The following is a 62,652-nucleotide window of genomic DNA, read 5'->3' on the forward strand; positions in this document are numbered from 1 at the left end:
GTAAGGTTTCTTTTGATTAATGAGTATATAATTCTGCATTGCATATCTGAAATCTGTCAAAGAGTGTTAACGCTGAAATATTGTTAGGAACAGAGAAGAAAAGGTATCACAACACTGACATTTTTCCTTTCCCAGATGAATAATTCAGGTCTATTTTACACGTTAGATAGTAATGCTTTCTGTTTGGTTTTCCTCTCCTTTCCCTGACATTGTGCAGCTGAAATGGTTCAGGGGGGTGCGTCTTTATGAAATCGAAACCTGGGGGCAGTCACAAAACGGACACCCACACTGTATCCTTAAAAGAAGACGATCGTGAAATGCAAAAGGAATTCACAGTTAAGATTTCCAAATCGTACTGAACTTTTCAGAAAGGACCAGAAAATAATCTTTACTAAATCTGGTGGTGGTGTGAGATCCCAGACATATTAAAAATTGATTGCACTTGTGCAATTCATGAGCTTTCTCCCAATTAAAGCTGCCATTGTATTCACTATTGTGTCCCTGTTACTATAGCAATGAAATCGGTATAAAAACCTGGATAGATACTGACTGATTGCTACACCTGATATATAATTTTTCACAATCTACATTCCATTCATTATTTCTTAAATTGCTATGAAGCAGCATAATTTACCATAATGGATAGGTAAGAACACACATACCAATTACAACATCATCAGGAAACACACAAAAATAAGTTGGAGATTATTTTAAAAGGAACTAAGAAATGAAATTGGTTTGTACTAGTTTTAAGTAACCATTCCCTACCTTAAAGTTACTGCTACACTGTGGGGGGTGAAACTGAAGGGCAATTTGAATCTCACTTTAAGCTGACTATTCAGCTTTATTGTAGATTAAACTACTTTACATTTAATGAATATTCTTCTTTTCTAATAGCAAACATACATCACATGAATACATTTCGCTTGTCTTTAAGTATTAATTTTTCTCAAGTTCAAATATCCATTAACATCAAATATTTGCCTACTCCCATTAAGCCATTTCTGTATCATTTGCAAATTGCTCGGCTTCTTAAATACCTCTGTACATTTTCCTTCTAAACACCTTGATTTTTTTAAAGACTATTTCTGTATGTTTTCTTTACAAGTGGGTAATGGTGTTTGGTTCGTCTTCTTCATTTAGCAAGGCTGAAATTTTGTCGCAGCAGCATTTACATTTCTACTTTTTAAAATATCTTTTACTTTGAGGTTTATTTCCCTCCAGATGCTCTCATCAACTTGAATTTGCTGAGGTTGGAGATCTTTCTCTTTTCCTACTGATGGAGGAGAGGGGGCTTAAAGAGCCTTGCTGGGAGTTCAGTGGGCAAAATGAGGATTTAATTTCGGACAGGGGAGCAAAAGTCAATGCCAAAGGTGCCTCACCCTTCCCTGTCCAGCAGGGAATCTCTACTTTCTCCCCATACATTTAAAAGGAGGTGGGACATGTCTGGATTCCTGTTTATACTCAGGGGAGATTTCATCAGCGTGGTCAACAGAGCCTAGATAACTGCTTCTCTCACTGTTAAATAAACATGCATTTTGTTCAGCTATTGCAATTAGGCATTTCCGCAGTCTCCAGGGATTTGCTGCCCTTTGCAGGCTCTGCAGGGAGCTGTGACCCTTCCCAGCATGGATGATGTGAGGCACCTCCTTTCCCAAGCAGTCACGGGGTAAAACTCATTGACTGCTACAGCTGATTTGGTTATCTCTTCATCATGGGTCATCAAAGGGCTTGGATAACTCTGTACGCCACCGCCACCGAGGGATGTATTTTGAATGCAACCTGGAGGAGAAAGTGCCCTTTGAAAACACCCTGGGATATTCATAATTACTGAGAGCTAAGCTTATCTCTGATTCAGCCTGGGCCAAAGCTGACAAGTAACTTGCCCATCTCAAGGTTAGTACCATGACCTGGGAAAGTCAGAGATAGACATGAGATGCCATTCCTGCTTTCCCATTCCACCCATAGATGACTATCGCAGCACAGGCAAAGCTAGCAGGTTGCAACAAGGCTTCACTTTGTCAGGTTCTACTGTCTATGCTGATCCGCCAGACCACATTGCTCCTTGTGTCTGCTACATCAGGGTTTTTCCTCCTCCATCCAGGCTCTCTTCCCCTACTCCTCAGAGCTATTTAACCACCTTGCAGGAACAGCTACAGCTGCACATCATCTGTGCCAATCAACCCACTGTCTTTGTTCACCCTTAGATGACAGAAATTCCTTCTTGCCTCTAGAAACTGCAGGCTATCTTTCCCCCAAAGCAGAGGAGAAAAGCAAATAGGGACGAAGGCAAGACTAGCCACTGCGTCAAGTCTGCTTTTTGTCTATAACTTTGGGTGAAATGCGAGTAAATTAGCACTGGAGATGGATATGAAAGTTATCTATGTAGGTGATGTTAGAGACACTTTATAGTGGCATTCTTAAAAGTGATTAGAAGCTTACATCATATTGATCGCAATGTCATTCAGGCACTGAAAATCCTATTGGACATCCATATATTTCTTTGGGAGGCGTAGATATATTTTTAAATCTATATTTATTATTTGTCTGTTCCCTCCACATGAATGCAAGGTGCAGATGTTTATACAAAGGAGGCGAACTTTACCCATCTTCACGGGTAGGTAAGCAAAGCTTCAGACAGCTCAAACTTCATAAAATTAATGGGTTTAAAGCTATGTAAGACAGATAGCTTGCAGGGAACAAGAGATAATATGAACTGAGCTTGTGTCATGAAGTCTGAGATTCGTGTGACTGATCCGACCATGCTACTTACTGTAGGTGATGTATTTAAAAGTGTTTAAAGTGTGATAGTGGTGACCATTGTGAAGTCAGATGGATTAATAAATCTCTTCTCTGTTTTAACCTGCCATGAGGCTTCCTAATTTCATTTGTGAATAGTCCTTCTGATCATTACAGATGTGCTTTTTCCCATGACATGAAACCTTCTGAGCAGTGCCCTGTCCAAAGCATCCAAGACATAATTTAATTTCCTACATCAACACTGTCATTAAATTCAGAGCCCAGTGAACTAAAGCTTTTGCCAAAAGATGACAATGTTCCACCAGTGCATTAAAGCTAGAGACCTGGTGTACCATCATGACTCCTTTCCCCAATTTCTTACAGTCCTACATACTTTGAAAGAAGGTAACTTTAAAGATAGAGGGAGATTGGCAATCAATCAACCCAAATTCCACAGAAAATAAAACATCATTTGTCTCAGTATATTGCAAGACTATTTTCTTGAAGGTGTCTCTTCTACCTCATCCAAAACTGCTAAGAACGAAATACAGATGGGGTAACCAATTGTTATATTGATCCTGACTGTATTTAGCATAGGGAAGGATCCAGCACCCAGATCTTCTGCGTCTAGACAGTGTTCGTATCTTTAACGCATTCTCATGCTGCAGAGGTACCATCTCATATTCCATCCAGGGGTCACTTGGCTTTCCTTCCTTTGATTCATCCCATTTTACCTAGGTGAAATATTAGATGTCCTGAAAGCAAAGTGTTATTTGAAATGAATGTGTCAGCCTTAGCTTCTCTCTCCAGTGTCTGGTGATTAAATTTTCCTGTTGTGCAGCCAATGCTTAATGCAAAGAAGATGTCTTCCTTCTGCCTTGAAATTTCCGCCGGCTGGGTAATTCAGAAATACTGCACTCAGGAGCCTTTGGATCAGACTGTAAGCGAGGTCATGCTCTGTCCCTAAACAAAACCACACGGAGAAACGGGTACAGTCAGTAAGAGAAATCTTGGTTCTCCTGCAGGAGTGGCAGGAACCTCCAAAGTTGCACAGGTCCCTCCTCGGAGGGGAGGACTTTTGTTTTACTTCCCTGTTATTGAAGAATAAGAAAATTTAGTTTTACGGACAGAAGTTTACTGTGCCTTTTAGCTTCAGGGCCAGAGGATGAGCCCTGTCCCTCTTTTCTAGCAGAGCAGGCATAGCTGCAAAGATAAAGTCTCTCTCCTGTCCTACCCAACAGCGGCTTCAGCCGTGGAGCAGTTGCAGGTTCCAGCAGTGAGTGAACTCTTCCAGGTTCCTCACCTGCTCCTTGCATATATCATCATCTGTATATCATTAATCTGAATCATAAAGATGTGCTGGCATTTAATTTATATATATGTGCGTATATACATACACACATATATGTACAAGTATACGCACACAGATCCAGAGAGGTAACAGTCATCAGTTTTCCTGCCTTCTACCCAGCTTCAGTCATAGTCTTTCAGTTTAGTTTATAGATTCAGCATCGCACATTTTCTGACTTTACTAAAGCAGAGCACTGAAGTGGAAATATTCAAATAAAATATAAAGGCCTTTTATAAAAATACTGTCACTGTACAGACAGCTCTCACTGTGAGGCTGACAGACACATTTCCCCCACCTTTCCCATCTACTTTGCTCTGCTTCACTCCCGATTTTCTGTGAGACACTCAGAAATCCAGAGATGGAACAATACCTTAAAGAAATACTCAGCTCGGAGCCTCCCCAGCTTTGCTTACTGAGGTTACAGCCTTTCCCGTGAGACCTTGTATAATCACATCAGTTAGTCTGATGGCTAAATAGACGCCTCCCTCCGCACCCCCCATGTACAAATAACACAGTTCCTGAAGGAAGAGTATTGCCAGAGTGGCGAGGGATTGCTGAAAGGGGACATAGGGATGGTAAAGGCAGCGAGGAGCTTTTTCCAACTATTACTTGGGGGATAACTGGGCTGAGATATGTTTGTCTTGCATAGAAAGAAGTGACTCCTTGAACCTTCCTTTGAGCAGGATGGAAAATAATGTAAGTCCTGTGGTTTGCTGCACTTTCTCTTCTTAGAAAAAAGATGGTTTGTGGTAGGGTCTCCTGCAGGATTCAGTGACCTTTTATTTGCCTGAAAGACTTTAAAGGACCTGAGCAGAAACTTTTTTTCTGGGTGAGTGGTGTGTAAAAGAAAATGAAAGTGGGGAGGAGTGAGTATTTATTCTCTCCTGTGCAATATGCTTGCACAGGGGTTTCCCCTATGTTTCTGACTTGTTATTTTGCTGAGATGAGTTAACTAGGGTCAAAAATAACACATAGAAGAGTGAGTAGGTATATAAGGAAGGTTTTCTTCTATGCATAAAAGTGGCAGAGATATATTTTATATACAAATCTCAGATTCTTTAGTTATAATACTTATTTCAAAGTAAAGAGAAAAATTTCAGTAACATTAGGTTTTGTAACATTAGTCTCTCTTACATAGGTTTATGCTTAGTAACATTGTTCTGATACTAACATTTATTTTTTGAGACTTAAGAAGAATGGATCTTATTTTAAATGAATGTGGTTTTTGTTTAAAAAGGCTTAATTGAATTTTTTTTAATTCTGGAATATGCTGGGCTGTGTTTGCTGAATGCTTTTATCGAGATAAACTGGAGCAGATAAACTAATACATGAATTTTGATGGGGAAGCAAATTAACAAATTATGCAATCAGAAGAACATACAATTTGCTGTTAGGTGGTGAATTCGCAATAGAAAAGAAGGCAGTCTTTTAAAACTCACAGAAATGGTCTGTTTGCTTTGATGAAGCAGAAGATATTAAACATTTCAGGTTTGCATTTGAAGCAGCTGCAAAAGCTTTTATCTGCTCGGAGTGGTTTATGTGTGTTCAGTTCACCACAGAGACAACAGGTAAGCCTCTTGAGAAATGATTTTAAGTGGAATAGAGCTGTACGATATAGGAAAGTGCTTTATTAGGTTGATAGGGATGATAAACTTGTGGACGTAACCAGTACAGAGACCTCAGAGAACCAGGTGCTCTGGAGGTTCATCCCATGGTACCAGTACTGTTCCTTTGTCATCTTTCATAAGTTTTGATTTTTTGTTGTACTACATCTTGATTTTCTTTCTAATTATTTGACTTAACCTGAGGCTATTTTCCATACCAATGGAGAAAAGTTCTTTGAAATTTGGATTTCTTTCTGTAGGATGAGAAGGGCAAATCATAAAGTTAATCATGAAAAGTGAGGAGCCTAATAATGACACGAGGTGTGCAAGTGGGTTGTTCAGAACTGGCTTCTGTTTAGATACATTTTAATTTATTTAGAAAAATGTTTCTGTGTAGAAAAATGTGGCAAACAAAAGACCATGTAATTTGAAAATTTTGTACAACTTGTGGAATCCCTGAACTTCTGGCAATCAAAATTTAAATTGTATATTCAAGAGGGGTTTGTTTTGCAAACTGATGTGAAAAGTTTTCTCACTCTTATTAACAGGAGGGGTGTTTTTTTCCAGATTTTATTTCATGGACCACTTCTGTTATGATCTTGGGGAGAAACATTTCTTTTATATTGTATCTGAAGTTTTGTCCTCTAAAGCATATATTCAGCTGCTAAAAGACCTTTCTGTATCAAAATGTACATGATGAAACCAATCTTCAGAACTACAAAACAGCAAATCTGTGATACTTTTAGTGCATTTAGTATTTTCTGTTAATGGTATCAGTCCAAAATCCGATCTCTGTATTTCACTGACTTTCTATAGCTTTTGCTAGTTGCAATCAAGTCATATTAATATGAGCTAAAAGTTTATAGAGCCATTAATCACATTAACCACATTTGAAACACTGCTTGCATGTGACAAGAAAAAAATCTGACATATCAGCAGTATGGCCTTTAGAGCCCTAAATATGAATTGCAAAAAAACCAAGTTACCATTTATTAATGTCACACGAATACAGTTGCAGCAACTCTTACATAGGTGCCCTTAGCCTCTGGCTGGCTGCAGACAGTGAGAGCTTCGTTCTCATTCCTTCAGGCTGAAGACAGTTCAGATCCCCACTGTTTGCTGCAAAGCTTGAATATCCATAAACTCCGCAGGCGGTTCAGTACAGCATTATAGAAAATATGTGGTTAAAAATCACAACTTGCCCCTCTCCTGGCTGCTCAATGTAACCTGCAGCACATGCTCCTTCCTTCCATGGCTGTCCCTTTGGCAGGCCCCAGCCTGCCAAGCTCGGTGAAATGAATGAATTTCCTTTCCTCCTCCTTTTCCTCCTCCTCTTCCTTTCTTCATGGGGTTGAAGAATGAGAAACTCACGCTGTCCAGCCCTGCTTCTTAAATCTGTCCCCAGACCAGCTGATATTTCATGGTATGGCACTTCAAAATTGAGATATGTTCCATTTCACTTGGGCTTTCTAAGCACACGTAATATTCAGGTTAGGAGAGGGCTGAGTCTCTTCTCTGCTTTGTAAAACTGCACACCTGAGCTTTAATGCCCTGTCATCTGTGCCCAGAAACCGGCCAATCTTCTCGGTAACAGCATGGGAAGGACATTATTATCTTAGTCTCTATGCAGTTGTCACCATATAAGACCACAGTGTGGAGGATCAATGGACCTGGCTCTCAGCACACTTCAGTCACAGGCACGTGCTGTTTGGTGAGCACATTGCTTCCCTGTACTGCAGCTCCAGCCATGCCGTGCATGGTCCTGGGCTGTGGGGTTTCCTGGGGTCTTCTCCACACCCTGGGTTCCTCAGAGGTTGGAGAGATGGTCTGGCATCCTGGTGTTGAGTCATGGTGTTTCCCACCAGTCTTTCATTGTCTTCTGCCCCCACTGTCCTTCGTTATGGGCATGGGTAGGGGATGCCTCGCTGATGTACTCACATCAAACTGTGCTGTCATTGTCCCGTTTACTGTTGGCCTTCACAACCTTATTCTGGCCACTTCTGAACACTTTTGCACTTCTTGACGACCAGCAGTTTGCTTTCCATGGTTTGGCTTCTTCCCTGGGCACATCAAAGCTACCAGTTAAAGTTCATGGGCTTATGCTAATAACTATGCTGATTATACCTAACTCACCCTAACTCCTACAGCCATGCACTAGCCTATGGTCATTAAAAGCTTTTCAGCTCTTTTCTCTCAGATTCATGTGGTGCCACAGAGTATCTTAACTTCCTCAGTGCTTGCAACTGGCCATATGACAACTTGTCAATTGACTTGCTCAAGCACTTACCGAAAGTGATCTCTGCACAGATTTAAATTATTTATGATAGCAAAGTAGCTGAAAATTAGTCCACCCTTACCATGGAAAAGAAAATGTGACTTAACACTTCACTAATTGCTAAGAAGTCTTGTCCTGTAAGTACCCATCAAGAAAGGAATGTAATATAAGGCAAGCCTAGAATTTTTATGTGTTCACGGTCTGTTGGTTACTAATGATGTTTGCCCGGTCCTACCACTGACTATGGAATAACTAATCTCTGGAAGTTCAGCACCTGTCCATCAGTTGGGGCAGCAAAAAGAGAAAGTCAAATGGGTGCACAGTTCACTTTATCTCATCTCATTTGAGATATCTCAGGTCATCAACTGAAGTCAGCTGGCACCCTGAGATGTGATTCGTTTCATTCTGAAAGAGTGTCTCAGCAGGCAGTTGGAGTGCTGGTGGAGATGGAGCTGTCTAACTCAGATGTCCGCAGTGTGGTGAGATGAATCCCACCAAAAGGGGCTTCTGGATGAATGCTAACAAGCTTTATCATGTCTTTTTAAATCATTTTGTGGATATCCACACTGTTTGCTACCTTCATTCCCCAGTGCTGGGAACTGTAAACTGTAAAGCCAGATGAAAAGAGTGGAATTCATCTCATGCTAAGTTTTATAGGCAATGGAAAAAATCAGTTGCATTTTGCAGAACTCTTCATGCATCTTAATCTATATGTTTCCTTAGCATTAGCTGGTCTGTGCCCTCTGTGGTGTTGATTGAAAAGGAGGTATAGGGTAGCTAGATCAGTTGTTGCCATCTTTCATTCGGACATCATGCTGGGAGACTCAGGGACTGGAGCTCTTGGCCAGGTTGTCTGGAGAAGGTAAAAAAATTCTGGGGTTGCACCTGGAATATTCAAAGGATGGTGCCACATCTCAGTTCAGGTAAGGTGTAATGTTCTAAAGGTGGGAAACTAATGGGCAAACATGCCGATCATTGTCTCTTTTGGCAACCTGAATGGAGCTACGCTGGATGGTGGTGCTCAAACCTGTGAGATGTTTCTTGTAGGCTGCTCTAAACAGGTAAACTAAATGGGCTGAAGTAGGAATAATATTTGTTTTCCTTATATAGAGGCATAGGGCAAGTGTGTGTGTGTGTGTCTTTTGCTTTTCAAATTAATGCAATATTTTTATTTCTTTTCTGTTATAGTGGTGCTTGGTGGGAAGATAAGAGGCAAGGGGCATAAACTGAAAGAACAAGGCGTCCAAATGGATTGAGACAGTCAAGTATTGGAACATATTGCTCAGAGAAGTTGTGCAGTCTCTGTCCTTGGAGATTTGCCTGGATAAAGCCCCGATCTTATGACTGACCCGACCCATTTTGAGGAGCAGGTTAAACTAGAGACGTCCCGAGTTCCCTTCCAACCTGAATTATTCTATGATTAAAAAATTGCATTGTTAATATAAAAAAGATATTATCATACATGTTTTAAAGACCATTAAGACAATGTCACTTTGGTTTGATTAAATCATCTGCCTCAAAATATAGAAAAGTTTTTAAGGAAAGAATAGACCAGTTCTACAGAAGCTTTGAACTGCTGTTAACTCAGTCATTCCTTATTCAGTGCTAGAAAAATTCGTCTTACCTGCTGGCAATTTAGTTATAGAAAGATGCAACACACCCACAGTAACTTTGGGTGGTGCAGTTGGCATGGCTTTCCAAGATCCATATTGCTGTTCTTGGCTCCTGAAAGAGTTACTGGAGATACAAACAGCTGGATCAGTCCTGAGTCCCTAATTTTGCTTCTCCAGGCACTGGATGTTATCACTGTGTAAGATGCAAAAGTGTACAAAATCAACTGCACTGAAGACAACTAAAAAAATTTAGTTGTTCAAATAGGACAAAGCTTTTCAAATACCATCTTCAAGTAACTGTTCTTCCAGTTACTTAAAAGAGAATTTCTGTGCATATTATTAAAGCATTTTTGAACCAAAGGGACAGACAAGAATTGCAATCGTCCAAGCTAAAGAAAAAAAAAAAAGTAATAAGGTAATTCTGGCCAGTCTGATTACTAATTACCTTGGTGGTGCTGATCACAGTAATTGTCAACTATTACTTTAGTTGACTTTTCAAATAAAAACTAAACAGTTGAATTGTCAACTATTACTTTAGTTTTCACCTCTTTCCGTAATAGATCATGAACCCAGGAAATCAAATAATGGAGAACAACTTTTATTCATTGAGTGAGGATTGAATTGGGATGATTAGAATAGCAAGAAAAGGAGAGAAGACATCTTTGACAATAAGCTTGTTTCCTAGTTTGTCAAAATGAATATTCCTAAGGAGGAAAACACGTTTGGAAGAAATCAGCCTCACTTCAGAAAGCTATCTAGCTAGACATTTTGGGTTTTGAGAAATAATTCATAGGAAATACCTTTGACAGCTAAAAGAACAAATCATAACTTTTTTTTTGTTTTATTATTATTATTTTTCAGTCATGTTGATTTCATTAAGCATTCTCTGCTCTTCAGTCAAAGGAAAACTTTTCATTTTAAAGAGACATTAAATGTCACACTATTTTGTAGGTATTTCAAGTCTTAAGAAAAGGCTAGAATGGTACTTTGCTGCATCTGTGACATCAAGGGCAAAAAGGACTTTGCATTAACACTTTTTACTTCTTTTAGTCAAATTGCTAAGTCTATCCTCGGTCATATAAAAACCTAAATACATCTCAGCTGTACTTTGTATGTTATCTTCCCTGAGACTATAAGTAACAGAAATTATTTTAGGAATATTTTTAAGATGCTTGAATAAATCAGGAATATTTTTTCTGCATTACTCCATTTTTAATAATAATTAGATCTTATTCAGGACTAGGCTGAGTAGCTCAGAAATGCCAGTGAATGGAAACTGTAGTTTAGCCCTGTGCTCCATGGCTTGCAGCTGCTGTCAATGGAAATTTTGCTACTGACTTGTGAGACAGCAAGCACAAGACTTCATTTCCTTAATGTTTTTCTTAATGTATTTCTTAATGTTTGTTCACCTGTGGAGAAATTTATAAAACCACCAGGAAAGATTCTCCTGCCTGGTCTCCAGCTCTGCCGGCAACACGCAGATTCTCCGTGCCCTCATGCTGCCTTCCATTTCCCCATCCTTTGCTTTAGCTGGCAACATCTTATCTTCCTAGGTGTTGATCAGCCTTCTAATAGTCTTCAGGAAGAATAGTGTAACCAAAGTTTCTTTTCTGGGATTTGAAAGATGATTTAATGTAAGATAAGAAAAAACCACAAAGAAATTTGCAACAAACCCAGAATTTTAATGGTGAAATTTTGAGACCAGGTAGACTTTTATGGAAGTGCTGTGTGGAGGGATGGGTATGTCTGGATGATTTGGCACAAAGTAGAATAAAGTAATTATTGTATTCCCTCCGTGCATTGCACAGAAATTGTGTCATTTCATGCATCATTCACAGCTCTCATTACTGATACCACAACATCTAAATTACCCTGAGCATCAACAAAACAAACGCCACTCTGGCTAGCTGAAGACCTGAAAACTTGCGAGTAATGTTATAGTTTTCATGTTTGCTACGATACTATGTACAGCTTCCAGACTCTTAGCTTGATCTTGAAAAGCATAAAATAATGAGTATTCTTGACTGAATGTCCTATTTCTCTTCCAGAAATGTTGCTATTTCGTGCTGGAAGCAAAGGTTAATTTTCAGATTTATAATTTTGTGTGCTTATTTAATGGGAGAGGGGCAGGCAGACTGCAAAAATGAAAAGATTTCACTGCAGTTAGTTTGTCACTGGCCTCCAGTTGTTCTTACAACGATGGTTTCCTACAGTTCAGGAAAGTGAGGAAAAGCTGAAATCATGTTTTCTGGGGAGAAATGAAATGGTGTTGCATGGCAGGGGAAGATACAGGGAGTCAGCACACAAGTGGTAAAACTATTTTCAGCAAAACAAAGCCTCTTGATTCAGACTTTGTGTTTTCCTGGGATGTTGCATATTGTACCTGGAAAGGAAAAATGCAAGAACAGGTCACTTGGCAGTTGTTCAGCGAGGACAGCTTAAACTTTCCAAGATTAATTACTGACTGCTAGTTATGAAGTCAGCTTTGAAGGACACACTGAAGTGGTGGTGAAATTTTCTGGGTGGAAAGACCTAGATGAGTGCCTCTAATGTGATCTTCTTCCATGCAGACCCAGCAGTGATCCATCCTGGGTAAAGTCCTCGAACAGATGGGATCATTTCACAGTTTGCAGGTGGGACTGCACTGGCTCAGTAGCTCTGTGAATCTGTGATGAATGATCAGTGTCTTCCTAGAGGTCATAACCAAAGACAATATTTTAGAGAAATCTCCTTATAGAGCTTTTGAGTGAGTTTAGCACAAGGGTGCAGGTCTGGATCATCTTATTCTGTGTATCGTTCTCATTTTTTTCACTGTCAACGTACATGCATTTCATGGGCTTGCTTTGAAGCCTTTCACAGTGCTAAAGTAGAAGATTGAAAGAAGGATGAATTCACTGCACTGCCAAAGTATGGACTCAGGTAGCATTTAGTTGAATGGATCGTATCCAAGACCTGACCAAAATTCTCTATTAAATAATGCAAAGTATTTTGCTAGTATGATGTCACTTTTGTTCTTCGGAAAATTGGGCATAAAACATAAACTTTGTGCTTGACAGTTGTCAGATCAAGCATTTCTGTCCAACATGTCAGTCAGTAAAGACTCTATGGGTCACAAACCTCCTGACGCCTGGATGCTGCTTGTTCCTGTGCTGACACCACCAGGGTGGGTTAACCATCTGAGCAGCTACATCTTCATTAGTTAATTTAATACTTGGTCCTTCTATTGCAGACACAGCTTCCACACATTTGATATTGTTCTGGTTTGATGGGCTTTACTGTCCCATTTCCAAACACTGGGTTAAACTAGTACCTTAGTTTTTATCTGAACAACAGCTCAAGAGCATTTAAGGTAACAGGTATGTTAAATGAGGTGATCTAAGGAGACTTTTAAGTATATAAAGATCTGCCCAAAATCTATCAGATACCCATAATTTTAGAAAAATTCTGAACAGGCATCTCACTGAAAAAGGTATTGACCCTATCTTTTTTTTTTTTTCTTTTTAGAAGCTGATGGTTCAGAGAGTTTGTGTTATTAGCCATGCATGGGCAATGGGTTTAATGTTCATAACTTACCTGTTATGGAGCTACTGTGCTTCCTTTCTACTTATTTCTATTATTTGGACAGAATTAGTGACAGGAAGAGAAGAATGAAAAATGGCTGAGTTCTTACTACCTGGTACGAACAACTTCCGTAAGTTCACTAACGAATCCTTGGCTGCTATCAAAAAGAGAATCGCTGCCAAGAGGAATAGTCGAAGAGTTACTATAGACCAGAAACCTGAGGAGAAACCACGCCCTCAACTTGACCTAAAAGCTTTCCAGAAGTTACCAGCTCTTTATGGGAGTCCTCCTTCAGAGCTCATTGGGGAACCACTGGAGGATCTTGACCCATACTACAAAGATCGTAAGGTTAGAACCAACCAAGACGCTTGGATTTTAATTTGTTTTATTGTGTTCCTAAGAAGAGTTTATGTGGATGATCCATCAAACAATTTTGCTTATATCCCTTTGGAAAAACTATCATCCTTTTCTAGGTTATAATAATGCTTGCAGTTGGCACAGCTGAATGACATGCTGTAATCTTCTTAAAGAAAGCTTAATTTTGAATTATAGGAATTAAATTAAATGAACTTATTAACATTTGAATCAGAATGGAAGCAGAAGAAACTGGATAAAGGAAGAGAAAGCAGTTTTGAGTCAGATCTACAAGAAATGAGAGTAAAATTGTAGACTTTCTTAAATTCCATAGTTTGAAGCAATGTGGTCCTCTCCATCTCAATGCTTATGCTCCACTTAGATGTGCAAAAAATTATCACCTAAGTGTAAAAATTATTTTAAAACATTTGCTGATGAATCCTTAAAACCTACTTAGTCAAGCTCCATATTCTAGTCATAAAGTATTGAAGAATATGATTTTCAATAAAGAACAGAGAAATGGGAACAAATCCCTGGAATTTATGCTTATTGCATGAGAAACGGCTAATACTTTGAACTAAATTGTACAGTCTTAGAGCTACAGGATGACTATCAACAGCAGCAAATAATGATAAAGGCTGCAATTCTTCGCTCCACCTCTGTATGCCTTGGCTCAATGAGAGGCACAATTTATTTTAAGAGAGCAGCCATAAGCAAGATTAGTTGTATGCACAACTGTTTGCAAGTCCTAAGGTTTACAAAAGAAGTTCATGCTGAGGACTTCTTTTGCAGGTTGACAGTTAATGGGCATTAACTCTTTCATCAGGTTATGATGAAAGGATAGCAAAGTATTGCAAAAAAGTCTTCCCGTTTAAAGAAATTACTAAAGTTCAAATCAAGCTCTTGCTCATCACTGATACAACAGGATATAGTACAAAAACATGATCTGTGTTCGACTTCCTGAAAAACTTACTTCATGTTTCTTTCTTATTTTTAAAGACTTTCATGGTGCTAAACAAACAGAAAACAATCTTCAGATTTACTGCTACACGTGCCTTATGGATCCTCAGTCCTTTCCATCCAATCCGAAGAGCAGCGATTAAAATTTTAGTACATTCATATCCTTTTGTTGGCTTCATTAACTCTTTTTGATTACAAAACCCTAAGTAATCCTGTGCTTTTGTATTTTAGAGCATTGAATGAATCTAACCTTTCCCTTACTCCAGATTACTTGTAGTTATGAATTACCTTAGAAATTATTATTGTCTAGGTGCTCTTGTGCTACTTTTAGAAATAAATAGATTTGTGTTGTATTGAAGCCTGATATTCTACAGGTTTGTGTTTCGAGAATGATCTCTGATGTTGGTTTAGTGATGTCTCACAAACAAGTATCTCATGCTGAAACCTTTCTTGGTGAAAAGACTAATAAGATCACTGTTCTCTTTCTCATCTGCTGTTTACCCAAACTATAGGAATTAAATTCAGCTCATGTGCCAAAGCCGATCAACCATTGGCCAAGTTTAAAGAAAAAAAGGCTGAGGTAGGCAGGCACACATATGAAAATATGTAGAAAGAAAAATTATGCAAACTTGCTTCTTTAAGGAACTAGATTAAAAATATATATATCTTCGGTATATGAAAGTGAAAATTTCCAAGCATGCTGTTGCCGGGAGTGCCTTTGGAATAGAAAGGCAATGTAAATCCCCCCTCATATCTCAATATTAGTGGATGGGAATCACTGGTGTATTGCTCCAGTTTGGCACTGGGGAACGAGGCCAGAACAGTAATGCTGTTGCTCAGGGCTGAATCAGGCCCAAAGTAGTGTCTGCTCTATCCCCTGTGTGGATTTTAGGGTTCCAGCCATCTCCTGGTTGTGTGGTGCTGGGTTATCTGCAATGGTTCCAAAGTTGCCATTGTAGCAGGGTACAGACATCCCTGGGAGTGGTACCCCTCATCTGGGGCTTTCCCTGGACAGCAGGTTGTCTGGTGTTGGCATTTCAACACTAGTGGTCCAGCTGCTGGGTTTGTGAGAGTTTGACCATGCCTAGAGCTAAAGCCAGGAAATTTTTTATGGTGATGGAGAGGATGGATGATGGAAAGGTTAGATGTCTTTCCCATGCACATCTACCTTATGGATTGCCAGAACGTGTGGTATGGCCCAAGGCATGAGATTCTGCTCCAGATCCGGGCACTTAAGCTTAGGTGTCTACGTATGAGCTAGGTGCCAGGTTCCTGCTCACACCCTATAGTCAACAGGTCCCAGAGAGCAGCTGGGCAGCCCCAAGAGTTGGCTAAACATGGGCATCTAGAGACCTTGGAGACACCTGCAAGAATCCTTGCAGACTTCACGCCGTTCCTTCAGCAGAGCACAGTTCTGCCCATTTAGAGTCAAGTCCAGGCTTCACCTGTGTGACCTTGGGCAAGTTTTAAACTTTTATGCTACAAAGTGCAACTAAAAATGCATCCTTCCTCCAGCTCTTTGAGTGGTTGAGGATGCTTTTACCAAGTTTGCAATGCTTAGAGCAGCAGATCTCTAGCCCGTACAGAAGTCCAGATGGCATGAATAACAATGGTAGTGTGTTGTCATCTGCTGTGACTCAAAATCAGCGAACACATGTGCATGCTGTTCTTACATGTGCTTTAAGATCAAAACCAGTTACTACGTCTATGGCTGATAGAATATTTAGTTACATTTCTGAATCAATGTCATATTCTTTGCCTTCACTCCTGTGACTTACATTATTCACTTTGTTTATCATGTGCACTATTATAACTAATTGTGCATTCATGGCTGTGACTGAGTCCTCTAAGGCTTCTCAATCTCCTTCATGGAACAAGTATATTGAGTAAGTATCTGTGGGTATGCATGTTTTTTCATTCTGTAGTTATATTAAATTATTGAGACTTGCTACCTTTACTCAAAATAGTTTATGGGAGTTTTAGAGGGAAAGTTGCTTGTGTTGGGACTTCATTTTTATTTGCTTTGGGGGAGTATTTTTGTCTTTAAACTCAATCTCTACAATAACTGTGGTGTTATAGGAGACAGTAAGTGCAGATTAAGTAGTTTGGCTGTTGTACTACCTTCCTGTCTGTCCTACTGCTCCAGTTTGCTATCCCACTTTCTGAAGTTACTCAGTAATTATTTGCTCTTTTTCCAGACACATTTCCCATTCTTACTGATGCTGATGAAGCACATCAAGAGTTGCTGTCTTTGAAAATTCTTTTTAATAATACTGAAATGCTGAGTTTTGCTCTAATAAAACATTCTGTCAGAAGCTCCTGGCCTGCAGGATGCTGTTAGAACGTAAAGCTCTTATCTTCAGCGCTGCTAACACTTGCAATGTTATATCACAATAAATCCATGCCTTTGTAGTCACACTTAAGCCGGATAATCCCATGGTTTTATTTTTTTAAAAAGGAATATTTCAGCTCTCACTTTTTCAGTTTGGCACAAATATGTTCGAATACGAGCTCTGATAATTCTAACACCTAATGCAAAGGAAAAGATTCCAAAATACTTATTTTTAAATACAGGTCTAAAATTGTTTCTGGCTATCTCATGTTACATGACAGTGAAACAGCTGGGAATGGCAAATCCTCATGCAAGCAGGAACAAGACTTGTGCATGGTATTAATATACACGCCTCCAGAAGATGCTCAGATACTTCCCTACCTATGAGAGCATTAAAGGTTAGATAAGAGTTGTGTCTGCCATTGGCATCAAGACTACTATTGAAGTGCATTGCAACAGTAACTTCAGAACACTTCTTTCCAAACGAAAAGGGAAGCACTACATCCATATAAATTCTCACTGCATTTGCTGACTACCAAATGAATGCCTTTTGAATTCTGTAGGGAGATCGCTGCCTTGTTGAAATGATAAGTGCACTCAGTAAGTCCAGAAGAGCTTTTACTGATAATTTTCCATTAATAAGAATAATTGCCATATTAAATTGAAAATCCCGTACTCTTGTATTTCTCTAAGTGTTTTAAACATCCTGCACAGAAATGGATGCTGCGTGCCCAAAGTAATACACAACACGTCACACGTTCACTTGGCCACTTGAAACCAGAGGAAGATACTAGTTTTGATCTTTGTTTTAGCAAGTAGCTAGGAGGTCTGTGTTTCTTAAATTACAGGGATGTACATGAAAGAGTTTGAAAAAGAATTGCTGAAGGCCAAAAACCCACGTCACTGGCATGCATGTTAATAGCTGGGTCCAGACTGCTGTCAACTACTGTCTCAAACTCCATGTGAGTCAGGTACTGATGGAACACGTGGAAACCACCAGCAGTCTGCCCGGTGCTTCTCTGCAGCATTGGCTTGGTTTGCTGGCCCAGACAGTAAATAGTCTGCCTGTGTCTCATCTGTTAATTGCTAATACTGCTGTTTTCCTCTCTGGCACTTTTCTCCCTTCCTTAGATTTACTTTCACTGGCATTTACACTTTTGAATCATTGATAAAAATATTGGCCAGAGGGTTCTGTCTAAATGAATTCACTTTCCTTCGAGATCCCTGGAACTGGTTGGATTTCAGTGTTATCGTTATGGCGTAAGTGGGAACATATAAAATATGGATTACCTGCGCTCGCGCTCTGTATTTGAAGTTCTTGCTGTGGTGCAAAAAGCTGTCTGCAGTACAACCTGTGGGTCCTAACCGCATCTGAAATGACCTAGGGCATTGACTCCTTCTTTTGTTACTCACTGTGTAACAGTGGTTTAGTCTTCCCAGAAGGGAATGGAGTTGTGCAGGGCAAGATGTAGTCAGCGGTGAGTGCATGGGAACGGATGCATTGCAAGCAGTGAAAAGGAATAGCCGGGCTGTCAAGCATGGGCATACTGATCCCGTGAATGAAAGTGTGAGTCTGGAAATAAAGCGATGTGTAGAGGCACCAGGACAGTGGATTAAATTTGGGATCTTTTTCTCAAAAAAATGACAGTTTGAGCTTCAGTCTGCAGTAATTAGAAAGCTTTTATGCTGGTTAAGAGCAGCTACAGAAGGGAGATTGGACCAGTTCAGCCAATATTTCAGCCTGAAATGCATAATTTTGAGTCTTTGTTTATATTTTAAATGCATGATATTTTAAGATGCTGACACCAAAGCAGCTGTGCACAAGCCAAGAGCTACCTCATAAGGAAACTCTAATAATCAAGAAATGTGTTTCTATTTTTTAAGTCTTCAGACAAATCCTTGATATGTAGTTCATTAATACTTACAATATGCTCAGACAATTAAAAATGACCACTGTAAAATAATTGCCCTGTTTACACTGTTCAACCACTTGACGTATCATGCTCTGACTTTACAGGTACGTGGGAGCGTTTAGTAAGTTGGGGAGCATGTCAGTCCTTCGGACTTTCAGGGTTCTGAGAGCTTTAAAAACCATTTCAGTAGTCCCAGGTAAGAAATCCTATTTGCTGAATATTTTCTGCTACTCACAACTGACTCTTTGCTCTGATCAAAATGTTGGCTTTTGCCTTTTCTTTTTTTCCTTTTTATTTTTCTGTGTCTTTCACTGATTGCAGATACAGCAATCTGTGTGGACACAAAGAGTGTCTCAGTTCAATTGGCCAAGCCAGAATAAATCAAGTGTTAGAAACAATCTTGTATTTAATTTATTTTCATTATGCTTATAAAGATTTTGTTAACACTTTAAAATGTCAGTTCTACAAAATTTTCTTATAGCTGGTCTATGTGTTATGGTTCAACGTAAACATCTCTGGTGACTGAATGGACCTAACTATTAATCATCTTCAATCACCTCTGAGAAAACAGTTTCCTTTTCACTTTTCCCTTAGTTATAAAGTCAGTGGATTATTTCTTATGATGAAATATAAATTAAGAACCAATGGGTTGCCTCCCTCTTTCTGGCCTTTTTGATAGTATTTGTAATTGTTTCCAGTTTATTCACAGATTACCAGTGTTGAAAATTTAATTTGAATTATGCATATTACTTTTTATTGGATAAGAAAATCTAGACTATCTCTGGTTCCTGATCCTTGCTTACATAATTCACAAGGATTAAAGGAACATCTGGAAATTGTAGGGTCAATCAAATGAGGAAAAATAATATTTTGCTCATATTAATCGCTCTCTCATACAAACTATACATGCATCACGAGTGTATTTGCCACATGTTATTCAGGAATGTTGGCACTTCGGTTATTACAGATTGTTTAACAGTAATCGAGTATGATATATGAATCTCAGCATCATAAGTGTATTTGCCACATATTATCCAGTACTTGTGGCACTTTGATTATTACACATTGTTTAATCTAATCAAGTATGATATATGAATCTCAGTTTTTCATCCCGTTTTCCCTTTGTATATTGTCTCCCTAGGACTCAAGATCATTGTAGGGGCACTTATCCAGTCTGTTAAGAAACTTGCCAATGTGATGATCCTGACTGTTTTCTGCCTGAGTGTCTTTGCCCTCATAGGCCTCCAGCTTTTTAAGGGCAATCTAAGAAATAAGTGTGTTACAAACTCTACAGAGCACAATATAATACCATATCTCCTTAACAAAACATGGGAATCCTATGAAGCATTTTCTAACGATACAGGTAATTTTTCACCTTAATTCATTTTTAGGTGATAGTATAGACACCTATGCCTGCATGTATAACCACTGCTGTAAATGATATTGATGTTTTGATGATTAATATTTTGAGGAGTTACTACCTGATAATAGCCTTCAGATTGCCAGAGCAGCTTACAGACATCCAGGAATGCACCCCTTCACTATAGGAAATAGCACTCCCAAATTTTCCAGTAACATCCAGCTCTGTTTCCCAGAATGATATGACAGTAACTGAAATCCACATTAGCTCATTCTCTGCGTAATTCCCCAAGTTCACCTTTTACTACATGCTGAAGAGTCCTTACATCTTCGTTTTACTGCCCAGTGAATTACTCTTCCAAACATCTTCACTTTGCTGCCCAGTGAACTGCTCTCTGGCTTGAAACAAAGGAATTTGTTTAGAAGTCAAAGTTACTTTCTTCTTCATATCATGTGTATCTTATTTTATGTCTTATATAAGATATATACAATATACATCTTTCATGTATATATCTTGACTGAGGCTGGTGATGGAAGCATAGAGCAGAGATCTGAAAATGCACCAAAGCATTCTCAGAGAAACAGCAATTATAAGGTGCAATTCAGGAAGGAAAAGCCTTGTGCTAAAGGAGAAGCATCAATATACATGAAAAAATACACTCAAATGTCTGCGCCAGAAAAAAACCCCAAGCTTCATCGCTGAAGACAATCCCCAGCAGTGAGCTCCGACACAGCAGTGGTTATGCAGGGAGAAAAGCATTCTCCAAGGGGAAGTGCTGAAATCCGTAAAAATGCCACACAGGGTTGCTGTTCGTATACACTCTGCGTGGAAGATTTGTGCAGACAGGATTCCTTCATTAACTTCATGTTACAGGGGAAGAAAGTCTTTGTATAAAATATTTTTGAAGAAAAAAGTTTTGCAAGAAACTCCTGTACCTACAGAAAACCCCACACATAAGAACAAAGTCATTTACGTATATAGAAAGTTGTAAAAATCATAATTGAAAGCAAACTTCAAGGGAAACCAGGCAGTGACTAGAACACTACACAAGAGACCATGGATGTCATAAACTTTGGCTAAAAATAATAATTTTCTGTGCTGAAGAAACAGGAAACAAAAATCTACTTCTTTTTTTTTTTTAAATGAAGAAAATTACAGCTGTATAAAGGCAATGGCCTGGAGAAAGCAGGGCTCAAGAAACTGAAAGTCTATGTTGCTTCACAAGCTTTCTCTTGTTCGCATCTTATGCCATACATCTTGTGTGCAGGGTGATTTGCAATGACGGTAGAAGGAATAGGAGGGTCCAGACAGGTTTAATGAAAGCTAGATGAGTTTCCTACAGGATTTAGGACTTGTAGCACTGTAATTCCACTTTCCTATTAAATGATCTTTTGGTATACCTTTTTATGGGCTGCTTTGGTCCTGATTTTGTGGGAAGTTCCCACCTCCAACATGGAGAACTATATGTTATTATGACTCTCTAAATCTCAGTCACTGAACCTTCTTGCAAAGACTTTTTGTCAGCTGGCAGTAGCAGAGCTGAACAAAATTTGGGTGGAAAGTAGCCCAGATAGTGACTCATTCCTTTCTGGTGTATTTATGTGGCATGATACAGCTGATACTAAAGATTCCCGTTGGCTCTGAATCGTGCTGACACACCTGATGAGCACAGCTGAGGTTTGAGAAGCACCAGGAAGACATGAAACCTCCTTTGAAATAATAAACCCAAATCTTCATGGGGCTAATTAGGCATTAGCACTAAAGCTGTTACTTTCCGTCTTTGGCATCGAAGTAACTAATGCCAAGAGAATTAGGGGAAGAGGTCAAAAAGGGCACAGCTCCAGCATCCTAGTGGAGAAACCTGTATTTCTCAGCTAAGCAGGGTTAGGACCTGCCATTTGGCTCAGCAGAGCAGTGCCACACCACGGTGTATAACCACACAGCCAAATACTCGATCTCCCTCCTCAAAACAGGGTGGGTTTTTTGTTGCTCATTGGAAACAGAGCTGGTCTATGCTACCCTAAAAGATATTTGTAAGCTGTCCTGGAGAGGGTTAATTGCTACAGGCCAAAACTGTGCTAAAGTTTGTGCTAGAGATTACCAAACCTGTAGGGACTGTGCTTGAGCCTGTGCCCTCCAGCTCTTCATTTCCTTTATACAGATATGGCCAAAGTGATAGTGTTTTTAAAAATTCTGTTTTAAGGAGTGCCTTCAGTCTCAAACATGTGCATACACACATGCATGTTTACAGAAGAGGACAGGGTGTCTTGCAAACTGGTGCAGCTACTGTGAGCATGGGAAACCTGTCTGTGTGTGTGCACGTACACTTACAGGTCACTGATTACTCATTGCTACTCATATTAAACGATAGAGGATTCAAGCTAGAAAGTGCTTTGTTTTAATTTTTTCCTCCCCCTTTTTTATAGCATACTTTGCTAAGAAAGAGGGCACCTCAGATATTTTGCTATGTGGTTCTGGTGCTGGGTAAGTGCACTTAAGAATATTTCTTCTTTGGAAGTTTTCTCTGCGTCAGTGCTTTTAAATTTGCTCGGTTGTACGAGACAAAAGCAGAAATTCCAAGCTTTCCTTGAGTACAGAAACAGGAACACAACAAAATATAGTAAATGGTCAGATAGTTCAATACTTGTAGGGAATGAAGCATGAACCTGCAGCTGGCTTATTCACATCTAAATTCCTCTGAGCCTTTCCAGAAGAGCTGTCTTTCTCTTCCCCAGAGGTACAGGAGAGAACTGAAAACATAAAAGATCTCAGGTACAGCACAGGACAAACATGGTCCTCTGTGAAGGTTCACGCATGTTAAACTGGAAAAACAAAAGATGGATTTTGGAGGGTGGATTTGGGCAAGGAGGGAGATGTGGCTGCTTGGGGCAGGGGATGAGGACTGGTGATGAGGGACTTGTCCTGGGTAGGTGGTCTGCTCCAGCCTGTCTTCTTCCTTTGCTGTTGGGTTGTGGGTGCTGCTTTTTTTATCCCACTTTCTGTAGCAAATACTACCTGGAGTAGAAAACTGGTTTGGAATCTAATGAAATTCAGAGCTGCATAATCAGAACTCTCACATAAGCTGAAGTTTTCCTTGAAATTTGCACAGTTAAAAGAGCTCCACTTTTTATTATTACTTCTAGGACCTGCCCTCCAAACTATACATGCTTGAAAATTGGGCCAAATCCTGATTACGGTTTCACTAGTTTTGATACGTTTGGCTGGGCTTTTCTTTCCTTGTTCCGCCTGATGACCCAGGACTACTGGGAGCGTCTGTACCAGCAGGTACCAGCTTTCTGCATCGTTCAGAACTGGCCTTCTAGGGAGAGCAATAGCTGAAGCAGAAAAAATGTAGAGAGGACAAGAAACCTCAAATTAAAGCAATAGCTGCAATTCAGCAAGCCTGCATCCTCCCTTCCCCCATCCCACATTTCCTAGGATGACTCCTAGGAAAGGGATGCTGAAGTGCAACAGACCTGCCACTCTGCTGGTTTAGGGACTTAAAAAAAAATATGAAAAGGGTCCTGTATTGTACTTCAAAAATATAACGATGCCTAATCAGTCATCCTCATGGGATATACGATCAGTGATTCACAGATGATAGTATAGGAAGAGGGAGAAAGACAGGGAAGAAGGGTGAAGGAAGGTACATTTCCCTTTAAGCTTCCTAAAGCATTGTGTCTAGGAAGCTGAATGCTTCTAAAGAATTTCAGAGACACATTGAAAGCCTATTTGGTATTTATTATGGTGACTTTTATCTGTGGGGTGTGTTGCTTACAGACCCTCAGAGCTTCTGGGAAGGTGTATATATTCTTCTTCATGCTGGTCATCTTTCTGGGCTCATTTTATCTAGTCAACTTGATTTTGGCTGTAGTAACAATGGCATATGAAGACCAGAACAAGGCCACCATTGCTGAAACGGAGGCAAAGGAAAGGAAATTTCGGGAAGCCATGGAATTATTACAGAAAGAGCAGGAGGTATGTAAATTATTTTCTTGAAAGCATTAGTCTCAGTGTTCTGTCGCCTGTCACATAAGAAAGACCATCACTCCTTGTGTGCAGCTATATATAGGAGAATCATAGAATCACAGAAGCATTTAGGTTGGAAAAGACCTTTGAGATCAAGTCAAACCATTAACCCAGGACTGCCAAGTCCATCACTAAACATGTTGCTAAACACCGCATCTATGTGGCTTTTAAACACCTCCATGGATGGTTGTTCCATCACCTCCCTGGGCAGCCTGTGCCAATGCTTGACCACCCTTTCAGTGAAGACATTTTTCCAAATATCTAATGCAGACCTCCCCTGCCATAACCTGAGGCTGTTTCCTCTTGTCCTGTCACTTCTTTTCTGGGAGAAGAGACCAACCCACACCTGCCTACAACCTCCTTTCAGTTAGTTGTAGAGTAATCGTAGTAGTCACTCACAGGAACAGGAGAAAGTGACAACTTGATTCCCAGTGATTCCTAGAGCTACAGCACCAATTCCTTGTTTGGTTGTGTATTGTTCCTGTGAAACAATGACTTTTGTTGTGGATAATGAGCATTAAAGGCTTCTGTTACTGTAAGAAAAATAATGTTTTAAAATCTGGAAAATGTAAAATTCCATCAGCTAGCAGCTTCCAAAAGAGAATGTAGTTGGTTTTTTTAATTATTATTATTTTTTCTTCTATTTTATCATTGCAGGCTGCTGACCAGAGTAATATGCAGTAATTCGGGTGATCAACTGCATTAACATCTGAGCCAAAACATATTGTAGTTCAGCTAAAAGTCTCTTGTTAATTTAAATGGCTTAGAAGCTTCTGGAACAAAATACTCCTGTGTTTTGAAAACATGGTCCTAAAATCAGTACAGGAAGGAAAGTCAGCCACAGTGTAAATACATTCCCAAGGATGCCCAATGAAAAAAAGAGAATTTTAATACTGTTTGAGCATTTATTTGGGGAAAAAGATATATCCTACAGCATTATTTTCAAACTGAGTATTTTTATAGTAAGCAAATCTGCCGTTTGGAGGAAAAGGAGTTATAATGTGATTATTTTTCCCCTGGCAGGCCCAATACATGCGATCATGTAACATACTGCAAATAGAAAATTGTTCAGTGCTCCATATGTTGGGGAAATTCTCTCCTCTTTCTTTTAGTGTTATCACACATTGGAAGATTTTTAATGAGTCTTGTGAAACAGAAATTGTTAAGAGGAAATAACACAGAGCACAGAAGTGTTTTCTTTCTGCTTATATTCAAAGTACCAGCAAAAACAGAGTCCATGCTTTTGTTTTAATTTCAGTCATTGGCTATTAAAGGAATTGATATCCTGTCGGTTAGCTCCTTTGGAGCCTCTTCTCTGTCTACCAAAGAAATGAAAGAAAGAAGCAACAGGAAAAAGAGAAATAAGTCCTTGGGGATAGAAGACGATGAAGAAGAAGAAGTCCCCAAGTCACAGCCCACAGACAGTCAACGAAAGTTGGTAATCTATTATCTGAATCTGAAATCCTTACAGCTTTTCCAATTTTAATACTAAAAGAATTTGCTTGAAAGCACACACCAAATCCTATTACAAACACTGATCACTCTCAAGTCTTTAAAATAAACAACCTTTTAGGATGAGGAAGAATTATATGTAAAAATTAATTTGAAAAGGAAATATTATAAACGAAGGATGGAAGGAAAGTTATAACAGTTAAACTACATTTTCTGTGACACTGAGAAATAGAAAAAAGTGAATTACTATCAGATTTAACTATTTACGCCTGATTCTCTGTTAAAAATGTCTTACTTAAAATATAAATATATATATAATACATATATATATATATATGAATATATATAAAGCTTAGCACAAAACCAGCTGCTACAGCTGCTAGGATTTTATTATCTGCCTTTTAAAATCTAGGTGTAAACCTTCCTGAAAAATCTAAATCAAGTAAGAGTTTTGGACTTGAGGTGTTTGATAGGAGATGTTACAAAACTCCACAAACAGTCATTGCTTCCTAAAATTTTCTCTACCATATTATACCAATCTCTCTTTATTCCTTTTCCTGGGATTTTAGTCTTTCCGTGACCTGGTGTACAGTCCCAACGCAAATCAGGCGAAATGCAGACCTAGCCATGGGAGCGTGTTCAATTTCCAAATACCTGCTTTAGAAGTTGATTCCAGAATGGATTTGGGTGATGAGGAAACCCACAGTGCTGGGGAACACGAAGCCCAGTGTCGGTCACTGCCAGTCACGCAGATGGGAAGACGCTCCAGCGTGCAAAGTCAACTGAGCCACGGCTCGCACCCCGCTACCCCCAGCTGCCTGCAGAGCAGCAAGTGGGCTAACACGGAGGACTGCAATGGGGTGATTGCGGTGATGGGAGGAGGGAGCAGCAGGGTGCACAGTCTAGAGCCCGTGTCTTCTGAAGGAGTAATGCTACCGCCTGTAATGGAAGACCCAGGAAAGGGGGATCTGGTAAGGAAGATATCTTTTTAAATACATACTTCTTCATGGTTTCTCTGTAAGTGGCAGGTTCTTCTTAAGAGTTTCAGTGTAGTGGCAAACAGTGGTGTGAAATGAAGTATAGTGAGGTGGGGAGTTCATAAGTTGTCACTAGGGAGTGTTTTTTAATACTCTGATGAGTTCCTGAAAGCTAGACTTCAGCATTCCTGTTATAAACCCTATTTTTCTGCTTTTCACGAGTTTTACTAGCATAGTTTGGAAGGTTCCTAGTGCTGGAATTAGAAATTACCAGAGAGCCTTTTTATCCCACACCCTGGTCCAAGGAGGATATTTTGAACAGTACCTGCCATTTCTTTCTCCTTCGCAGCACCTTTAGCATCAGGCAGAGCCTTTGTCTGTAAGTTCCCCAAATGGGTAGAGATGCTTTTCTGCCAGTTTATCCCTCACCTCTCCCCTTTTCCATTAGTCTCTGGAATATTTCCTAGGCTTATTTCCCCTCGCACACTTATTTCCAAGGTTTGTGCTTGCCCTGTTGCCGTTATGCGCTTGCAGGATCCATTTACCGCAACATTATTGCTGAAGAGTAGGACCCTCATTCTCAGCATCTATTACATCTTGTAAAAAGGTACATTTATTTGGCTGCGTGTCATTGTTCCTATTAACTTTCGCAGTTACCCATCATCACATCCTACTTCATTTTATTCCCGTGGTATCTCCCTAATCATGTTTACTTCTTTAAGCAGCCAGCTGTAAATGATGAGAGCGGCATGATGCATTTGCCTCCTCATCTGTCAGTGGAGTACTTTAACGAGGCACTTCAGAGACAAAGGGCAGCAAGTGCAGTCAGCATCATTACCAGTGTCTTGGAGGGTAAGTGGTTCCTCATTATGCTTATTTCAGTCCTGAGGTAATGCTACTATGAAAGACCAAAATGTTAATACATTTCTTAAAAGTTAACAGAGGTTTGTAGGTGTGTAGCTAGGATTTCATTGTTAATGTGGCTCTTTTTAAAAAAAAAAAAAAAAAAAAAAAAAAGAAAAGTCTTATCACATGGTCTTTAGGCACTGGAATGCATCCTTTGCCTATTGTAAGATCTTGTTTTGTAGGGAGCTGGTGGAAGGCATCTCTCTAGCAGCTGAGGTGCAGGACTGGGATGCTGTTTTCTCATCCTGACCCTGTGGCTTGAGATATGTCACTGGCAGAGGCATAGGCATGCAGAATCCAGCAACAAGATCACACAAGCAAAGCCAGTTGTGACAATTCCTAGTCTCCGAGTACTTAACCTCACTATTTTATTCCTTTAATTTACCTTTCCATGTGAATTTTTTTTAGAGGGTGTTTTATTGCTGACAGTTATTTTGATAACTGATAGTTTTGTTGCAGATCTTGCTGAAGAATTTCTGCCTAAGTTGTTCAGGATGAGGAAAGCCTGTTTCGTTTTAGTTTGTCCCTGTTGAAGAGCTTTACCACCAGTTCTTGGGCCACAAGTATGGGATTTAGCATCAGGGTACCATTGTGGCAGGGAGGTCCCTTTTCTTAAATATATATATTAAAAAAAATAATAAAAATTCTTGGGTGGATCACAATTGCAACACATCGAGTGGAGCCTCACTTTGTGGTGTAATTCATCTAAGACCTGAGTTGGTTGCACATCTTCAGCTGTGAACTGGGATGGAACAGGACTCATAGCTGTAAGTGGCTGTGGATTAACCTGAGAACAGGCATCGGAACGGGGAACAGAAGGGGTATTTGCTGGGACCTGAGCACCAGTTCTGCTGGATCCAGGCTGGATACGTAAAGAAGAAGCTATTTGATCTAAAAGAACCGAAGACAAGAGCTAAACCTGGAGTGGAGTTGAGCAGAGGTGATCCCACTGGAATAAGTAGTGTAGGTTGGAATCTGAGGCTTGAGCCTGGAGGAGGAGAAATGAAAACTAAACAATGGGAAGAAATAAGAACAGGTCCAACTATGAAAAGGATGTGAGCCAAATCCAGCTCATTTATCTCTGAAAATATCTCAGGTCCTGAAAACTAGATTACTAATGATTCCTACTGTGCTTGTATTTAGCTGTAAGTAAGGTCCAGTTTGTCAATTAATTTGCACAGGATTTCAGCAGGGTCAAGAGTATCTTGGAGGACTCATTAATACCAATGTTGAAGAACGAGAAGCTATGAAATTTATATTTGACCAAAAGAATGTAAATGACAAAAAGCCAGAACAGCTTCTATCCCATGTTTTACTTACAGAACACGGAGAGGTGTGGCAACTTGCAGCAGCTGGGAAACGATAGGCATGGCCTTTCCTAGGGCCACATTTCAGGCACCTGAAATTGGATTTGCCTCACCTACAATCAGAATTCCCGTGGCTGTCAATGACCCTCTAGGCTCTCTTGAGACTCACAGGAGACAACAAAGATGTTGGGTGTGATGCAGCCAGTGTCCCAGACATCTCCATAAGGATAAGGTGAAAAGCACCTTAGATGTTATATTGGCCTACAAGAGCGTGAGAAGCTGCGGCGTGGCCTCTATTATAAATATCTGCATTTAGTTAGGTGACTGTAGTACATGGCTGAGTCTAGGGGAAATAAAACCTGATGCAAAGGCTTTTGAAGTAAATTCACATGAATGTGTTTTGAATCCAGTTTTCTCTGAATTTTGTCTTTGTGTCTATTAGCTGATGTAGGGACTCTGTGAATGGTAGAAAGTGCAGGGAAGCCTTGGGGCTTTGTGTGAGATGTTTCCATTTTCTTTGGTCTTTTGAATACCTGAAGTTGTTATTTCACCTTCTTGCTCAGTGATAACCGTCTAATTATAGTGGGATTTTCTTTTGCATTTAGAACTTGAAGAATCTCAGCGGAGATGTCCACCATGCCTGAATGATTTTGCTTTAAAGTATCTAATTTGGGACTGTTGTCCGCTTTGGTTGAGAATCAAGAAAAAAGTGGCTGCTTTCATAAAGGATCCTTTTATTGATCTCACTATCACTGTTTGCATTGTGATGAACACTTTGTTCATGGCGCTGGAGCACAACAATATGTCAGATAATTTTAAATCGATGCTTAATGTAGGCAACTTGGTAAGCAAATTCTCAGCTATGTGACATTTTATACCAAGAATTGATTGATGGATGTTTTCACTTGAGACATAAATAACAACTGTAAAACTTAAAGATTAGTATACTCTGCACTTGTAAGCTCTAAATCCTGAATATGGACAAGTCCCAGATTTTATTGATAGGCTTCTAACACATTCCTGAGAAGGCAGAAACCAATCCTCTCATTTTAATTGAAAGTGCATTAAAAGTTCATAAAAATGGGGTTTGTTGACCTGTCCCTGAGTTTTATTTGTGGGAACATGATCTAAAGATAAGATAAATCCATGGCTACTATTAGGCTGATACTACTGTTTCTTTGTCACAGGTTTTTACAGGAATCTTCACTGCAGAAATGATCTTAAAAATCATCGCTCTAGATCCCTATCATTATTTTCAGCAGCCCTGGAATATTTTTGACAGTATAATTGTCACACTGAGTTTAATTGAACTGAGTTTACCCAAACACAGAGGCAAGAAAGAAAGGCGAAAAGGAGGAACCCTGTCAGTTTTACGATCCTTCAGGCTGGTAATGGCTTATGCTTACTCAGTTGTATAAAACTTCATGTTGTGAATATAATAGAGAATACTTCTATTGTTTGCGGTTGGGATGCAGGATTTTTTTTTTTTTAATATATTTTTTCCCCTCATCTTGGCACTAGGAATAGGAAATACACTCTTAAATTCCTTGTGACTACATATGGAGTTTAATGGCATATATATTTCTTTTGAATGTACTAAGAAATATTCAGAGGAAAAAATATTCCAGAGTAGACATGTTATGAAGCTGGTGCCAAAGATTAAAAAGTAACACAGGAAACAGGAGAAAAAGTGTCAGAGTGCAAATACAGAAAAACCCCAATACTTAGAAGACATGAAATGACATTTAGGTATTCATATAGTATACTGTGGACTGATTTAGCTTTCTTTACTAAAAGATAGACTCCTTTTATAGTAATATAGCAGCTGATCTCCCAGCTTTGGTCCTTTGCGTTACATGTAAGTTACATACCATAATCTACATCAAGTGCGTTGTACAGATACCCACCTGTGGGGACCAAACGCTTACCAGGACCTTAAGCTGCCCTGGTTCTTGATGAGGTGGTTAATTTAGGTTTGCAATGCTGACCAGTCGAAAAAAAGAGAATTATTACCTACAAATATTCTTTAAAAAGTATTAGGGTCACTGTGGCACAAATATTACATTGCTGGAATAGTTCAGAATATCTGTAAAATGTTTTTTGCAGGATCTGAATGGTGCAAAGATGGGTTATCTCTACTGATGTCTAACACTATGTTTTATGTTGCTACACAGCTGAGGGTCTTCAAACTGGCAAAGTCCTGGCCAACTTTAAACACTCTAATTAAAATAATTGGTAACTCCCTGGGAGCACTGAGTAACCTGACCCTCGTCCTGGCAATCATCGTTTTCATTTTTGCTATAGTAGGGGTGCAACTTTTTGGGAGAAGCTATGGGGAGAACAGCCTTAAAATACACAAAGATGGCAAGCCACGCTGGCACATGATGGACTTTTTCCACTCATTCCTCGTCATTTTCCGAATTCTGTGTGGAGAATGGATCGAGACCATGTGGGACTGCATGGTGGTTGCTGAACAGCCACTGTGCCTGCTTGTTTTTCTGCTGGTCATGGTGATAGGAAATTTAGTGGTGAGTTTTCCAGTGTTTTCTACTCTTTGTCCTGTCCATGGTAGAATCTACTTAATTGCCATTTTGTCAACAGAAGGTAGTTTCCCTAAACACAGGTGGAAAAGTTACCTGTGTGTGTTACAGTCAGCAAAAGCCTCTTCTGCCTCTCCCTTTGAGCTGCTGTCCATATTTTTTCATTTTGTGTGCTTTTCACACAGCATCACTTGACCTTTTCATGTGGCAATGTGACAAGGAATATCTTTGCAGTAAATATGATACAGGAAACTATGTTTCTTCACATCTAGGGATTTGGATATAAATAATCAGTAAGGCTTATGGCTTACCTGCTGGAATTAATGGAGCTAAGTGCTTAAGTGCCTGTGGAAATCAATGTTTTTAATTATTTTTTTTTTGTTAAGATCTCGTGCAAGTATTGAATTCTTCATCAGCAAATGGCATAATCTACACTCCTACCACTGAAATCAGGATTTTCTTTAATCACCTCTAAGGACATTTACACCCAAGCGCTAGATGCTGCTGTGGTGTACCCTACACAGCCTCGCACACCCGTGCTGGGGTGGAAGGGACTGATTGCCTTCCTGGTCCTGTTCTGTGATTTCTTAATGCCCAAATAGTAAAATTTCTTTTTTTCTTTACTAGCTTTGTTTCTCATGCCATTCTTAGTATCATTCATATACCAATCTTCCTGTAACTTGAGAAACTGCTGAAGAGAATTAATTTTAGGCAGCCCTTTATGGGAAATATCTGTTCTGTGGCTGAATCCCAACCCCCCGGGTTTAAAGTCCCATCTGTTCTACACCACAATGATTGATTTCAGCATGAAATGTTGTGAGTGGTACTCATATCATAGAACGTTAACTGTCAAACAATTAAGTGTTTAGCCTATGCTCCTTGTCTAGGCTTTATTAGCAAAGGAAATAGAGAGGTATCTGAGAGTGAGATCTATTCCAGTCTAAGGTCAATACCTAAGACAGATGGGATGAATTGGCCTCCAGAGGACTAATGCTCTCCACTGCCTGTGGTCCCTGGATGACTCGGGGGTGCTATCTGCCCAGTTCTGACACAATAAAAATTAAGACACCTGGATCCCAAACTGAAGCACTAGGAAAAAAATTAAATCTTCCCTTAAAAAAAAAAAACAAACAACAAAAACAAAAAAAAAGGGGGGGGGGAAGAAAGCGAGGTTTATAAATTCTTCTGTTTAAATGTACTCAAAAGCAGGGAGGAAACTTCTCTTTGAACTTCTCTTGACTTTGATTTTTGTGACAGTATTGCAGCTTTGATGGAATTGCTGGGCCTGAATCTGATCACACAGGATTTTGGAAGTAGATCTGCAAAGGCCTGATTTAATTCCATTTGGAAGTAGGAAGAGACATTATTACACGGACAAGCCATAACCATGATCTTGGTTACTATTATAAACAATAGGAAATTATTTTGGCCAAATAATGCATTTGGCATGCACAGATCTGGTTTAGCTACTGTTGTAGGTAACCCTTTGGGGGCAGGTTGAATTTTCTGAGGGAGACATTCACTTTATTGAGCGCTGTGTTGTCAGTCATAGTCCTTTCATTATTACCTTGTTTCGGTTTGCTCGGTAAGACTGAACGTTGAGAGTGTCTCTGCTCTCCAAAGTTAGAATTCAGATTCCTGAAGGTTGCTTTCCTGACTTTTACTTCTATTGTTATTCCAATAACTTTCAGGTTCTCAACCTTTTCATTGCGCTGCTGCTGAATTCCTTCAGTACTGATTGTCTCCAGACAGCAGAGGATGACAGAGAGATGAACAATCTTCGGATTGCCTTTGCTCGGATCCACAAAGGATTTCAGTTTATGAAGAGCGTGACACGGGACACCTGCTGTGGAAAGCTGATGCGTGTAAAAAGAGTGCACAGGAAGAAAATCAAACTGCCTGCACAGAAGCCACTTGGGTTTAAGTGTGAAGAAAAGAAAAATTGTAAAGAGAATTACAATAATGAATGGGTTGAGAAATATGGGGACAAATGCTCAGGTCTTGAAGATTTTGTTACCAGTCCCGATGTATTTGTTTGTGTCCCTATTGCTGAGGCAGAGGATACGAGTGAGGGTTTTGAAGATGATGATAAACTGAGCACATTTACAGACACAGAATACAGCAAACAGGTAATTAATTTCTTTCTTTGTGTTGGAACAGTAGAATCATATCTATATATTGAGGGATGCATGCATGATAGAAGACTGTCTCTAGCAGAACAGGGCGGCATATGTTGATATGTTTCTAGAGAGCTGCCAAATTTTGAACTAGAACCAAAAGTATGAATGTTTAGAGCAAGGGTAAGTTATCACTTGGAGCCTTTCAAAATCAAGACTCTTTCATGGTCTTAAAAGAAAGACCAAAAATTGTTGGGCTCACTGCAGGAAATCCTAACTGACATGGTATGTTACACACAAGTAATTACATAGTCCATAGATTGTCCATAGATAATTGTGGCAGTCCTTGGTGAACTTGGAATTTTTATGTAAAAATTTATGTCGATAATGCCAACTTTTGGCATTATTTACATAACAGACCAAAAATGTATGTTCTGCATAAAGAACATTATCATGGACTAATGACACAGATGTATAGCTCTGGCCCATTCTTTACATTGGCCCTTGCTGTGTGTAGTATGTAATAATGAGAAGAAGCTAGAAAGATTAAGTATGGAGTGGCCCTATTAAGGTCATGTTTCTTATGTGATAACATATATTATCCTACTTCTTTACATTCTCTGAATTTTTCTGTTTTATTTGAACCCTAGGAGATTGATGTCCTGGTCTCAAGATTTCCCACCTTAAGTTTCCATCTTAATTCTTGTGCAAAAATTCTCACTTAACTTTTGACTTTGTCGACTATTCCTTGGTTTGCTATGTGCCCGTTGGGGAAAACTTCTTTTTCTCTATCCTTAGGTAAAACCAGACACTCAAAATTATCACATCTTATGACTTCTGTCTGGACACTCCCACTTCAAATGAAATGCATGTCTTATCTGCCTTTCCCTTCCAACTTGTCTGCCCCCTAAAAAGGGAAAAGAAACCCCTTCTAATGCATGGATTATTTTCAGGATGAAAATCACCTGAGGCAAAGGGGAGAAAGAGGGAAGAATTCAGGCAGCTGGAGTAAAGGATCAGGATTTTCCTCTGAAGAGTTCAGTGTGCTTTACCTAGGAAAGGATAGGAAGGTTGAACCGTCAACACCGGAACAAAAAGAGGTAACTTTTTTTTTTCTATGGCCTTGACTTTCCAGTAGTGGTCAAGCATGGATGCGTTCCTGTTCAAGGATTTGCTGGAGTTCAGTGGCAGCAGCAGCTCTGCCTGGTTAATGATGGAGCCAGAATGCTGTGAGTGAAATCAAAGCCGCGCTAGGTTTCTAGGTATTGATTTTCAAGAAAAATGTATGTATAGGAAAGAGTGTTTAGAAATAGAAAAACTACAAAATCATTTGATTCAAATAAATAATTTATAAAATTCTCTCTGCTACTTTCTGTTTGTTGAAATCTGAGTCCACAAAAAAAAAAAGAGAGGAGGAAGAAGGGGGGGAAAAAAAGGCGTTAAAAGAGAGAGATGCTTCCAAGTGGGAAATTCCAGCAAGTCTGCCTGTGTCCTAAGTATCTTAGTTTCAAGAAATGTAATACTTTAAATGAGTTTCTCACTATGACATTAAAGACAGTACTTGCTATTTAAAAATATTTTTGGAATAAATTTGAATAAAGAATGCTTTGAAGAAAGTAACAAATAGCAATATGCTCGAACGAGCATAGGGTAAGTAATTTGTAACAAACTGCTTGCTCACCATACATTATATATGGTGTAATTGGATAGCAAAAAGCTTTGTAAGTGGAGAATATATGATATAATTCTAATTTCTACTCCATAAATGCAATCACTGGTGTTCGGTTCCTCACACAATAGTAGACATATTATCTGGTTCTCCTGTTTGAATGCATCCTTCTATGATTTCATGTGTTTAATCCAATTCATGGTTTATCCTGCTTTGAGGACTACATATATATACATATATTTATAAGGAATTCAAAACCTCTCCAGTTTACTGGCTTATTAGGCAGTTACATCTGGTTTGCATAGATAGATATCGTAATCGGATAGCTTTGGCCCCTGTTTGGATGGATCTATTGGTACTTCTAAGCTCATATACTTCTAAAATCACAAAGTTTGTTCCCTTACCAACACTACTTGCAGTATTAGTACATAGCCAAGTTTTAATTTTGAGTTTTACTTGTTCATAGATTAATTTATTTGGAGCTGAATGTAGAAAGAATCAATACCTGATCTTATTTTGTTCGGTAGTTTGACAGTGTCAGCTCTTCTGAAGGCAGCACAGTGGATCTGACAAATCCTGAAGATCTTTTGAGGCAGATTCCAGAGTTTGCTGAAGACAGCAAGACTCCGGAAAAATGTTTTCCAGAAGGTAAGGCTCTCATAGTTTCACCACTATGGAGGGTCAAAATCTAACTTTTTTCTCTAGTGATGCTCAGCTAATAGGGGCAGATTATTTTCAGTTAACTTCAGTTATCTGGAAATTGGGTAAACAGTCCAAGTCATTGTCCCTCTCTAGTTAACAGAGAGATGTGACAGCTGAAAAATAACCCCCCTTCCTCTTAAAGCTAATTTCTAATATGCTGAAAAATAACGCCCCTTCCTCTTAAAGCTAATTCCAAGACTGGGACCCAGGCAGTGGCATAGACCCAATCCCCAAAAATGAGGCTATTATAGTGAAGTGAGATGAATTTCACTCTGTTGGAAAGAGTCCAAGTCACTTTTAGGTGTTTAACATAAGAGAAGGGGCTGTGTCAGGTCTCACCTGACAACGGCCACAGGAACAAGGCACTTGGCACATCAGATTTATTAATGCTTTGCAACAGGTTAAATGTTTATTTGCCGAATAGCATTTCATGAATGATCTCTGTAACAAAACTAAGGAGTGAAGTAAGCAGAGAGAAGCTGCTAGGATGAAGCTGAATTTCTGTAGGGTGATAATCTGGGAATCCCTTTTCAAATCCTCATACAACATCTATCTTTACAAGTTGTTAGGGGATGTGTTCAGTGCTTTTACGAATTCTTCCTACCCTCACACCTGTAACAACGTGTCATTCTCATAAGATGCAAAGAAATAGCTCTTGACACTTTCCCCCAAATAACCATCACTACTGAAGGCCAGTGATAATTGCTGCACTCTCAGCTTTCCTCCTCCACCTTCCTCCTCCTCCAGTCCCAAAGGCAGAGCCTTTCTCTCATCACTGCCTTCCCATTCAGGCACTCCTGGAGATCTTATCTAATGAGAACACGGATAAATCAAATCTGGCTGTAATTACTCCTGTCTCTTAATTGCCCTGTTCTACGGAGCCGGGGCCTTTCCCCACCCCCCCCTCCCTGTTTGTGGGGTTTTTTCCTCCCCCCTGCCCCCCCCCCCCCCCCCCCCCCCCCCCCGCCTTGGGTCAATAAAACCTCTAATGCACAGTTTTATAACTGAATGAAAAACAGAGAAGCATGCAGAAATTATTTCAAGCTAGAAAGGTGTTGTACCTGAATGCAAAGTATTCTCTGTGGAGTAACAATATATGTTTTGCTATTGTTAAACACAATAAGTCCTGAACGAGATCCACCATCTCTCTGATGTCTCCAGACAAGTAGGCAAATGTTGAATTAATAGTACAGATGTCAGATTTCTGAGCTACATTTTCTTTTCTAAACTACTTTATCAATGGCATTTTTTTGCCATTACAGCTGTTAGAAAAAAAGAAATATATATATGTATGTATTTTTTTTTCCTTTTTCTTTCTCTACTACAGAAAAGAAATGTGACATTTCTGGTTTTGTGGTCTGTAGTCCTAGGCTGGAGTGTGCCTGCTGTGGCCAAACCGTTAGAGAGATCGACTGAAGGCACGGCAAAGCAAAAAAAAAAAATAATAAAAATAACACAGATAGTCCCTGTCTTATGCGAATGCCATTACTGCCTCATCTTGAGTCCCAGATCCACGTTACTGGGGAAACTGGGATTACTGAAAGAAAAATGATCAGAATTTTCCACATATATGATAGAATATTTATATATATATATATATATATGATACTATATAGAGTTATGTATATATGATACTAATATGTGTATAAGATATCAGTATATATATATGACACATTCATATTTTTTTCCCTGCTTGGAAATGACAGAAACCTTCTAACTTACACTTTTTTGTGTCATAATGAAAACAGGAATTAGCATAGACCCCATACCAAGGAAAATGGCAGCCAAAGTGAGTTAATTCTTGGCAAAAATAATAATTAATCAAACCCAGGATTTTGTAACGAGGTGGTTGGGAAACATGAGGTGGCTCTGGCATCGTTGTCTGTTACAAGAAATAATGTGGTGAGCCTGAAAGGAGGGTCTCCCTTTATGGAACCAATGTGTCAGCTAGAATATGACATATTCTTTCAGGTTATATCATATATAATCAGCCACTCCACACATCCAGAAGCAAATAATTAAATGAATTGACCTTGCAAGGTAAGGTACAATGCTGCAATATTGAAGACAACTGTTTACCTTCTCTGTCTCCAAGCCTCGTTGTTCTGGGGTATCCCGTCACTGCTTTGCAAGCAGCGTGCAGAAACTGAGAAAGGCTTTTGTGACATGCTTCCCCTGGCCCCGAATTTTTGTGTGCACAAACAGGAGCTCAGTGAGAGTGTCCACTGCCTCAGAAATATCTTGAAACAATGGAAAGCTGTCCAAAGGGGCTCCACCTATTTTATATGTATACATATATATATATATATATGAGTTAAGGCAAACAAAATTATGTTTCCTATTTTCTCATGGCAAAACATGAAAAACAACCAACAATGATGCAGTCAATGTGACCGTTGACTTTTCCCTGCCCCCAGCTGTTTCTTAAGCAACCCTTCACCTGCATGCACGTTCCTTCCATGCATTCATCGCTGTCTCTCACTTTCAGGTTGTGTTCGATACTTTCGTTGTTATGTGGGCAGTGCCATAAAGTTTGGAGGAGAAACATGGTGGAATCTGAGAAGTACCTGCTACCAGATTGTTGAACACTCCTGGTTTGAATCCTTTATCATATTCATGATTCTTCTGAGCAGTGGAGCCCTGGTTAGTGTAGCAGTTTCATGTATTCCTTTAGAAGCACTTTTAGCTTTAATTTGCACACAGATAAGTTGTTTTGGTTTTTGTTTTTGGTTTTTTGTTTTTTTTTTTCAGAAGACACAGCAAATATCTTTTAACTCAGAAGAAAAACAGAAGCAGCTTCACATAGCAGTCATTTATTCATTATTATAATTATTGCAGATCTATTATTCATATTATTAAAACTTACAAGAGATCATGACCAAAGCTAAAAACACATAAATCTCAGAAGCTGTCCTGTTCTGGCTATATACTGGATTTTTCTCAGGATGTTATTTCACAGATATGAAATATAAAGGAACTTTTATATCATTGCAACAAATAAATGACTCTTAATGCTTGGAAAAAATAGTACTTAGTTCTCTTCAATGTATAATCTTCTTGAAAAAAATTTCTAAAAATATATACTTTCCTCCTAGGATTCCAGTGTGCATGATGTGTGTGTTTTCACAGGGCTGTACTATAGAGAGAAAAAGAAAGAGAAGGGACAGGGAGAATTACATGTTTATCAGCTGACACAGATTTGAGTAGAAGATTGCATTCAGATCTGTGTGAAAACATAATGAATGACAAAGGGGTCTTAAAGATCTGGACTTTCATTTTATAAAGCTCATCTCTGATTTTTGCCATTTATCTGTATATTATGATTTCAGACCTTCGAAGACATTTATATAAACGAGAGAAGAAGCATTAAAATTATGTTGGCATTTCTTGACAAAATGTTCACTTTCATCTTTGTCCTGGAGATGCTCCTGAAATGGGTGGCTTATGGCTTTAAGAAGTATTTCACCAATGCCTGGTGCTGGCTGGACTTCCTCATCGTAGGCGTAAGTTCTGCCTTTGGTGTTCCTACGCGGGTCGTGACACAGGATGTAGTAGCAGAGTTGCACATTATTTTCTGGATGCAAAGTTAGGACAGTAGTACTCTTACCTTGTTTAATGATGGTTTCAGGATATTGCACTATGGGCACTGAAAATATGGGGAGATGTAGGTTTGGGGTTTTTTTAAGCAGGATTAAAGGAAATGGATGTTCAGGACTTTGCTAATACTTTCTTTTATCTTCCCATTCAGGTCTCTTTAGTAAACCTCTTGGGCAGTTCATTTGACCCCATAAAATCTCTTAGGACTCTCCGAGCTCTGAGACCCTTAAGAGCATTGTCACGATTTGAGGGAATGAGGGTAAGAGTGAATATAAATTACAGCCTGTCAGTACTAATAGGCTCATAACAAGTTCATAACTCATAACTGTGTCTTTATGCAGCTCCCATGTCTATCCCAAGTTCAGTTTAGGACCTATAAAATGAATTTTTAAAAGGCACCTTTGCTGTGCTCCTCTGTTCTTGGCTGCTCCTTATATACTTTCCTCAAGTGATCAATCCTAAGTACCATTGAAACTAGAACTAGACTAAGCAGGCATTTGTTTCATTGCTGCTCAGTCATTCTAGTGTTCCTGTATTACTGAGATAGCCAAAAATAAAATAGACAATAAGAACTGTGAGCACAATTCTCCTTTTTGCAGTCTCATAGCAAGCTAATTCAGAGGAAAGAATCGCCTGCCTTCTGCATGCTTTTTACTGGATTGATTTACAAAAACTTTACATTGTTAAGAGATACTTCACTCAAATTATTGTTCCCAATAGACTTACTCTTTCAAAAGGCAGGAGTGACTGTAGAATATTTGCTGCCTTTTCCCACCAAAGGAGCAGCTAGAACAATGTGAAGCTGCTGAGCGTTATTTACATTTAATTACAGATCTACCATTATGGAAATGCAGAGGAAGATTCCCTCAGCCATATGCAAAGCACATCTGTACCCTGCATTGTGGAACAGTGCGATACCCACAGTGGTATTTGAACAAAAGTCTGGTCTACAGAATATACTCCGGCATGCAAAAACAGGCGATAGAAATACATATGGCATCACTAACACACGCTTGCATGAGCATGCAGTCTTAGTGGCACTGAGATGTAGATTGCTTTTGGATATCTTCTGGAAGCAAGACTGAAAGCTCTCTGGCTGTACTCTTGTCACCATGAAGGCAGAGAGAAATTGCATTAAATCAATAAACAGAATGTATCCAAATCTCTGTGTCTGGAGTTAATTTTGGAACAAGTCCTATCATACTTTCTCTCTTGCTATGCAGAATGTGTGTGACACAGTCTCCAAAAACCTTCCAAAAAGTTTTTTTAATTTTTCTTCTGGTCCATCAAGTTCTTCTTTGCTACCTGATGGCTGAGTTCACTGCCTTCACTGTGAGACTCGGAGATCTATTCTCATCATTTCCTTACACTGCCCCATTTTATGAGTTGATCTGTTGGTTCCCAGTATGCACTTAAATCCTAGGTAGACATTTTCTGTGATTGTACAGCATCTAGCACAAAAGAAGTACCTACCTCATGGTTAAACAACCACAATCCACTGAACATAACAGATCTCGCAAAATACTAGCGGAGAGTTGTTACTGGTTCTTTTAAAAACTACTTTCTATGGTCTTAATATACAGCGCTCTGCACTGGTGCTTATGGATAAATACTTAAGAAATTTTATTTTATAAAAGTTTGAAACAAAGAAAACATCCCCCACTCCAAACTCAAGGGAATGCCATCAAAAGAGGATGGAATCACATTGTACTATGCTCATGTGGTTGTGGCTCACAGCAGCCCAAAAAGTATCAACTGTTCTTTGAAAAGCTGAAGTGATACCGTGGGCCTTTGAATTGTTGCTCAAGGTATCCCTGCCAGCTGTGATTTGTGTTTACATGGAAAACAGGTTTCTTGTTTGCTGAGGTGACAAAGTGACTGCTTAATGCACTGAGGAGATACTTGCACCCATCTTTGTTTAAGTGTATTTTTCCTCTCCCATTTCATCCAAGGTGGTGGTTAATGCTCTCGTGGGAGCCATCCCTTCCATCATGAATGTTCTGCTTGTCTGCCTCATCTTCTGGCTTATCTTTAGCATCATGGGAGTGAACCTGTTTGCTGGGAAGTTTGGGAAATGTGTCAATCTGACAGAAGAATATTCAGAATTAAATACTTCAATCAATGACATAACAGACTGTAAAATGAATAACAACACAGGAAAAATATTCTGGGTCAATGTCAAAGTCAACTTTGATAACGTTGGTTCTGGCTACCTGGCTCTTCTTCAGGTGGTAAGTGTGGCTTGCCTTCACTAGCCGGCACCACGTCAGACGGGCTCAACCTCCTGCGAGCTCCTAACTCATCTCTGTGGGTGATGGAAAGCAGCTTGCCTTTCCTTTGTAGCTGGCTGTTCAAACAGCAGTGCTGTTTGTGCCCACAAATGGAAAAAGGGGCACAAGTTAGACCCCACTGTGATTTTCCAGGTGTTAAAGTCAGCATCTGGTGAACAAGTGCTTTTTCAGCCTCCAGCAGGTTCATGAGCCTGAGAGCTGGAGTCAATCTCAGAAGGAAATCTGAGGCAAATACTGACCTAATCTGCCAAAATGCAGATTTCTTCTGTCAGGGGGATTGTAAGGCCTTTAGTAGACCATGCTAAAGAAGATTTGCTCTGTCAGCACCCTAGGGCATGTTCTGTCCCACCCTAGCAAGCTTTCACATCCTGATAAGGCTGAGAATGCCACACAGACAACAGGGACAAGTTTTCCTAAAGTCAGAGCTTGGTGCTTTGTGTGTGTGACCATACCAAAGGCTCTTACTGCAGTCAGTGTCATTTGGATGTTGCAAATTATGTGAAGACTTTTACCCTGAAAGTTGAACACGTTTTCCATAACCTCTCATTCTAGGCAACATTCAAAGGGTGGATGGAGATCATGTATGCTGCAGTAGATTCACGAGAGGTCAGTTGCTATATTCAAACCATATTTTTCGTTAGTGCTACTACATTCTGCAAAAGTGTTATGATTTTTGCACTTTTATGTCTGCTGTTTGTCTGTGCTAGATCTTTCCAGTAATTATTTTTATCAGCTGATGTGAGCATTTCATCTGTGTATGTATACTATAAGCATACTCATAGTATTCTAAAGTCAAAGTATCCTGTTGTAATGGAGAGGGGTTCAACTCCAGATCCACCCACGTAAATGCAGTTACCTATAGTGTAAGGTCTCCATGTGGGTTCACCTCCAAGTGCCCTCTGTGGTTAATGGAAATCTAGTCCATGTGCTCAGAGGGATCTAGGGAGTGTTTCAGCTTACCCGGCATATCTATATTGTTCAGCAGAGCGCCTCTTTACACTGAGTGGACTCTACAAATAACTGGATGTCCATTAGCAGGGGAGTTGAGAGTTCCCACTCACATGGTGGTGCCTGCCTTCACATATCATCTTTTATGAAACTCAAGCCTGGAGTAAACCTGAATGCATTATAGAAACATAGTTTCAAGTCCACTTCAAAACACAAAACCAAACTTCATCAAGAATTAAGCTATTGTGGCTAAGCAACCATTTAAAATACTTTTGTCAGGCATGGCTAGCACTACTTTGCCTACTCTTTATATTGTCAGTAGTGTTTGCTGTCTTATCAGAAGTATCATCCAATGTTATACAGAACAAAGTGGTATGTCTTTGGAGGAAATGAGTTTTGAAATGAAGAGGCTATCTTAATTTAATCATGAGTCCAAAAGTATCAAATAATTTAAAAAGTAACCACATATGAAAATGGAGCTTTTTTTGTGTTTCAATGGGGCTTTTTTCTTTCAACTTGAAAAACTATTTTTCTCGTTCTGGTTTTATTTTCATCCATAATAGCCATAGAAGAAGTTTTTTGCTAAGATGAAAAAAACATATCTAGGCCAAGATTTTTAATGACAAGAGCTTGGAATTAGACTTCTAAATAATTTTCTTGATTTTTCAAGTGCTGAGCAATTTACGGCTCCTATTCTTATTGGAAGGAGCTGAACTGATGCTTCTGAAATACTTGTGAAAATCATGTCAAGAATGTCCACTTCAGTTACTGTTTCTATTGACGTTAGTAAGGGCTCAATAAATTGCAAATGGTAGGATTTTAAGTGAGGTTTGAAAAGAAAAAACCCACAACAATCAGCTTTTGTGGGGGAAGAAAAAAAAAGAAATTTAAAGTAAAAATAAACCTCATTCACCGTTACAGACTAAGTTTCTCTCTACAGGTTTTTCAGTCCAAATATATTCAATATCAGCACGAATTAAATTATTCTGTTCTGCAATTATTTAGCCAGAAACTACACAAACAAACATTGTAAAAATAATACAATTTACAAGTTTTCATAATACAAACACTTTGTAGTCCTATTATTTTGAGCCATATTTTCTGGCTGGTTATCTCTCAGGTGGTGTGCTTGGTGTATAATTTTGTAAGGTTCAGGTTTAATTTCAAAAGGGATAGGAGTCAGCATCTGAGCAGTAATGTCACTGTGAGGTCCTAGGATTCTGTTGCATCTAGTAGTCACAGTATGAACGTTACTTTCTTCCACCATTTCATTCCCTTTCCAAAAGCATTGTGTACATATAATATTTTGTGTTATGCAGTATTGGTAATTTTAACCTATACCAATTTTGTCTGAATTAGCAATAGAACTGTAAATCTTATTTCCTCCTGGATTCAATTTGTGAGAGGATCTGCAATATGAAGATTATTCTGAATTGGGTCCACGTTGTTAATGGTCATTGTTTATGTTGCTTCTCATTCCTGTAGAAAAATGAGCAGCCGCAAATGGAGCACAATCTATTTATGTATCTCTATTTTGTGATCTTCATCATCTTTGGATCTTTCTTTACCCTGAATCTCTTTGTTGGTGTTATTATTGACAACTTCAACCAACAAAAGAAAAAGATAAGTATATTGGTTGTGCTCCCAGGCACCTACTATATATACAGCAATCCTCTCTGTGGAGGTCCTTGCTATGCATAGTCTGAAACTTCCCTTGGCATTTACAAGAACATCAGTAATTAAGTTAGCAGAAGTAACACCCAGGGTGAGTAGTTTCTTTCTCCTTTCTTTTCCCCTGTGACCTGAACACCTAGCTCTTTCCCAGCGTTTTGAAGGCGATGACATGTTCCCAGCAGCCCCTTAAAATTTTGCTCCCTTTTGAGAACTGAACAGGACTGGAGACTCACTATTTAGAAAGTGGTCTGGTGTATTTTGGATATTCAAAAAGACCTGGATGTGGGAATCCAGGACTGTCCAGGTTTTCAGTAAGTCTTTTGTCTTCGTGCTTTCTGAGCTAGCTAGGTTTCACCCCAGGACTTCTCTGTGAATGGAAGGTTTGTGCCACTGTGATTTTTTGGATACGGTTACACATTATGAAAAGGGCTAGTACCAGCAAGATGTGACAAAGGAAGAAATGTTAGTTTCCAGCATTTTAGACTTTGTAACTACAATAGCGCAGCTTTCCCACCAAATAATAGTGAAATTTCTTTGTATACTTAGGTGGGGAAGATATCTTTATGACGGAAGAACAGAAAAAATATTACAATGCAATGAAAAAGTTGGGATCCAAGAAACCTCAAAAACCCATTCCAAGACCACTGGTAAGACTGAATTCTTCAAAATGAAAATGCTTTGCAAAATTCACTGAAAAGCACATGTATATATATATTGCCTATAAATTATTTGTATTGTCTTTACATTGATACTCAGTGGTCTAAAGTCAATTCCATACCCCAAAGTTGCACTGAAAGTTTTTGCAGCTTAAATATTTATTAAGTTATCTGCATAAATGTTATTGGGTTTTATATTCACCTTGGAACTGATTAAACTTCAGAGCAGGAAGGGATTTTAAGTGTCATTTTTATATTCTGCCTTTCTTAAATTTCTCTGAGTTTACTATAGCTGACTGACTTTGTAACTCAAAAATTGGGACTGTTGGAAATACATATGGATGAATACTCCCAACTAATGCCAGATGTAATTTTTCCCTCTAGAACAGATACCAAGGGTTCCTTTTTGACATTGTAACACGCCAAGCCTTTGATGTTGTCGTCATGATTCTCATCTGCCTTAACATGATCACCATGATGGTGGAAACCTATGAACAAAGTGAAACGAAGACTCAGATCCTTAACAAAATAAATATACTCTTTGTTGCCATCTTTACTGCAGAATGTGTGCTGAAACTGGTGGCTCTGAGGCAGTACTATTTCTCAAATGCCTGGAACATATTTGATTTAGTTGTTGTGATAATGTCACTTATTGGTAAGTACAATTGGTTTGACAAACCAATTATTATTCTTTTCAGAAAAAAAAATAGCTAAAATGTATCAACTGCAAATGGATGTTGAAATGGAACTCATAATACTGTAAAGCCTTGAGGAAAAAGTACTAAAAAGCCCATCGTGAGTATATTAATATGAAATAAGTATATTCTTTTAATAAAAGCATAAGAAAATAAAAGGCAGTTGCCTTATGTGAAACCTTTCATAATGGTTCTTCAGATTGTTTTTTCCTAGTCTGAAAGGCAGAATGAATAACCCATCATACCAGCACCACTTTTTGTGACAGTTTCCATTGTTACAGGTTTAGTGCCAACTAAGAAATCTTCGATCAGATAAAAACTGCTGGGTTTTGTCACCTGTGTTTGTAACAGAAAATTGAAATATATAGAGAATATGAAGTCTGGAATTAGATTACAGACTACAGAATTCAGTTTCTGGAAACTGAGGCATAGCTGGCTGAAAATAACGGTTCACACTGTGTAACAGGATAGAAAAGAACACAGGTATATTAGCTTTTATTTGGAGGGGTTGCGATTGAAGAATGGAGTAAAGAGCTTTTCTGCCAATTTAAACTTTCTGCCAATTTAACTATTCCTAGGGCCAGTACCGCCAAAATAGCAGATGGCATTTAGGGGAAGAAAAATATTGTATTTCTTTAGTATTATGTTTTGGGTAAGATTCCAGTAAGAATATAGTTCTTCCTTGAGAAATTAAATTCCTGGAATGAAAGTCCAAAAAAATGTATCCAAAACACCTAAACCTAGAAAAGCCAAAGCTTTTTGAGTGCTACTAGGTCTGTCATTTTTTTCATGTAAGCTAAAGATAAAATAACATCCATGTTTAGCTATGCCTCTGAATGAACTATAAAGCCATTGTAGGGTGGCATGCACAACTTCTGTTTTCATTGGGTTTGCTCAGATGTATCTTGACTATATTACCTAAATGTTGACTAAGACATTGTTATTGTATCTTGTATTCTTAGTTTGGCTTTGTGATGTCAGTATTTGAAGTCAAATTTAGAAAGTAAACACATAACCTACACCTGCTGAAGCAGTCATGCAACCAGTGTCAAAGAAAACCATCAGTCAACGAGTGTCAGCTGGTGGGGATATTTCAAGTTGCGCATGGAAAGGTGCTTGCCATCCTCAGTGCAGCGGTGCTGTCTTCTGGGGGCTGAGGAACGCAGTTCATAACTGCTGATTTCTACAGCTATTTTTTTCAACTCTAACATCTATTAAAGGTTGTTCTTCTAGGGTCTTAGCACACATTTATGAGATATTTTTCAACTGTACAGCTATTATCATTTCATCCTACTTACTAGTTAAGCAGAAATGTGATATTCTAACCACTTGTTATCCTTTCCATTTTAGCCTTACTGCTTTCTGGCATTGGTAAAGCACTTGAACATTTCTTACCGCCTACACTCTTCAGGGTCATTCGCTTGGCTCGGATTGGGCGAATACTGAGACTCATCCGGGCTGCCAAAGGAATTCGTACCCTGCTTTTTGCCTTAATGATGTCCCTACCTGCTTTGTTCAACATTGGCCTCTTGCTTTTTCTGGTCATGTTCATTTATGCCATTTTTGGCATGGCTAACTTTGCCTATGTGAAGATGGAAGATGGCATTGATGATATTTTCAACTTCCAAACCTTTCCTAATAGCATGCTCTGTCTCTTCCAAATCACCACATCAGCTGGCTGGGATGGTCTTCTCAGTCCTATTTTAAACACTGGGCCACCGTTCTGTGATCCAGACGTACACGGTACTATAGGTGAATGTGGTAAACCTGCCATAGGTATTATTTATTTTGTAAGTTATATCATTATATCATTTCTCATAGTTGTAAATATGTATATAGCTGTTATTCTGGAGAACTTCAATGCTGCTACTGAAGAAAGTGCAGAGCCCTTAGGGGAAGATGACTTTGACATCTTTTATGAAATCTGGGAGAAGTTTGATCCTGAGGCAACTCAGTTTATAACTTTCTCTGCCCTTTCAGACTTTGCAGATGCTCTGGCTGAACCTTTACGTGTACCAAAACCAAACAAAGTTGAACTCATAGCAATGGACCTGCCTATGGTCAGTGGAGACAGGATCCACTGCTTGGATATTTTGTTTGCTTTTACCAAAAGAGTGTTAGGAGATTCTGGGGAGCTGGATACTCTAAAAGTGCAAATGGAGGAGAAGTTCATGGCTGCCAATCCGTCAAAAAAATCCTACGAGCCGATCTCTACTACACTCAGACACAGACAAGAGGAAGCATCTGCCACTGTCATCCAGCGTGCCTACAGGAGTCATTTGCTCCTGCGCTCCATAAAGCAAGCTTCTTACCTGTATCATCACAGAACTTGCAGTACTGACACTCTTGGAAGTGCTGCTCCAGAAAAAGAAGGACTTATTGCATCTATGATGGGTGAAAACTATGGTAGGAGTCCTGACAAGTCTGAAACGTCCTCAGCATCCTTTCCTCCATCATATGACAGTGTCACAAGAGCCAGTAGTGGCAATCTCATGGTTGAGAATGGAGAAATTACAGGTAATCAACAATCTCCAAACATTAAGTAGTTCATCAGTGACAATGTTGTTAAGAATATTTTTAAATGTTCACAGAAGCTGATATTGTAAATACATGTCAGCTGCGGCAGCCTCCCTATTAAACAGTCTGTTGATCGTGATCAGGTAACTCTGGTAGCTGCTAAATTGTAGCCTTTGGCTCTATGTACAGCTTTGTCTAATATTTACATGAGCAGAGAAAGGTTTTGGATCTGTTTGATCAAGGGCACCCCACTGCAAAGCAGGTCCCACAGTACCTGAGTGCTGCGGCATATTTGCAGCACTGATGGGTAATGTCTGCTGACATCACCCCCCGTGCAAGAAGCAAAGAAAAACCCAAGCACCACCAGATCTCCTGGAGAACAGAAAAAGGGATGTCGTGTTACATTGCTGAAGGGAAAGGAGCTAAAATTTACCCTTAGTCCATTCCTACTTGATACTCTTAATATAAAACTGTTAAACAAATGGCTGCTGATTTTTATTTTGTTTTTAATGTTTGGGGACTGATGCACCACAAACATAGCCACTGCATGATCCACAGATATGCCACAGTGTAGTGGACTTCTTTCAGTATGATCGATTTACAGAATAGGTCATGGCATGTATGCTATTGTAGTTGTGATACTGCAGCTTAATGAAATAAATACAACTCTTCGTATTACAGAAGTTGTACTCAGCTGAGTAAAACCTTGCTTTGTATTTTGTCTGTGAGGATTATGTTTTTTTAACCTGTTTCCTCTGGCAGCAAGGTGAAGGCAGCCGTGCTGTGTGTCTATCAGTCACTCCGTAACAAATTGTGCTTGTTACATACTTTCCTCAAACTTTACAGAATGCTCAAATTTCATGCTCGAGTTCATGCTGCCAGTGTGGTAGAGAAGAGGGACAAAATTAAGCATTTCTAGTGGGGGGAAACTGTCGCCATCACTTCAACCACTCCCTTAGACATCACAAACCCAGGCTGGGGAGCACCCCATGGGCCCCATCTGGACTGCCTTTGGTCATGGTGGTGAGCATCATCCGTGGCCATGGAGTGAAGCCTTGACATAAGGTAGATGTGTCCCATTGGTGGTAGGAGCCTTTCCCCCTTATGCTTGTACTTCTCTGATGGGAGGACCAGTTTTCTCTTGCTTGCAAAGAAAAGAAATCAAAATACGACTAATGTAGACAATTAGGAAATCTGTGTTGAAGCATTTCGCTGTGGGGTTAACATAAGACTAAGGATGTAATCATAAATTCTAATTCTCTTGAAACTGTGTGTGCACATGGTCTGTCGTGATCCTCACTGCATTTTCCTTGTAAAGTTCTTTATCTTCATGTCCTTAGTAGCTTGGGCTTCTCAAAAAACCACATGCCCAAACTGCACCGTCTTTTGTCTTTTGTGCATGTACTTTGGAGATACTTCCAGCTGATGCACTTCACTGTCCAATGGCTGTTGTGTTATCCTTTGTCATGCACTAGGCATAGTCATAAATTAACCTTGACATTTTAATTTCTCATTTAAACTTCAAACACATTACACACAAGCTAGCATAAGATGCTTTTTATTTTTCTTAGTTGCAAGGTTGTGGCTGTGTACTCGCTCTTGGATTTGGCAGGTTCTGGCAAGGCTTGGGTGAGCTTTTCCCTCCACACTGATTTCAGCCAGAAAGGACACTGGGTTTTGCGACTGAGTGGGACCTGGTGTACACTTTGCTTGCAACCTGCAGCAAGTTGCCTACTCTCTTCAACACCCCTTCTCTATGGTGGCAATTATATGTCCTGTCTTGTGTCACTTTCTTCTTCTCCTGTCTTTATCACCTCTTCAGATTGTGAGCATTTTGGACAGAAATTCTCTTTTACTATGAATGGTAAATTACACCTAACAATGAGACTGTTTTCAGTTAATACTCTCTGAACACTGATTGCAAATAAATAATATTTATAGTACTTTTTTATTTTCTCCATAGTATTCCCTTAGCTTCTCCTAGCCATTCCTGGCATCATAACATCTTTAGTTTTGACTAATAGTCCCTCAGATTTTAAGGTAGGTACAGTGAATCTGCATTATACCAGAGAAGTCAACAGCTCTGTGCCATTGGAACCCAGGGGCCTCTATCCCTTCATAATAAAAAAAATAAAATTAACAATTACAAAATAATTTTAAAAATTAAATGGGTTTAGTTGTCTAAAATGATTGTTAAGCCACTTGCCCAGTTTGTGACCCACCACAGTTCAGGAGCAGACCACATGGTACTTGTGAGATGGTGTTTCCCAGCTCCAGCCTGTTCAATATCTGCTTCCCATGGCATGTGGGGTCCACGGAGAAAGCAGGAATGAGCCACACACACCATTACCATCGATTTGGGTGTGCACAGAACAGTCCTGACATCGCATCCACTCATGAGTTTATGCATTTAAACACATCGGTACCCAAAGGTAGTGCAACTTGTCTTGGCCGGTGTGTATGCCAGGAAGGGGCATTTTTGATAGTAAGACTAGTTTCTGGACAGTCAGCTGCATACAAGCCTCACTGAATTCCAGCTGTCTGGGAAGGCCACGCTGGAGCTGAGTCACAGCTCCACCAGTGTAGGAAATCGGATGCAAAAGATCTTTTGGTACCCTAAGCAAATTGTTTATTAGTGCAAGAAATGACAAGTACCCCTCTAGGGTGAATTTTACCTTTCTGCAGAAACACTTCTGAGTAAAGGTGATATCGTTTTGAGGAAGGCAAGTCTCTTGCCATGTTCTTTAATCCTTCTGCTTCTCCTCTGAACTCTCTCAATTTTGGATCCTAGTGATGTCCATACTAAAATCCCGGTTTCTTGTGATGGCCATATGGCATACTGTCTTGATTCCAGTTGGATTGCTGTCCTTTTTGGTCATACTGAAGACTTTTTCACATGCTTGCTCCCTTTTAGCTGCTTTTTTTAAAATTTTTAAAAAGGTTATTAACAGAGGCAATGAAAACATGAGGTCTGAGAGCTTTTCCCTTTGACAGTCCATGAGAAACACCAGCTCAATAACATGATGGTTCTGTCTGTTCCTTTGATAGTGATGTAGGACAACAAATACGCCAATGAAGGGCATGAGAATACCAGAACGACTGTAACTCTCTGTAGTGGGCTTGACTTCACTACCTAAAGCACACACATTTTTCACAGGTAATCAAAGTAAAGTAATGGAAAGACCATGAATATTTGTACCCCAGTCAAAAGAGTTTGTTTTTTTTTTTAAAGAAAGGACTACTGGGAACTAAACAAAAAAAAGCTACATTCTTCAGCAAAATTGAGGATCTGTAGCCAAGCTAGACTGACTTTACCATTAGAGACTGTCATTAATCATGGGACAATGTGGCTGATTTGTTTCAGTATTTCTCAGGTTTGGGGCAAATCAATGATACCGCATGGCATGAAACTTCTTGCACTTGAAATAAAAGAGAATTTTTTTCCTCCCATCCCTTTGCAGTTCAACATTTGTGAACTAAAACTGGATCAAGTGCAGAGAAACAGTATAACTAGTGTATAACAATCTATGTTATGGAAAGATATATAACAATCTATGTTATGGAAATATATGTAACAATCTATGTTACGAAAGAAGATTCAAGTTTCGTTTGTTCAGCCTAGAAATAACAGTTGAGAGGATAAATCATAAATCTTAGTAAATAAGGCACATGGGAAAATATGGGAGAGGGAGCACTGTGTTTAAAAGAAAGACAAACAAAAAAGGGAAAAAATTACCCTGAAAATTAGAAGTGGCTTCTATTCTTTAGAGGATGGAGTCATGAAGTTGCTTTGCAGCAGGAGCAGAGGACCCAGTCCAACCCCAAGGTGAATAGTTCCACAGTTCTTCAAGAGATTATGTGCCTTGGCACTTTCAAGGGGATCTGTGACCCCTTGGCTCCTACCCAAAGCTCTCTGAATTGAATACAATTAAGACCGGGATCTACAACAGGACGGTGAAACTTGTTGAATGCTTCCTCCTAGTGGTTTTAGCTCAAAATGACATGTTCGAAGTGAAAAAAAAACAAACAAAAAACAAACCACAGTTGTAGCCTCTATCTCAACTATAGAGATTGAAACCTAAAGAGATAAATAACTGGCTTATAAAGGAGTATTATCAGCAAGCAGGGAGCTTAGAGGGCGTGGGAGGAAGAATTATGCTAAAAGAAAGTCACATTTTAAAGGTCAGAAAGTTAAATGAGTAAGAATTTCCAGTGTAAAAGAGAATCAGATCATGAATGGGAAGCTGAAATAAATAACTCATATATACAAGAAAGAATAATAACAAATAAATAAGATGTGGAATGGGCTTAAAATGGGGCACGGATGAGGTTTTGGACAGCTTTAGGGTTAAAGGTTATCTATACATGTATGATAAAGGTTAGGTAAACAGTCTCCTTCATTTTCAGTGAAGATGCTGTTCAATATGGGATTGTATTTTCCTTGGCTAACAAGAAGTGTTTGAATGGAAATGTGAGTGCAACCATGGAAGAACCTAGAAGGGAATTAAAGCCTTTTTGGCTTTAACCATTGAGAATGGGCACATGAAACTGCAGATTTGTCAGTAAGGATTTTGAGAGAATCTGTCAAATCAGGACAGGTAGCAGGAGTGAAAAAAAATCCACAAAATCCAACCCAAATGTAATACTTAATTTGAAAAAGATGTAACAAGCAACTCAAGCAATCAGAGACTTGCTAATCTGAACTGAGCGTGTTGCAGGGCCGTGGGACACATTTTAAAGGGGAAATAATGAAAGACTTGAAGCAAAGTGAAAAATTGAATGAAATAGGTTTGAAATCTATTTACTAAGAAAGAAGAATGTGGTAAATCTTATCCACTGGTATTCTGATAAACAATAATGTAATAGGACAGAGCATAAAGTCCTCTACTGGGGGCCAAATGGGAACATTTGCTACCAGGTGAGGGAAACAACAGAGCACTATGAAGAGCTGGATAAATTACAGAAACAGAATGTTTGTGATGCATAGTGTGGTGCAATCATGAGATGGACAAATGCAAGTGAAGATCCATCAGCTGAGACACAGTCCATGGAGTGCAGGATGCAATAATACAGCGGGAAGGCATGGGTGAGGTTGCATCTGCACCCATGCATGTGCTGGTAAATGATGCTCAAGAATCATACAAATCAAATAAGAATTAAAGGGCTTCTACAATAGACAGGGGATTAGAAAGGCTTTATAAAGAAGCCTGGAATCCTAGTTTATTTAATCCCACAAAATGAAAATCAGGAGGAGAGCTGTGACTGTTCTGGAGAGGGGAATAAATGTCAGTGAGGGTTAAACCAGAGTATTGAGCAATGCTTATTTTTAATACAACCTTCATCAGCCACCCTTCCTCTCAGTGTACTAAAGGCATGCAGTTTCCCTGTGGTGAGTTTTCCCAATGGGAACTTTACATGATCCCGTGGCTATGGGCCAGGCCTCTGGCACAGAGAAAAGCTGGAAAATGCACCTAGAAAATTTGTCATCTGTACCCTAGTGCTCTCAAAGCACAAGTTGCTCCAGCAGAACAAGACCAAATCATCCAAATTGTGTTGGCTTATCCCATCCAGTCAATTGAGATGATGGCCCCTAACTGAGACCTTATATGTGTTGGCACAGCAACACCAGAAGGTGGAAAGAGATTTTCCTGCAACAAGTGCAAAATAACTTTTGCAGGAGGATATAGCAGCAGAGGCTAGTATGTTCACAAGTCGTGTACAGGACAAATGTGAATACAATTGCAGGCAAATAGGTGCAGAAGCTTGTTGGACAGGTGCTGAACTAAGGCTTGTGCAAGCTGATATAAAAAGTAGATCCAGAGGGTCTGCTTTTGGATAGCATAAGCACAAATTGAGTGACCTTAACATAGGTTGATATGTTATGGTTATGTCATGTTGCCACTGAAAGGCACTGGAAGCACAGGTTTAAACGCTGACAAATATCCTGCAGGTGAGCGTTGGGCTGCATTTGACTAAATGGGTTACAGCTGGGGTTACAGCTCTTGACCTGAAGACATCACAGAGAATGTCTGCCCACCTGGCAATTTGTTTCACAGTTCATTAGCCTTACACTTAAAGCACAAGCTTACTTTTTCATTTAAATTAGCTTGACTTCAGCTCCAAACTACTAGTTCTTGATATACCTTTAATGCTACATTAAAACATTCTTTAGTACCTGTTATTTTCATTCGGTGAAGGCATTTCTTCACTATCACCTCTCTATTTATTATTTTAATGTGAGCGGAATGACCTCTTAAAGCCTCTCGCACAAGCATTTTTCTCATCAATCAAATAATTTTTTGGCTCTTTTCAGTGTCTTCCTTTACCTGACCCATCAATACAATAGCTACTGCCTGTCATGGCTGTTACAGCCCTGAGAATATGCAGCCAATTTTCCCTCTTCTGGGAGCTGAAGAGCAGGAACCAACTGTCAGGAGCTTTATGACACGTGGCTAGGAAAGAGTTAATCCATGCAGCCATCAGGAGCCAGCTGCAAGCTATAAAAGATGGAGGGTGGAGGGAAGAAAAAAAAAAAAAGAAAGGAGAAGATAGCTGAGGGTAGAGGTGAATGTCTGGGAGAAAGGTGTCTTGTCTCTGTTAAGGTAAGGTAGGGGAGAGCTGGGTGCTTTTTGGGGAGGACGAGAAGCAGCAGCAGTGGTAGTGGTTTGAGGCTTAGCAACTGGAGGTAGATTTGGACTGGATGACTCTGGTTAAGGTGTGAGCTTCTGTGGGTGGGAGGTTCTCAAGGAGGTGACCCACCTGCCCTGGTAAGCTAGGGAGTGCCTTGATGTTTTATTCTGGTGTCCAGCTCCCTGGTGGGAAGAGGTGACCCTGTGCTATGAGGGACCAGGTTGAGTCTGAGCCAGCCCAGAAAATGGGTGTCTGGCAGTATGGTGAGGAGAAGCAGCTGGGCTTGCTTCTCAAAAGAGCATATGTTTTAATATTTAAAGGAGAAATTTCAGTCAATTGTTCAGTGTATCTCTTAATAGTATTAGTAACCTGCAAATGTTTGGTTTGCTTCATATTTTCTCCCCTCAAATCAACAGTTAATCTTGAAAGGAAACATCTTTCCTGATGTAGGGAGCGTTTGCATAGTTAAGTTTTAGATCAAATCTGCTGGTGATTCCCAAACATCTTCTCAGGCAGCTTCTACATTGCCACCCCTACCCCTCAAAAAAATGGGGAAGATACCAGCTAGATCTGTTCCCTTGTTCTGGTTTGGTACTTCTCCAAGGCTGAGCCCACTGCTGGCTGTGAGAGCCCCTGGGGCAGCCAGGCCTCTGTTCACCTCAAGTGTGCATGATGCAGTTCACACCTCAGGCTCATGTTTTTGGCAGATATTTTATCTCTATGAGGTTCAAGTCATATTTCCAAATTTCTCCTCACAGTGTGAATCACAGCTTGATTCTGTGAAATGAGAACTGGGTGCCTGATGTGATGCTGCATCGCAGGTCTCGGCACAGGAGCAATCCTGTGCCACAGATATCTCTGGAATGGTAAAGAAGTGGCCTTGTTGGATGGTTGGATTCAGGAAATGGTGCTAAGACATGTGTAATGCCATGACAGTGTTTCCATTGATACCCCTGACTGCAGGGCAACCTCACCAAAGTGTGCTTGTTCAACCCCAGCTGTGCTCCCGCTCTGGTATTAACAGAGCACAGTGATGTGGGGTCTGTTGTTCCCTATAGATGTTATAACCCATTGACTGTTAATGTTTCACTGGATCAGGTATCACATATTGCATGCTGTGCTTGTTGACATTGATTTTTAGGATCAATATATTTAATTAAAGTGGAGGATGCCAAAACTCTCTTTCACACAACTGTGTTTGGCAGTTATGAGCAAGAGTGACTGCTATTAGGCTCCTGAAAAACACGTGGCTTTCTCCTGAGCTAAAGATGGCTACACAAGTAAAACGAAATCCCATGAAAAAGCCCTGTGCAGGACAAGATGTGGCCATGCTACAAATTGAGATGACTGAAACTATGACCACCAAAAAGAGATCTTTTGGGCCCTGCTGCAAAATGCATCAGCAAGCACTGCTGCCCCCCCTGATGGTGAGAAGCCAGGGGAGGCTGGTGGGGCTGAGGATGTCTCTATTCCCTTCACATGGCTCTTCTTACCAGTATCAGCTGGCCTAGAGTTAATCTTCTTCCTAGTAGCTAGTGAAGTGATGTGTTTTGGGTTTGGTATGAGAGCAATGTTGATACTGATGTTTTTAGTTGTTGCTAATATTTATACTAAGTCAAGGATTCTTCAGTTTCTTGGTCCCTGCCAGCAAGAGGACTGGATGGAAAACTGGGAGGTGACACAGCTAGGTAAACTGACCCAAACTAGTCAAAGTAATATTCCATACTGTATGACATCATGCTGAGTATATATAAGCTGAGGGAAGAAGAAGGGGGCGGGGGGGGGGACCACACACTTGGCATTGTGGTGATGCGTGATGGAGCCCTGCTTTCCTGGAGATGGCTGAACACCTGCCTGCCCGTGGGAAGTAGTGAATTGATTCCTTGTCTTGCTTTGCTTGCATGGCTTTTGCTCTACCTATTAAATTGTTCTTATCTCAACCCTCAAGTTTTGTATTCCTTTTTGATTCTCCTTCCCATCCCTCTAGGTGAGGGGAGAGGGAGTAAATGAGTGGTTGTGTGGTACCTAGTCAACAGCTGGGGTTAAACCACAACAACTAGATTTGACCATACTGCATCATGCACTTGGGTTTATACACAGGCCAATCTTCTGCAAGAGCATTTGTCAGATTCTCCAGGCAGGGAGCAGGATGCTTGATCTAAACCACATGGACTTAAACATGTAGCACCTATTTCCATCTATGTTATGTGTAGCAGGTACAAAATAAAATTTTAACTTATCCTACCTTATTTATCTACAGGACAAAGAAGTTACTCAATTTGAATACTTTCTTTAAAGAACTATTTCCCTCCCCCGCCTCCCTGTTCTTCCCTGAAGTTTCTGGATGTATTTTTGAGTGACTTTTTTTTCAGGGAAAAAAACAGCTGGCAAATTTTCAAGTTCGTATGGCAACTGGCTCCCTCTTCCATTGAGGCCACAGCACAGCAGCAAGAAAAATTGTAGTGATTCCCACCATCACCCAGAAGTAAGTTAATTTCAGCTGTTAATTCATTTTTAATTTGTCTGGGAAATTTTTACACACTTCTCATTTCTTCAAGCAATTCCTGTGTAAGGGCCTCAGATGGAATAATTTGATTGATGGTGTTGAGCCCATTTATAACAGCTGAGGACCTTGTCTGCTAAAATCATCATGAACTAAACCAAAGTTATGGGGGTTTGGTTTTGTGGGTTTGGGTCAGTCATGAGACAAACTAATATGAAAATTTTAAATTGGAAATGATCCAGAATTTTTTTCCCATTTTGATTAAACTGCTTTGAGCCAATCTTATGTGTATTACCTAGCCTTTCAGGAAATACCATTGTACCCTCTACTACTTAAATTCTGCAAACTTCTTTAAAAATCGGTTTTTCATTTATTTCCACAAGCCTTAGCAGCCTATTAGCTGACATCAATCTCAACATCTCCTCCAAACAACACCTCTTCAGAAAAATAAACTCATTACAGAGCAGTTTACTGGGCACTACCCTTGATCCCATGGTCTCTTTCTAGAGTGCACCTGCAGGCACTTCTCTTTACTCAGGACAATACAGTTTCCATCTTTCTCTCAAGCTGAGAAAAAGCTGAAGTATGGCGGCTCTTACATAGAGAAAAATGTCAGAAAAATTTTAGGAAGTAGGCACTTTTCAGGTAGTGGCTATTTTATAGGTGGGGTCTTCTGGTTATGTTTATGGCAAGATCTTCACGCTTCCAGGAGAACTGGTTGGTGTTATAGGTTTGTTGAAGTGAAGGGACGTGGGGGGAAAACAACCAACCAAAAATAAAAACCTTAAACAAACCACCAAAGTCCCATATATATATGTGTGTGTATATATTCACCCAAAATAAACCCCAATTCAATAAAAATAATGCTGAGATTTCTGGCTGACTTGCTTGCTTCAAGGTATAGAAAGCAAGTGGGAGGACTGGGACTGGGCGCTTCTGTGTCTTACTGCTCACAAGTCAGCTCAGGCAGGAAGAGCCCTGTAGAAGACCTGCATATTTATGTATTTGGTTTACGTGGTGAGGTAAACGCAAGATAATTTATCAGTAATACAGGACAACATCAACTTTAGGCTCATGACACAGTCAATGCAGGGGAGAAAGGCATCTCCAGAGGCTGATTGATCTTGTCCGCCTAGGGATGGGTAATCACATATATCTTTCCACTGATCCTTTGGCAGGGAGACATGATATGACTTATTTAGACTTGGACTTGGGTCTAACTTTCAGACACCTTAATGGAAGCACACGAATCCCACTATAACTCACACTAGACTGGAAAAAAATGCACAGACCTCATAGCTGTAAAGCACCAACCTCTGATGGGTTTACTGGAAAGTCAGTTTGGGGAGAAATCTAAGACTCTGCAGTGAGCCCAAGTCTGCTTAGTCTAGTGAGTAGCCTCCTTTGTTTCAGTCTCAGTTTCTTTTAGTGTGTTAAAGCCCTAAACTGGTCTCCTGTATCTAATGAGATAACAGGGCTGAGGCATATTTGTGCTGCATTTCTCAGACAAGCCCTTACTAGGCATATTGTTGTAGCCAAGTTTTCCAAGCGTGTGGACTTGAAGAGTTCATCTTGCTTGGTGGGTTTTTTTGTTGGGTGTTTGTGTGTGCTGGTTTTTTTTTTAAGAAATAACTGCTTTTGTTTGCTTATCTATTGTACAAGCTGGGTTTCATAGCTGCACTTGTCTTTGTGTTGGATAATAAACTTGAGGTGTGAAGTGAGGCTGTAGAGTGGTGGGATGTTCCTGGGGAGGGACTGATATGAGCGAGTTACTGGTGTCAGCGTATTTTACAAAAATAGTAAAATAGTGACCCCACTTGTAAGAAAAAATGGGGCAAACTGTCACTCGGTTCAGAAGTGGGTACCTGCCTCTTACATATATTTACGCTTCAACTTTTCCTTTACTTCAAACCATCTGTTTAAACCAGCTTTTGTGTTTTGTCCTTCTCTTTTGAACAAGAGTACAGAAAAAGCCAAGAAGTGAAAATGTGTTAGAAAAAGCAAAATACAAAAAGTGGCAGGCGGTGGGAAGTGCTTCTCCAGCATCTGTCCTTTCTGTCAGGCTCCCAGGTGCCCACAAGACAGGCCACTCCTGAACACATGCAGCTCTTTCGGTCACCAAAGTAAATTGTTAGGATTTTGGGGTATTGTCTCTAGGTGGCTGTGTTTTGTGTTGAGGACAGCGATTCCTTTCGAAATATATGGCAGAAACCCCAGTCCTATCCCAGATGAAATAATAAATAAAAGTTAAAAACAAAAAACACCCTCTCAGAGAGCACTCAGACCCTGTGGAGGGGGAAAAAAAATTGGACTTTGCTTGATGCTGAGGAGAGCATTCAATATCCAGCAAGGGTCTGACCCTGCACTAGGAGGGGGTCACCTTGGAAAGCAAAATGTAGTTGTTCCATGTGTGCATTGATGACCTTTAATGGTAGGTTTCCAGTCAAGGGCAGTACAGTTCTTAAAGGCTCCATTTGTTCAGAGGTAGGGTATTGCATTAAGGATGAAGTATGAAAAGCTGAGAGCCTTGAGCAATTATAGCTTTGTTTAAAATCCTCTCCAGAGGCAAACCAGAAGGATTCAAAGAATTCCTTGATTTTTTAACAGAGCAAACGTTTGGTTGCTTGGAAGACCCGGGGACTTTGCTGTAGTTTATCCCGGCAGGTAATCTGGGCTGCTGCATTAGCAGTCAAATCCCGGTTGAATGCTGTCCTCCTCCTGCCCTTTATCATTGTGAGTGGCAGGCTGGCTTATTACATTAGATTTCCAGGTGGTTTATGCTGGAGGGGCCTCTTGTACAGGCTCTAACTTTGTCTCAGGTCTAGTTTGGTCTAAAAACTGCTTGCTGGGGAAAGGAAGATGAGGTGGAAATTGGTGGTGGGACCTGGTGGAAGTTTTAATTTCGAAGTAGGAATGGGAAGGAGAGGGATGAGAAGTTTGCAAACTGTGCTTGCAAACAGGCAAAGAAGAGGAGAAAGCCCGGGGGGGGGGGGGGGGGTGTGGGGTGGGGGGGGGGAGGCTAGTTGCTTGACTCTTCACTTGGGCAAAAGAGGTGGCTGGTGGATGTATTTGGTAATTATTTCTGGTTGGGGATGGTGGAGATCTGCACATAAGTGTCTCCTTTGGATTTGTGGGTGGCTTTTGGATTCCCCAAGTAAGGAATGAGTCACTCCAACAACCCACCAGTTTGTGAGCACCTCTTTGTCATTGAATCCTTTTCTACTTATAACCTTCCATGCAGGCTTTTGCTGGCCACCCATCTTCCTATTGCCTTCATCCCGCCAGGAGGATGAGTGTCAGCACTCATGCGAACAATCCCTGAAGGCAACAGGGCTCAGACAAGTTGCCTGTGTAGCTACAGTTTCAGGATAAGAGTTTCAGTTGGAAAGAGCTTTAGAGGGCAGGCCCCATGTCCACCCGGGGCTCCTTAAGCTGCTCAGCTTGAAGATGCTGAAAAATGCTAATGAGAGTTCCTGAATTCAGTCAAACCTTCCTCTTTACAGAAGGCAAGACTCTGTTATCAGATCTCTGTGCTGTTGCAGTAGACTTGGGTTGGAAATGGATGGAGAAGCAGGTATGCTAGGGAAAAGTGACCAGAAAGAAATCGTCTGGTGGGCTGGAGACTTTTGCAAGCAAAACAACATGGGCAGTCAAACCCCTGCAGCCTACACCCCCGGGACTGGCAGCTTAGTAAGTACAAGGGTGAAAAGATCAGTGAGGACACAGAGGGGTAAAGATGATGCAGAAACCTTACAGGAAACCCTACAAGGAAAGAAGGAGCAGGATGATAACTCAGTTTAATTTCTCCCAGATTTGTCAAGCTTTTATCAGAAATTCCAAGCCACTTAACCACTTGTAACCACAATTTGCCTGAGACCTGACACATGCAAACATCAATAGGTCTAGAGCAGTCCAGAGGAGGTCCACACGATTATTCCTGTGCTGAAAGACATTGTGGTCGTCTTTGCCTGGCTACACTGGGTCTTCCTACCCCAAGCACTTCACAGAAACTGAAGTGGCAGTGTCTAAATACAAACTAATAGGCGTTAGAATTAATTAAAAGATTCAAAGGGAAATGGTTCATGGTTCATGATTCATGTAAAATATTAAGTAAATGTACTGGAAGGAAGCTTGACCTTAATTAGTCTAAAATGGAGGAGGGAGAGCATGTTGGACTTCAGTGGAAGAAAGAAGAGGGATCAGGGTACTAAATGCAGAAAATTACTTCATCACTTTGAATTTCCCTCCAGTCCTTGTGTGGATGATCTTCTCTGCTCTTCTCTTTGCTCATGCCTTCAGGTGCACCTGAAGGCATGCTTCCAGCTGCAGGCGTGCAGGTAGTGTTGGAGCAAAACCAACTAACCAACTTTCTCTGAGTCTGTTGGAGATTTTTTTCTTTTTGGATGTCTTTAACACAATGAAATGCAAAAGACAAGCCAGTACTAGTTTCAGCCTGGAAAGATACCTTGGAGATCCTCTGTATAATGTGCAAGGGGTGGCTCTGGAAGCAGAAGCAAGGCAAGGATTTGCTTAAAATGCCTGTGCAAGGAAAGGAAAACATGTGGCAAATGTGATTTTGTATCAGGTATGGTTGATCTTGCAGTGTCTATAAGGCTAAAACATTTCCAGATGCTTTAGATTCTACGGGGAAATTTTTTCTAGAGATGGTTAACCTTTCTTTGGTCTGCTTTGAAGCCCTTCCATATGGAAACCACAGCCAAAACTCTCACAGAGCTTGGCAACATTTAGATTTCACCACCCACTGAAACGTTTCCCTGGGGCGTCCAAATTCCAGCTGAGCCTAGGAGCTCTCTTGGTTCCCTCCATGTGCTAAGCCTTGCCATTCCTCAAAGCTGCTAAAGAGATGGCAGTGTCCTCTGCTAGAGAGGCTGCAGGGATAAAGCAACTTTGGTGTCATAAGTTGGTGCTTTTGACCCAAAAAGAAGGGAATATGAATATATTTCTCAGTCACTTTGCAAAGGCTCAATGTATGACCATTCCTTTGTAGGAGCCTTTACCTAACCTGGGAAGCGAGGGGGGCTGGGTAATTTTTTGGAAGAAGTTAGCAAAGGAAAGTTAATGCGAGGTGAAGTTTTTCTCAACCTTCTGGGTATAAGAAATTCATCCAGCCTACGATTCATTACGACACAGGGAACATGGGAGGAACAGAAGCTTTGCGAGAAACCCAGGCTCTGCCTTCCTGACAGTGCTAATTGCTAAACCCTGTGTAAACACTTTCCCCACTTTAGCAAAGCAGTGTTGCTCTGCTCTCTGAACTGCCAAATCACCAAATATTTGTGCTGTTCACAAGCGGCAAGAGTGTGGTAATGGGACATAATTCAGCCCAGCACAGCATAACCTTCATCCTCTTCTAAATTAA

General features: G+C 39.9%; 1 protein-coding gene across 1 annotated transcript; it reads left to right on the forward strand.

The window, feature by feature from the left end:
• The first annotated feature begins 4,641 nt into the window (after positions 1-4,641).
• Positions 4,642-51,639, forward strand: LOC102048956 (sodium channel protein type 5 subunit alpha-like). The gene is made up of 28 exons (XM_055709922.1): positions 4,642-4,786; positions 13,208-13,491; positions 14,497-14,615; positions 16,236-16,343; positions 17,921-18,049; positions 18,807-18,898; positions 19,844-20,065; positions 22,489-22,546; positions 23,206-23,347; positions 23,843-24,040; positions 25,350-25,529; positions 26,113-26,514; positions 27,246-27,372; positions 29,339-29,577; positions 29,921-30,121; positions 30,908-31,261; positions 32,965-33,402; positions 34,344-34,490; positions 35,587-35,707; positions 38,250-38,404; positions 39,091-39,264; positions 39,510-39,617; positions 41,311-41,589; positions 42,202-42,255; positions 44,083-44,224; positions 44,818-44,918; positions 45,312-45,582; positions 46,973-51,639. Exons 2-28 carry the CDS (start codon positions 13,237-13,239, stop codon positions 48,166-48,168), a joined length of 6,012 nt encoding a protein of 2,003 aa, XP_055565897.1. The 5' UTR covers positions 4,642-4,786; positions 13,208-13,236; the 3' UTR covers positions 48,169-51,639.
• The last annotated feature ends 11,013 nt before the right edge of the window (positions 51,640-62,652 follow it).

The sequence above is a fragment of the Falco cherrug genome, chromosome 4 (assembly GCF_023634085.1).
Source record: "Falco cherrug isolate bFalChe1 chromosome 4, bFalChe1.pri, whole genome shotgun sequence".
Taxonomy (NCBI): Eukaryota; Metazoa; Chordata; class Aves; order Falconiformes; family Falconidae; genus Falco; species Falco cherrug.

Coding starts and splice junctions, on each gene's coding strand:
- LOC102048956 (XM_055709922.1), top strand. CDS start 13,237: ATGGCTGAGTTCTTACTACCTGGTACGAACAACTTCCGTAAGTTCACT. Junction 20,066..22,488: donor AGCATTTTCTAACGATACAG/GTAATTTTTCAC, acceptor CCTTTTTTATAG/CATACTTTGCTAAGAAAGAG. Junction 39,265..39,509: donor TGGACTTCCTCATCGTAGGC/GTAAGTTCTGCC, acceptor CTTCCCATTCAG/GTCTCTTTAGTAAACCTCTT.